Source organism: Lygodium microphyllum, chromosome 14 (assembly GCF_053477565.2).
Source record: "Lygodium microphyllum isolate KBCC chromosome 14, Lygodium_microphyllum_v1.1.10, whole genome shotgun sequence".
Taxonomy (NCBI): Eukaryota; Viridiplantae; Streptophyta; class Polypodiopsida; order Schizaeales; family Lygodiaceae; genus Lygodium; species Lygodium microphyllum.
In genome coordinates, this window is record NC_141148.1 from 92,710,625 (window position 1) to 92,782,713 (window position 72,089).

Genomic DNA, 72,089 nt, shown 5'->3' on the forward strand with positions numbered 1-72,089 from the left:
CACAAACACTGGTGACCTAATGTGTCTCAACAATACTATCTACAATAACATTTTGAATGAAAAATATGCTGCTAATTATGAATTTATCATGTAGAGGGCCATACTGAAAGTCACATGGAAGTCCACTTGCAAGACATCATCTCCCATGAAGCTACAATGGTGCAAGATGTTCCAACCACACATGCAGGTAAATAAACATGTAAGAAGAATATTATCTATCATTAACATTCAGTAAGAATAATATGTTACTAATCAAGGAGTCAATGTGCAAAGGTCCACAACATTGAAAGCCCCATGGAAGATCCCTTTCAAGTCATTGTCTCCCATGCCACTATGATGGCGAAGGTGGAGTGGCGTACTGTTCTCTGCGACCCATTCAAGATCGAACATGCATTGTGAAATGATCAGCCAAGTGAGGCATTCTCTCAATCAGTAGAGGCATTGGAGGAGGTCAACCAAAACAGGATGGTCGAGGTTGACGAAGAAACCACAAACACAACATGCAATATCATGGTGGTTCGTCTCCCTGAAGATAGTGCCATGCATGGATTGGGGAATGGAACTCCATCATGGAACTCCCATACTGAGGCAGAGTCAGTCGATGCCATGTATCTAGCTAATCGTGTTGTTAAGGATGCAGAGATGTTACTTTTCCTTGCCACAACACACCCCATGGTAGAGCTTGTCAAGCAAGTTGTGGAGGATGGACATCGACGGATGGAGTCAGGGCAGAAGTGTTGGGCCTTACGCATGGCATAGGTTGTTCATTATTGCGAGATGCATGTATGTGTCATTGGAGGTAGAGAGGTGAGAGTTTTAAAGTCATGATATGCTCATGTTGGATACTATTTATGTATCACACTTGTTGGCTCTGATTAGTGAGTAAAATTACTAAAATTAGTATTTCAAGCTTTAAATGCAAGTACATGTGCTATATATTCTAGCGTGCATGCATTCGGATATCACTTACAATGGAATCATCCCTCTGGAGTTCACAAAAGACGACATTATTGTGAATGAGTGGGTGCTATATATTCTAGCATGCATGCATTCGGATATCACTTACAATGGAATCATCCCTCCGGAGTTCACAAAAGACGACATTACTGTGAATGAGTGGGTGCGAGATACATCAGGATCCCCAATGAGAGGTCAACATGAGATCCAATGTTGTTAAACTACTGTAGATATTTTTGTAAACATTTAGTAGTTTCCTAATCCATTATATGACTACCAAATATTAGAGGTGGCATGCAGCGTGGTAGGCTTTTTGGAGCTTGTTCTTGCAAACGTACACAAAAGAAGGGGACACCATTTTAGATTGTAATGCGGGATGTGGTGGCTTTGCATTGGTAGTGCTAAATTCCAATAGACTGATTGCATGTCTGTATCACTTTGCCAAAGATGGAAGATATCTAAGAGCAAAGGTAACATGATTACAGAAACTTGTACAATATTTGATTGTAATGTAGTCTTCTTTTTCGTCATACCAATACATGGGTGCTCACCCTTCCATGTGTGCATGTACAGCTACCTCCCACAACCTGAAAATTAATCGTGTTCGATATGAATGGGATGCTTCTACATAGGCAATCAAAGCAAAAGGGATTGTTACCAGTGAAGCCCCTAGAAGTGGGCAAGTATTGGGTGATTTTGTGGCTAGGGCTCGCTAGGTTTTTGAAGGTAATATCTATATTGTTTAACATTACCATCTAGAGCTCCACGAAGGAAGACAACTTAAGTGAGCTACTCCAACTGGTTAGAAGTGGATGTGTGAAGTCGTCAAAGCAAGCACCAACCTTTGTATTCCAATATGGACAAGGAAAGTGCATAGCAACTCCCACAACAACTTCTGCCAAAAGGAGTTACACAAAGCCCCTTTTCATGAAATGTTTTGACGATATTGATTGGCCACACTTTAGCCCACGCACTTCAGCCCAATAGCAACACTATTTGTGGATGATAGCATGGAGAAGATGCAGATGAACCCACCCAACACCTTTATATGTCCACCCCCAATTGAGGGAAACCCCATGGACACTATCCTTCTGGAGCACATGCTTCCCTACTTGACCAAGCTAGCATGCTTCCATGCTTCAGTCCTAGACTTTGTTAAGGATCACCAATTCCACCCCTTAGCAATGGAACTTGATTGATATTTGATGTGCATGATGAATATGTACTTTTAGAATTATTGGATTCTTTTTATTTACAAGTGCAATAAAATGAGGATGAGAGGAAAGAGGAGAAAGAGAGAGGAATGTGCAAGTGAAGGAGATTGCGTATAGGCATTCACTCAATTGCAATACTACAAGATGTGTAAACAGAGCACGTATCTAGGGAATGGTGGAGTGTAGAAACATGCATGCATGTGAATGTATATGTGCACAGTGGATTGAGTAACAATGAGGTAATATTGTTGTCTCGATATTAACTATTCGAACAAAGTGAAAAACAATAGATATCGCACGCTACTGCAGTGAGTGTAACAAACTATTTGATACCCTATCCTCTTGTAGTAAGTCCACACAATAATGCTTGCTTGAAAGTAGCGAAAACATGTGCAATGTAGTTTTGCTTATGTGTGCACAATGGAAGTGATATATTAGGATATAATATCAAATCATGCACATAAAAGTGAGATGTACGAGAATGTATATATGCATATGGGATAACAATGCGATATTCTTTTCGTCCTGATATTAACAATTAAAAGTGCATCTAAGACAATTTATCTCATGGAAACCCTTGACCCTTGTAATAATAAGAGGGTTGTGAAAAACGCATGGATGATCCTTGCAAAATTAAGAGGGGGAGAGAGAGAGAAGTTGCTAATTTAGAGAGAGAGAGTGTGTGTGTGTATGTGTGTGCATGCATGTGTATTTGTGAGCGCATAAGAGAGAGAGAGAGAGATATATATATATATATATATATATATATATATATATATATATATATATATATATATATATATATTGTAAAATATTACACGGCGCAGCGAACAGAATCTGAGAAAGAGATAGAGAGTACACAACAGATAAGAGGAGAATCAGTAAATTCTTTAACTTCAAACAACTGATACAAAGATGGCTATGTCCACCAGTGTGCTTCCACTGTGTGAAGCTTAGATGGCGATCTAGACAGAAGATAGGTGAAGAGCTTAAGGCTAGCTGGAACAACAACTCTGACTGGGTGAAAGATGAGTGTGATGGCTACGAAGGGGTTTAGCTTTTATAGCCCGCGAAGGTCGTTAGGTCGGCCTGCTGATGACCGACCTACCATATGAGCCTCCACTAGTCGGCCAGGGAATATTCCCTTTACCATCGGGCCAGCTCGATGCAATGCGCCTCGAGTTGCTACTAGCTTAACCACTCCGTCTAACCCAAAGATTAGACCCACAACAGCCACCTTTTTGCCATCCGGTCACATAGACCTCATCTAATATACAAGTCAGGACTCAACCAATGTCTGGGCTCACATTTGGCTTCTCCTCATAATGGGGGCCTTACAACTTTGAGCACCATGGATCATTGGTAGCACCTAATGAGGGTGGGGCATTGATCATATCTAACACCCCCCCTCAATGTCCACCCATAGGTGAACTATCTCCTCGGCCCAATGCCCGAGTCTCTGAAGATGAACTTGAAGCAAATCCTTCATAAGTGCTTTGGTGAAGATATCTGCTCCATTCTCCTCTGTTGGACAGTAGACCAATTCCACTATCCCATCCTCCATCAAATCACGCACATAGTGATACTGGATCTCTATATGTTTGGTGCGTGCATGAAACACTAGATTTTTGGCAATGGCGATGCAACTCTGATTGTCACATCTCAGCACAGTTGGTTCTTCATCCTGCACTCCCATATGCCATAAAATCCTTCTCAACCATACGGCCTCACATGCAGCAAAACAAGCTGCCTTGTACTCTGCTTCGGTAGAAGACAATGCCACTGTTGGTTGCTTCTTACTAATCCAAGAGAAAATTCCTAAACCCAAAGAGAAATAATAACCAGAAACTGACTTCTTGGAATCAATGTCTCCTGCCCAATTTGAGTCAAAGTTCCCCACAAGAGAAGTTCCGAAACTGTATGTGATACCATAGTCAAGAGTTTTCTTCAAGTATCTAAGCACCCGCATCCCAGCTTCCAATGACTCTCATGAGGTTTGTTTGAGAACCTGCTCAAAACACCAACAGCAAACCAACCTCCTATACCTCCCAATGTCTGCTAGTGCTGATGTATCCTCGACGGATAACTTTGCATTCACCTCCATAGGTGTAGCTATCTCCTTGCACTCGGTCATGCCAAATGCCTTCAAGATCTCCCATGCATACTTCTTCTAAGAGATGAAGATCTTTCCTGCTCTTGCCAGACTTCAATCCCCAAATAATAGTGCAGCAAGCCCAAGTCTATCATTTCAAACTCAGAACTCAAAGCCTTTCGAGTTTGGTTGATCATATCTTCATAGTCACCTGTAATAAGAAGGTCATCCACATATAGGACAATCACTACAGACTTTTTACCATCCTTGTAAATATACAAGTTAGCATCTGAGGCACATCTTTTGAAGTTTAGGTTTAAAAAGAACCTATCTATCCGCTGGTACCATGCTCTGGGGGCTTGTTTCAGCCCATACAATGCCTTCTTCAGTTTACACAGTTTGTTCTCAGAATGGGGGGCCTCAAACCCTGGTGGCTGAGCCACGTACACCTCCTCCTTGAGGTCACCATTTAAGAACGTTGACTTAACATCCATTTGGTACACTGGCCACTTCTTGTGGGCAGCCACTGCAAGTACCGTGCGAATAGTGGTCATTCTGGCAGTTGGGGCAAATGACTCTTGAAAATCAAACCCTTCAACTTGTGAAAATCCTTGGGCAACCAGTCTAGCTTTGCACTTTTCTAAGGTACCATCAGCCTTGTACTTTACCTTCCAGATCCACTTGGTGCCAATAACCTTCTGCTTTGCGGGTCGATCCACTAGCTCCCAAGTGTCATTCTTCATTATGCTCTCATACTCCGCCTGCATAGCAGCCTTCCATGATGGATCTGCAAGTGCTTCTTCTAAATCAGTTGGCTCCTTTACTTCTCTCATAATCTCAACCATCAAGGCCAGATTGACTATGTGAGCAGAAGCCCTTCGTTGCTCCTCTATTCTCTGAGACCTCCTTGGTCCGTCTGCCTTCTCCTCAACAGATGCAGGCATAGGATTATTGTGGTCATAGAGCTCCTTCACCCAGCGCGGCAATGGCTTTTCTGGTGGGGTGATGTCAGGTTGGTGAACTTTTTCCTCATCATCTAAAGATGATGCTTCCTCCTCCTTAAGGATAGGGATAGCTCTCGGGACAGGTTCATAGTGGACTACTTCGCTTGATGATAAAGTGGAAGAACTTGCCTTCTCCTCCTCCACTGTATGCGGCTCCTCCTTGAACACCACATCACGGCTCGCGATGATCTTCTTTGCCTCTTGGTCATATAATTTGTAAGCCTTCTGCTCATCACTATAACCCAAGAAGATACATTTTCTGCTTTTTGGTTGTAACTTGTTTCTCTTCTCATCTGTAACATGTGCATAACATTCACATCCAAAAATTCCGAAATGTGAGACAAATGGTTCTTACCAGTGTAAGCCTCATGAGGTGTTTTTCCCTTGAGAGCCTTTGTATAGCTCCGATTTAGAATGTAGATTGCAGTATTAACAGCTTCAGCCCAAAAATGGTTAGGCAATCCCTTGCCCTTTAGCATGCATCTTGCCATCTCCACAATGGTGCGATTCCTACGTTCCACAACACCGTTCTGCTGAGGTGTGTGAGGCATCGTCAATTGACGCTTGATCTCTTTGCTCTTGCAAAAGCCTTCAAACTCCTTTGAGTTGAACTCATCACCACCATCTGTTCTAAATTTCTTCACACTTTTCCCTGTTTCATTCTCAACAAGTATTAGCCATTCTTTAAACTTACCAAAAGCTTGAGCCTTATCACGAAGGAAGTACACCCACATCTTCCTACTGTAGTCGTCGACAATCAACATAAAATAAGAAGATCCCCCCAAGGCCTGTGTAGGCATCTTACCACACAAGTCAGCATGCACCAACTCTAGAGGAGCCTATGCTCTATTCTTGCTTTCTTGTGGAAATGCCTTTCTCTGTTGCTTGCCCATCATGCAAGCTTCACATGGTTCCTTCAATTCAGTTATTGTAGGTAGGTGAGCAACCATACCTTGCTTTTGCATCTCCTTCAATACTACAAATCCGATGTGTCCAAACCTTTCATGCCAAAGCTTACTTGTGCCCACTCCAGCGGTGGCTGTAAGAGCACTTAGCTCATATAGGTTGTTTCTTCTTTCTCCTTTGCCAACAATTGTGCCAGCACTATCAATAATTTCTATACCTGTCTTCTTGAACCTCACTTCATGACCAAGATCAGTTATGGCAGCAAAACTGATAATAGATTTCTCCTGATTTCGGGAACATACAACACATTTGAAAGCTTTTTGACTTCACCATTTGCAGCAACAAAAGAAATAGTACCTGTGCCCGCAGCAGGGCATTTAGCATCATTTCCAACCGTCACACTGATGGATTCTTGTAGAGGCTGCATAGAACTGTATAGACCTTTCTTGTTGGTCATGTGACGGGAGGCCCCACTATCCAACACCCATGAGTCAGTGGTAGATTCTTCTTGCGTCGAGGAGCACACTTCCTCAATAGTCGCCATGAATAATTCCAACTCCGCTTCAGCCGTATTGGCTGTCTCTTTCCCTTTACTTTTAAGGGTACCATTCTTTTCATCTGCCTTCTTAACACGACAATCTGCAATTGCATGTCCTTTCTTCTTGCAGTAGAAGCACTCTCCTCGAAACTTCTTCTTGCCGCCCTTCTTCTTTTTGTCACCATCATTTTTGGTGGAGGAAACACCTTTGCCTTTTGCATTAGCAGAGAATGCAGCATCTCCATTGTTGCTTCCTTCTCGGGCTTTCAGTCTCAACTCCTCCTCCATTAATAATGCACAAAACTCGTCAAAAGTCAAAGCTTGAGGTCTCACCTGAGTATTAAGGGCAGTTACTAGTCCATCAAACTTTTGTGGACAAATCCGAAGACACCTCCGAGCTAGCTCTTTGCTAGTCTTTTGTATCCCAGCGCCAACCATCTGGTCGCGCAGATTCTTAATCCGAGTGATGAATGCTTCAACCGTCTCTCCTTCAACAAAAATCTCCGCTGCTAGTTGATTCTCCAAGTTTTGAATCCTTGTTTGGTTTCGTGTTTCATACTGACTCCTTAGTACATTCCAAGCCTCTGACGCTTTGGTTGTATGCTGAATCAGAGTCAAAACACTGCCAGAACAGCTTGTAACTAAGGCACACAATGCATCTGCATTCCTTCGTTTCCAAGCTCGTAGAAGATCTGCATTCGGAGGAATCATCACACTAGGATTTGATGGGTCGGGGGTAGGTTGTGGTTCTGCGTTAGTCCCCAGCACAGTCTCCAGAAGCTCATAAGAATCAAGGATAGTTGTAATTTTGCACTTCCACAAGGTGTAGTTTGTACCATCTAACTTGCCTTCGCTGAAGGTTGGTGGATGAATCCTTAGTGTTTGAATAGCCGGTACAGCAACACCACCTCCTGCACCGCTTCCGGAAGTCGACATAGTTTCTCTTTGCTATTGAAGCCTTTGCCTCTTGCATGCTCTCCGATCTCTAGAGCCCCCTGGGCTCTGATACCATGTAAAGTATTACACAGCGCAGTGAACAGAATCTGAGAAAGAGATAGAGAGTACACAACAGATAAAAGGAGAATCAGTAAATTCTTTAACTTCAAACAACTGATACAAAGATGGCTCTGTCCACCCGTGCGCTTCCACTGTGTGAAGCTAAGATGGCGATCTAGACAGAAGATAGGTGAAGAGCTTAAGACTAACTGGAACAACAACTCTGACTGGGTGAAAGATAAGTGTGATGGCTGTGAAGGGGTTTAGCTTTTATAGCCCGCGAAGGTCGTTAGGTTCGACCTACCATATGAGCCTCCACTAGTCGGCCAGGGAATATTCCAGAGAATATTACCTTTACCATTGGGCCGGGGGCGCTGCCCCCAAACCCCCGCCAGGGGGGCCGCTGGCCCCCCTGGGACCACCCAGCCACCCCAGGGGCCGCTTCCGCGGCCCCCGGACCCCACAATAGGGGCCCCTTTTAACTCCCTTACACCGCAACTCGATGCAATGCGCCTCGAGTTGCTACTAGCTTAACCACTCCGTCTAACCAAAAGATTAGACCCACAACAGCCACCTTTTTGCCATCCGATCACATAGACCTCATCTGATATACAAGTCAGGACTCAACCAATGTCCGGGCTCACATTTGGCTTCTCCTCATAATGGGGGCCTTACAACTTTGAGCACCATGGATCATTGGTAGCACCTAATGAGGGTGGGGCATTGATCATATCTAATATATATGTATATATATATATATATATATATATATATATATATATATATATGTATATATATATATATATATGTATATATATATATATATACATATATATATATATATAGAGAGAGAGAGAGAGAGGAGAAAAGGAAAGAGGGAGAGAGAGAGTGTGGGTGTGTATGTATTTGTGAGTGACACAAGGAGAGAGAGAACAAGCGAATGAGAAAGTGAGTGTAAAAGAGGGAGAAGCAAGAAGTTGCCAATATATATATAGAGAGAGTGTGTGTGTGAGTGAGTGAGTGAGAGAGGGAGATAGACAGGAGAGAAAATAGAGAGAGAATAATTGGTGGAAGATAGGGGATAGAGAGAGAGAGAGAGACCTTAATTAATCTGGGGGGAGAAACATGGGAGGGGATAATAGTGGTGGAAATAGTGGAGGTGGTAATGATAGCGGTAGTGGAGGCAATGGTAGAGGTGGTGGTGGTAGTGGCGGCGATAGAGGTGGTGGTGGTGGCAGTAGGGGCAATAGTGGGGCTTGATATGTGCACAAGAGAATAGGAGGAATAAGAGAAATATGTGGAACAAAAAATGGAGGTTGCCAAGAAAAGCTCGCTTAAATGCTTGCTCAAAAAGCTCACTTCTTGCCCTTCCCCCAAAGGAAAGATTCTACTCACATAATCAATATAGCCTTGATGGGACACTGAGATTATGAGAGAAGTAAAGGAGCTAGTAGACTTGAAAGAAGCACTTGCGAATCCAGTATGGAGAGTAGCTATGCAAGCTGAGTATGACAACATAATGAAGAATGATACTTGGGAGCTAGTAGATCAACTAGAAAAGAGGAAGATTATTCGCACCAAGTAGGTCTAGAAGGTAAAGTATAAGCCTGATGCTAGCCTAGAAAAGTACAAAGCTAAATTAATTGCACTGGGATTTTCATAGGTTCAAGGATTTGATTTTCAAGAATCATTTTCTTCAATTGCTAAAATGACCACTATTCACACAATACTTGTAATGGCCACTCATAAGAAGTGGCCAGTCTACCAAATGGATGTTAAATCAGTGTTCTTAAATGGAGACCTCAAGGAGGAGGTGTACATGGCTCAAACACTGGGGTTTGAGGCCCCCCATTCTGAGAACAAAGTTTCAAATTTGAAGAAGGCATTGTATGGGCTAAAACAAGCCCCTAGAGCATGGTACTAATGGATAGATAAATTCTTTTTAAGCTTGAATTTCAAAAGATATACCTCAGATGCTAACTTGTTTGTTTACAAGGATATGAAAAGTCTAAAGTGCTTATCCTATATGTGGATAACCTTCTCATTACATTGACTATGAAGATATGATCCATCAAACTTGAAACTTGAAAGGTTTTAAGCTCTGAGTTTAAAATGACAGACTTGGGCTTGTTGCACTATTGTTTAGGAATTGAATTCTAGCAAGAGCCTGGCAAAATCTTCATCTCTCAAAAGAAGTATGCATGGGAGATCTTACAAGCATTTGGCATAACCGAGTGTAAGGAGATAGCTACACCTATGGAGGTCAATGTGAAGTTACCCATTGAGGATGCACCAGCACTAGCTGACATTAGGAGGTACATGAGGTTGGTTGGTAACCTCATCTACTTGTGTAACACCATGCTAGATATCAGTTTTGTTGTTGGTATTTTGAGCAGGTTTTCAAACAAACCACAAGAAAATCATTGGAAAGCTAGGATGTGAGTGCTTAGATACTTGAAGGAAACTCTTGACAATAGTATGACATATAATTTCAAAAGTGTTCTTATGGAAAACTATGACTTAGATTGGGTAGGTGATAGTGATTCTAGGAAGTCAGTATTGTTTCTTTTTAGGTCCATGAATATTCTCTTGGATCAATAAGAAGCGACCAATTATGTGGCAGAAGTAGAGTACAAGGCAGCTTGTTTTAATGCATGTAAAGTAGTATGGTTAAGGAGGATCCTATGGCATATGGGAGTACAGGATGAAGATCCAATAGTGCCAAGATGTGACAATCAGAGTTGCATCGCCATTGCCAAAAATCCAACTTTTCATGCATGCACCAAACACATTGAGATCTAGTATCGCTATGTGCATGATTTGATTGAGGATGGGATAGTAGAGCTACTCTACTATCCAATAAAGGAGAATGGATAGTAGAGTAGCCATTCTCCTAGGAGCCATACCTTTTGGTGGATTATGTAAAACTATATGTATTTGTCGGGGCTCGTACACAAGGTAATTCCTTATGTGAGAAGTTGAAGAGGACGCCTATCCTTTTTGGGCGTCATATTAATTTAATGTGCACATGGGTGATTCCACAATAGGTGATTCTGTAAAATACATATCAAATTAATGGATTTTTATGAGTTTAGAGTGCACACTCGAATTAAATTAAGGTTAGGACAGAGTTCTAACCTATTTAATTATTTTGTAGATGAAGACTGCTAGGTATTCACTTTTGTGGGTTTTATCTTATTATTTTCTAACAATTGTGAATGCTTCAATTGATGTGTAGAGCAGGCAATGATGGCGTTGGGTAGCACCGGGTGATGGCGTGAATCCAAATGCCCAAAAGAATTACCATTTTTGATAGGCACGCGCCTTATCACTAAAAGCGTGGCGCCAAGATTTATTTAGGTATGCTTATTTATTAAAGCGCTTGACAAACATTTATTACTTTGTATGCACAAAAGCACTCGGTTAAATATTCCATTATTTGGTATTTGTATTTGGCACAGCCGACTTTTGGATGCCTAAATATCTTACTTTATATTTGGGAAAAAGCAAACAAAAAGCATGCTAATTGTAAAGTGGCCTATTTTTTAGCTTGGAGATAAATAAATCTATAAATACATGCCATGTGAAGCGCTCACACAGGGCATGGGGGGAGATTGCACCCAATTTGTCTTTTTGTCTCATGTCCTGCAAACTCTCTTTTTGCTTTTATGAAGGTTTTGTAGAGTTCTTTGTTCTTGGGGACCTTCTGGCATTCACTACGCGTGCATACAGCACCTGATCCACACACCACTTTACCAAAGCTCTTACGAAATCTAAGCTTCATAGTGGAAGCGCATGGGTGGACAGAGACATCTTTGTATCTTTTTTTTTTTGGATTAAAGCAATTTTTGTTATTCTCATATTTGTTGTGTGCTCTCTACTCCTTGCTCAGATTCTATCCACTATGCTGTGTAATTTCTACACCTTTACAATAGCTCGCAAGCTATTGAAAAATTGGCATATGTCCCTATGAGATGATGTACATATTCTCTTTTGATTAGTTACTAATATGCATGCCGCATTATAAGCACTCTATCTCTTTGCAATAAAAGAGAAATACTAGCACTAGGTTGAAGGAGCTAGTTCAGTGCCATCTAATGGTCCCTTGTTATGTATATAGGCCCCCCTCACATATTATCTATAATAGGTGGGCTTTGATCATCCCATATGTCATCCTATTGAGCCACCCATTTATCATAATTAGCCTTGGTACGATTCATATTGCAAATTCTATTATGGTGATATCCCTAACCCCAACAGGCAATCAAGGTGCCTAAACACCATATTGACGTTAAGGACTTCAAAGCCAAGTTGTCTTACCCATGTTGGTGGATCATCCAAGCCTATGCAAAGAATGTTCCTTTCTCACTGACAAGTGAGGGAGAATAAGAAGTGTTTCACATATATCCAATAGTCTCTTCACATTGCTTATATTTGTTGCCCCATCAAAGTATTGGAAGCACTCAATTGGGGTGTGTTTCAATACTCATGAAGCATGACAAAATCCCAAATAGTATCTTATTAAGAATCCCAAATATTATCTATAAGCACTTCATTTTGCTTTTAGTGTTGTGCTCTTGGCCCCTTATCAATATCCCTAAGGGCTAGGCTTGGTCGTATCCAAGGGTATTAGGGGCGAGTAAACATTACTCCTACGTGGGCCCTTGGGTCTCAACCATTTGGGATGGGGGGAGCATGGTTACTAAAACCCCCATCTACCCTTACTAACACCCTCTTCAAAAGGCATTGTTAACACAACACTAAGAGGGTTAACCCAAGGCCTCCAATTGGTCCTTGCAAGCTACTCATGCTTCATTTTTGAGATGAGGATAATTGATGATGATCTCATAAATGTCTACCCATGCTAGCACTTCGAGCGCAACCATGCTCTTTGTGAGGGAAGGCTTATTCCCTCTAAGGCTGGTTACACATAAGGGCGGATGGATAGGTTTGCAAAAAGGCAAGTGTTCACCGACCTATATGTCATGATTTTATAGGCTCCACATTTTGCACCAAATGGACACTTCTAGGTGGGGGATCTCCCTTGCCCAAATTTCTATCCGCGCTCGAAGCACAACATGACAATGCTTTTCCACCAAAAAATTGAATGTGCACCTGGATAGGTTTGTGAAAAAAGCAAGTGTTCACCAACCCACATGTCATGATTTTATAGGCTTCACATTTTGCGCCTCATGGATAATTTTGGGTGGGTGATCTCCCTCACCCAAATTTCTTTGCACCTAAATTCCACCAAACAGTTGAACGTGTGCATGGTAGGAGTTGAGCCTAATCATCTTTAACTTCTTCCTTAAAGCTAGTTGGCAAACTCCTTACACGTACGGCTAAAGAAGGTATTCTTTTTATATTTTTTCTTCTTAAAGGAGATTTTCTTTTTATATTTTCATTGTTTAATTGCAAAACACAACACTTAAACTCTAAAGGCTAAAACACTTAAACACTAAAGGCTTTAAAAAAACCATCCTTAAGGTGTGCAACTCACTTAAATGTTAAAAGCTAAACGTTGTAAGAAATTGTCTTCAAGTTGTGCAGACATAGGAGTGGTAAAAGATTAATGTGAGGGTCTTTAACAGTAGTATTCCCCCCTCCAATTCTCCTCCATATATGATGTCCTCTCCCCATCGCCACCAATAGTATTTCCTCCCCATGTGTAAGTTGTCACTAGCCTACCTTCCCCCCTTAGCATTCATCACTTGTAGTCTTCCCTCCTCCCTCCTAGCACTTGGAATATTAGTGAGTTTCCCCCATATTCTATTATGAATAATAAATAAAATAAAGAATTAAACCCCCCACCCCTTCACAGTATAAAAGCTCTCCCCCTTCTCAAAAACAATTCTCAACCTATGCAAACTTAGGGATGGAAAGTTTCACGGATTGCTTGTGTCTTAGGGGGGAAAGCTTGATGCTAGCATGCCTCCCTTTATAACTCATCTATCACCCATGCCCCTATATTTGTTCAAATTTATGGTGTAAGGGGAGGACCTAATCGAGAAGACTAGGTTTTTGTCTTGCTCCTACTACTTATTGATATCATTATTCAACAAAGGAGAACAGGAGGGAGATTGCTCTATGAGGGCGATGTGCAACTTGCTAGTCTTTTGTATCCCAGCGCTAGCCATCTAGTCACATAGATTCTTAATCTGAGTGATGAATGATTTAGCCATCTCTCCTTCTATGCAAACAACGTCAAGTAGAAATAGAAATTGGAGTCCAATTTGCTGGATTGATGCTCATCATTCAAGAACTAGACATTTGGACTCATGGTTCTTTTGATGTGCCTACATAATGACTCTAGCAACTAATGCAAGCTCTCCTATTCTCCATTCATTTCACAAGATTTGAATGCAATTTCACATATGTCTTCCCATTCATATTTGGAAACATGTTGAGGGCTTATCTATATTGCCATTATGTAGTATTCTCAACCATCTTCTCTATTATAGTACTATGGTATTGGACATTTGGAAGTCAGCCCTGAGAGGAAACATATTTATCAATTTGCTCCAAAAAATGGACTAGGGCCTATCCCAAACTGGTTATTGAGTAAACCATGATTCCTCAATGACATAGAGAGGTCTATACTCTCATGTGTCAAGTAACGAACCCTTAATAGTAGTTCATAGTAGTTATTAGTATTAGTAATTAATGTGGGATTAAGTGGGGTTAATTAGTTATTAGGTGAGTTGAGGCTATATGTAAACTGATTAATTAATTAGTGTTACTTTAGTTAGAAGGAGTTAGAAAAATATTTATTAGTATTGGTAATTAGTGTGGGTTTAAGCATTAGTACATTTTGTTAATTAAGTATATTTAGTTAATTAGTTAGTGTATTGTTTTGCAGTTACTTAGTGTATTAGTAAAACTAATTTTGCTAATGTATTTGTACTTAGAATTAATATACTTTGGTCATTGAGTTTTTACTCATCATTGCATGATTCACTTTAACAAAGGCAATGACAATCTTGATATGTACAATCTTTCATAAGGTTAGAATCTATCTTCTTTCCTTTTTGTCATAATCAATAGTAAATGAAAGTAAAGAAAAGCAAAGAAAAATGCATATCTTCTTGAGAGATAGGGGTATAGCACATTCCCTCATAATTATAAAATAATAAAGAGACCTATGCTAGCTCTTTGACATGTTGCTTGCATAGTATGTTTATGTATTTTTTGTGCTACTACTATGCTTTTATGAAGTAATGAGCTAATTCTTAACCAAAAGAATTACTGAAATGTGAAAGCCACCACATCTTAGACTTTGACCAATCAACTTTTTGATTTTTAGTTTTATGTTTTGCAAGGTACTCTTTATCAACACAATGTTACATGCCATACTATAAGTTTCCAAACCAAATCTAGTTAGCTTCAAAATTATGAGTGTTATCATTTGAAGAACTAGACATTTGGAGTCATGCTTTTATTGATGTCCTACACAATGACTCTTGTAGCTAATGCAAGCTCTCCTATTCTCCATTCATTTCACAAGCTTTGAATGCAATTTCACATACATCTTCCCATTCATATTTGGAAAGATGTTGAGGGTTTATCTATTTGCCATGATGTAGTATTCTCAACCATCTTCTCTATTGTAGTACTATGGTATTGAACATTTGGAAGTCAGCCCTTGAGGAAACATATTTATCAATTTGCTCCAAAAAATGGACTAGGGCCTATCCCAAACTAGTTCTTGAGCAAACCATGATTCCTCAATGACATAGAGAGGTCTATACTCTCTCGTGTCAAGTAACAAACCCTTAATAGTAGTTCATAGTAGTTATTAGTATTAGTGATTAGTGTGGGATTAAGTGGGTTAATTAGTTATTAGGTGAGTTGAGGCTATATGTAAACTGATTAATTAATTAGTGTTACTTTAGTTAATAGCAGTTATAATAGTATTTATTAGTATTGGTCATTAGTATGGGGTTAAGTGTTAGTGTATTTTGTTAATTAAGTATATTTAGTTAATTAGATGGTGTATTGTGTTGCAATCACTTAGTGTGTTAGAATAACTCATTTTTCTAATGTATTTGTACTTAGAATTAATATACTTTGGTCATAGTCTTCTTTCCTTTTTGTCATAATCAAAAGTAAAAGAAAGTAAAGAAAAGCAAAGAAAAGTGCATATCTTCTTGAGAGAGGACCTATGCCAGCTCTTTGACATGTTGCTTGCATAGTATGTTTATGTATTTTTTTGTGCTACTATAATGCTTTTATGAAGTAATGAGCAAATTCTTAACCAAAAGAATTACTGAAATGTGAAAGCCACCACTCTCAGAATTTGACTAAGTAGCTTTTTGATTTTTGGTTTTATGTTTTGCAAGGTACTCTTCATCAACACTACGTCGCTACCATATGATAAGTTTCCAACCAAATCTAGTTAGCTTCAAAAAATTATTAGTGTTTGAAAGGTGAGAAGGATCGAAGCTTGCACCCGAGAGCTATGGCAGGAGAGTAAGAGCAAGAAAGAGAGAGACAAGAAATGGGAACTCCAATAGTCACAATGTGTGACCGAGCCTTCCTTTATTCAAACTGTCACTAAAAGAATAAAGAATAAAGTGACGGTGATGGGCGCCCGCCACTTGCAGTGTGCAGTGGCGATGAGACTGTCAGTGTAGTAATACACGGGCGGCTAGGCGGAGGCGCCTTTACCCCCAACAACCTCCCACTTAAAGGCGAATTTGCCCTAGTGAGGAGTGAAAAGAAAAAAGAAAAAGACAATACAACATGTACATATGTACAACAGGATGAGGAAAGACGTCATCTCATCCCACGCCCATCAACCTCCTGAGGAAGGCAAAGCGCTCTGTAGAGAGGCTTTTCATGAGCAAATCTGTAGGATTCTGGTCAGTTGAGATCTTGACAAGGTCAACAGACTTGTCCTCAACAACCCCACGTATGAAGTGATACCTCACCTCAATGTGTTTCATCTTCGCATGGAAGACCGGATTCTTGGCTAACTGAATAGCACTCATAGAATCCGAATGCAGTGTAAGGATAGCATCAATACCAAGGTCATCAACCAAATGACCCAACCAAATGGCCTCCTTGCAAGCCTTAGTGGCTGCAACATACTCAGCCTCTGTAGTAGAAAGGGCCATGCATTTCTGCACCCTGGACATCCAAGAAACATCACCTCCAGCATAGGTGAATACATAGCCGAAAGTGGACTTCCTACTATCTGCATGTCCTGCATAATCAGAGTCAGTGTACCCCACGACTCTTGTATCCTGGCTACCATAGCATATGCACATATCTGCAGTGCCCTTCAAGTACCTCATGATACCCTTTACGGCATCCCAATGCTTCTTGCCAGGTGTAGCCATATAGCGTGCCACAACACCATTTGCAAAGGCAATATCTGGACGAGTGGCGATCATGGCATACATAAGACCGCCCACTGCGGATGCGTAGAGAATCTTGGCCATCTCGACCCTCTACTCATTTATTCGTGGACAATTAGCCTGTGATACCTTCACATAAGAAGGCAATGGATAGCCAATAGGCTTTACGTCCTGCATGCGAAAGCGCTCAAGGACTTTATGAATGTACTCCCTCTGTGACAAGTAGAGGAATCCCTGATGCCTGTCACGTCTAATGCGCATACCAAGTATGTGAAAGGCATGTCCCAGATATTTCATCTCAAAGCTCTTCTTGAGCTGAGCCTTAAGAGCATCTAGCTCATCATGAGCTTTCCCTACTATCAGCATATCATCCACATAGAGTACCAAAATCAATAAAGAACCATCATGGACTTTCTTCGTGTAAAGACACGGATCCATAGCACTCCTGCTGTAGCCCTGTGACTGCATAAAGGCATCAAACTTATGATACCACTCCCTAGGTGTCTGCTTCAAGCCATAAAGACTTTTCTTCAATTTGCACACTAGGTACTCCCTGCCAGGTTCTACAAAGCCCTTAAGCTGCTCCATATAAATCTCATCATGCAAGTCCCCATGTAAGAAAGCCGTCTTGACATCCATCTGGTATAAATCTAAGTCAAGCTGAGCAACCAAAGCCAAGACTAAGCGCAGGGTGGTCATCTTAACCACAGGAGAAAAGACCTCATCAAAGTCCACACCATGCTCTTGCTTAAAATCCTTTGCTACTAGTCTAGCCTTGTATGCTGGCTTGGGGTATCCTGGGGTACTTTTCAGCTTGTACACCCACTTGCATGGCAAAGCCTTCTTGCCCTCAGGCAAGAAAACCAAATTCCAAGTCTCATTCTTATGCAAGGAGTCTATCTCAGACTACATAGCCCTCTCCCAGGAGTGACTATCACCCCTGTGCATAGCCTCATCATAGGTGAAAGGCTCTCTTGCATTTGTAACCAAGACATAATGCATCGAGGGCTGAAATCTGTCAGGTGAACGTCTATCTCTAGTAGACCATCTCACGGCAAGCCCTCAGCTCCTCTTGAAATATGACCTTGCAAATCTCAACATCTCTCTTAGGCTGCCTATGCATCTTGTCTTCATGGAAGACTACATCATGACTGCAGATGACTTTCCGTGCCTGCAGGTCCCAGAGATGGTAACCCATCTCGCCTGCATCCCCATAACCAAGGAAAATGCGTTTGACACTCTTAAGATCCAGCTCCCTAGGCACATGGCAAAATGCCTCACATCCAAAGACACAAAGATGCGCATAAGAGGGAGGTTTTCTAGTCCATACCTCCTCTGCAACCTGTAAATCCAAACCACTAGAAGGTGATCTGTTTATGATATGCACAGCTGTACTAATTGCCTCAGCCCAAAAGCTCTGTGGTAGGCCTACATGGCTAAGCATACATACTGCTTACATGCTCTTGGATGGTTCAATTTATCCGCTCAGCCAAACCATTCGGGGGGGGATATAGGGGGCGGTCAACTAACGCTTAATACCCCTCTCATCACATAACTGCTCAAAAGCACGTGAGACATACTCACCCCCATTACCTATCCTTAGGAATTTTAGCTAATATCCAGACTGGTTCTCAACTAATGCAAGCCATCTCTGAAACATAGCTAAGACATCGGATTTTAGCTTAATGGGATAAGCCCAAACTTTCAGTGAAAAATCATCTATGAAAGTAACAAAATACTTTGCACCACCCATAGACTAACAAGGCATGGGCCCATAGACATCCGAATGTATCAATGCCAAGGGCTCACTCATGCGTGGCCTACTAGATTTCTTATGCGTAGACCTAGTCTGCCTGCCATAAAGACAATGCTCACATGAATCAAAACATGCATAATCAAGGGATGGTAAGTACTACAAAACCAAAAAGCATTTTCATTCCCTTTAAAGACATATGGCCCAAACGGGCATGCCAAAGAGATACATGTGGGATAGAACCCACAAACAAAACATGATCAAGGGAAGACGCGGATACAATCAAGGGATAGAGGTTGCCAGCCTTGGCATCTCTCGCAACCACAAGTCTACCACGAGTGATCTTCCATGCAGAGTCTCCAAAAGATACATGATAACCTGCATCATCAAGCTGTCCAGCTGACATGAGACTGCGTGTCAAAGCAGGTACATGACGTATATCCTACATAACAAAACTGCTGCCAGAAGAAAACTGCACCCTAACATCACCAATGCCCACAATATCGAGAGAGCTGTCATCACCCAAGCGCACAGAACCTGAAACAGTACGGTATGAATGAAATCACTCTCGGCAAGGTGTCATATGAAAGGACGCACCTGAGTCCAAGAGCCAACATTGTGCATACATAGAGTGTATCTCTGTCATCTATGAAGCACTAGAAGAAGTTGCAAGGATATAATCATCATCAACATCCTCAGGCTGCATAACATTGATCTCTTCAATTTTAACACTGGACTTTGCAAGCATTATGCTGCGATCAGAAGACTTATCCTACACTTTGTCTTTCCCCTTATCTTTGCACCTTTCATTGCGCAGTTCATGGCATTGTGGCCTAATATGGCCCTTTTTTCCACAATGGTGACAAGTAACATTTGCATTCCTACCATGGGATTTGCTATGTGACTTCCCACAAGACTTGGATCAAGATTTCTGAGAATCCCGTCCACGGCCATTGCCATTGCCATGCTTTCCATATCCATCATTCCTACCTCTAACTGTCATAGCATGCGACACATGAGAGGTATCCAAATTCTTACGGTTAACCTCTTCTTACAGAAGAGCACTCTCAACATCAGATAATTTCAAGGTAGTAGTAGAGGCACATAATGCAGTGCGAAATACATCCCATGACTCATTAAGAGTACCAAGCAAGAAAAGAGGAGTGACATCCTCTGCAAAAGTGATGTCCTGCGAAGTCAAGTTCTTGAGTATAGCATGGAACTGGTTCAAGTGAGCAGACATAGTCACATTCTCCTTCATGCACAATTCCATAAGCTGCTACAGCTAATACATTTGACTCGTTGGACTTTTCTTGTCATAGAGATTCTTGATTTTATCCCATAACTGCCATGCACTCTGTTCTTCCTCAAATACATTGTAATGAACGTGTTTTGTGAGAGATAATACAATAGTGGACTTGCATAACTCATCAAGCTCAAGCCATTCCTCATCTGGCATAGTTGTAGGCGGATGCCCGCTCAACCTCAAAGGTTTGATCTGCGATTTCTACACCAGCACCTGCCAAATCTGGCTCTTCCAATAAGAGTAATTTGTACCATCAAGCTTAGTGATGTTGAAAATAGCATGATCAGTGGACAAACTCGCCATAATGTAAACTGGAAGACTGCAGACAGTTTAAAATTGCTTGCGGTTTACTGCAGAAAATGACCAAAAAATCACCAAAATCGAGAGAAAAATGGCGAGAAAAGTGTAACCAAAGTTGCTGCCCACCAAGTACTAGTGAAAGTACATTATTTTAGAATATTTCAGCATGAAAAATCCATGTCAGTCTGGAGTTATATGCTTGCTGTAATAAATGACAACAGGGTACTGTGAGAGTCAATTGCTGGACCAAATCAATGCACCAAGTCAATAAATGACAGCCAATACATGACCAGCCAAATGGGCATAAATCAGCACCAAATAGTCATCAAGACCCTGAGCAAACACCCAAACATATCACAAAAGCATCAATCAGTGAGTAGGCATACTCCCTAGACAGTAAGGCAAAGTATACATAACACTGGCAAGACCTAACACCAGTAGGTGTATGCTCACTAGAGTGCAAAGCCCAAGCTCAGGTCAAAAGCAATTCCAAGATATCAGTGCATGAACCATGCAACATGTAAGTGTAAGAGATCCCAAAGTCTCAAGTATTTGCAAAATGCTCAAATAGTATAAACCTCCTGCTCAATGTCGGTCAAGCATACAAGATGCTCCCACTGGCACAAAAGGTTGATAAACGAGCTCAATAGCAGTCAAACCCAAATCGAGCTCTAATCTCAGCTCAAAAGCATTCCGAAGCATAAACAAGACATGTGGCATAGTCCAAATACATCATGACATCATACCGAGTAGCCGGGAGCACCTCGTGACCAATAGGCATAACCCAACTGTAACATAAATAGCTTCAACCCTGAAGTTTTTAGTAGCATATAACCTCTCTAAACTGAGCAAATCAGTGAATCCAATATCAAATCCATAGGCAAACCATAGGCATACATTCTCGTATGTATAGGCACCAACCGGGCATAATTGGGCATCAAATGCCAAGACTTGTAAGCATAAAATTGAAGTAACAGGTGGCTGCTCTGTTTTGGACAGATTTGGGATTGTTCAAAACAGTCAATGGCTGAGCTAAATCAGCTTCAAATGCGTCTCACATAAGAGGCACAACATCCACAAGTGATCCGGTATCAATAGATATCAGTAGAAGCATCACATAAGCCATATGCATACAAATACATGTTGTCTCAGACCTGAAATCTGTTGCAAAATATTATATCATCAGAATTTGGCAAATTCGATATCACCATCGCGTCTGGAGAATGCCAAAACCTTAGCTTAGACTCTTCCCTTGCCTGAATCGGGTTCCGAATGCCTGAGATATGATAAAAAGAGTGATTTTTGGGCCAGATTTTGAAATAGGCGTAAAGAAAATGTGAACTGGTTGGGGGCGTCTGCTGTCCCACGTGTCAACAATGGGGCCCAAAGGGGGCACAAATGGGGGGCCAAAGAAGGCCTATACCAAGCCTTAGCAAGCCTTGATAGACTGGACGCAAGATCTAGGTGAAGGAAGCTCTAAGAGGTGTGAGCTATGGCTGTCATAAATCTCTGAAATAATGAAGCAATACCTCAATATCAATGCCTTGACGGTGCCTCAATAGGCCGGGAAGAAGAAGCCGGGGAGTGACGAGAGCTCAAGAGAATGAGCTATGGCTGTTAGGAAGGAGACCCAATGCGAGTGGGGAGTCAATGGGAGGCTGAGAATGCTATGAGCCAAGCTCAAGAGTCAGGAAGCCATGCTCTGATACCAGTTGAAAGGTGAGAAGGATCGAAGCTTGCACCCGAGAGCTATGGCGGGAGAGCAAGAGCAAGAAAGAGAGAGACAAGAAATGGGAACTCCAACACGGGCCTTCCTTTATTCAAACTGTCACTAAAAGAATAAAGAATAAAGTGATGGTGACGGGCACCCGCCAACAACTGCAATGTGCAGTGGCGATGACTGTCAATGTAGTAATACATGGGCGGCTAGGCGGAGGCGCCTTTACTCCCAACAGTGTTGTAATTCATACTTTAAAACATGCATTTCATTTTTCTTAGATGCAACTAAAAAACAAAATTCAAATCAATAAGATTAATATCATACATAGAAAAAGACACATTCAATTTCTCAAGGAGGGGCACCCCCCCTCTTTTAAACGTAAGGTAGTCATATCCCAAAGAGAAAACTACAGAGCAAATATTGTAGAAGAGGGTTCCTTATGAACAACTAAAACATGATCAACCATTTCTCCCACTTGCTGGTTGAAGGAGATGTAGAGGGGGTCTCACGATGGTGAGAGGAGAACGCATTTTTTGCTTCCACCAAAGGACAACCCCTTGTATCTTATTATTACTTTGCCATGAAGTGCATATGCAGGCCCCCTATCCTCTTTGATAAGGGAATCCCTTATGAGAAGAACATCCAATGAGCTAGGACAATCTGCCCAGCATACAGAGTCCCAATAGTCCTATTAGTGAGATTATAGATGTATCCCAAGTCAACATTATCTGAGGAGGTACCCCCATGAATTAGTTGAAAAGAGCATATGATGTGAACAAGTTCTTAAGCATGTTTACATGGTATGGGTATCCCATGCTCTAAGTGCTATTCCCAAGATCTTTGAGAACTGGTGGGAAAATGTGAAAGCCCATTGATAAGGCTACCCAAAGGCATATGGCCTCTTAGGAGCCATGAGTTGCACTCCTATGTAGCTATTCTCCGCCCAAGTAACAGGGTATACCTGCCTTTTTCTCATGATGTGTATCATCATGTGCCTTTGGGTAGATAAAGGAAGAAGGGGGCCCATAAGTCATCATAGATGCCCATGATGAGGATTTGAAGAAGAACTAAATAGTGACTTATATACATCGAGGAGGTTTTGTCATTTTGGAGGCCCCCCATCTCCTGGGTGTGTAACCGGCCCAACAAAACAAAGATTGCAATAGTTTTGATGTTCGAAGAAGTCTAGGCAAAGGAATCTGGTATTCTAGAAGATACGGACAGGTGGACGGCCAATAATGAACCAACGAAGGAACGCGTGGGTGGCTGGTCAAGGGGGCGACGTGGTGTGAAAGGCCCTAAAACGCGTGAGGCATGCCACAACACGCTCTCTCTATTTAAAGGGCATCCCGGCGCGTTTCTTGAACCATCCTTCTGCGATCTTTCCTTCGTTAACAAGGTTTCCGTTTCGTGCTGATCGAGGTCTCTGTCTGTTCGTCTCGCTCCATCTCCTTCCTATTCACTCGTCGAACCATCAGTTAGTCATCAGTATGCAGATCTTCGTGAAGACCCTCACCGGCAAGACCATCACCCTCGAGGTCGAGAGCTCGGACACCATCGACAACGTCAAGGCCAAAATCCAGGACAAGGAAGGCATCCCCCCCGATCAGCAGCGACTCATCTTTGCCGGCAAACAGCTCGAGGATGGCCGCACCCTTGCTGACTACAACATCCAGAAGGAAAGTACCCTGCATCTTGTGCTGAGGCTTCGTGGCGGCATGCAGATATTCGTCAAGACCCTCACTGGTAAGACGATTACACTTGAAGTGGAAAGTTCTGACACCATCGATAACGTCAAGGCCAAGATCCAGGACAAGGAGGGCATCCCTCCCGACCAGCAGAGGTTGATCTTTGCTGGCAAGCAACTCGAGGATGGCCGCACCCTAGCTGACTACAATATTCAGAAGGAGAGCACTCTCCATCTTGTGCTGCGCTTGCGTGGTGGTATGCAGATCTTTGTCAAGACCCTAACCGGAAAGACTATCACCCTTGAGGTTGAAAGCTCTGACACTATCGATAATGTGAAGGCTAAGATTCAGGATAAGGAAGGTATTCCTCCCGACCAGCAGCGGCTTATCTTTGCTGGCAAGCAGCTTGAGGATGGACGCACCCTTGCGGATTACAACATTCAGAAGGAGTCTACCCTTCACCTTGTGCTGCGCCTCAGGGGAGGCATGCAGATCTTTGTGAAGACTTTGACTGGGAAAACGATCACGTTGGAAGTTGAGAGTTCTGATACCATCGACAATGTCAAGACAAAGATCCAGGATAAGGAAGGGATCCCCCCTGACCAGCAGAGGCTTATTTTTGCAGGGAAGCAACTTGAGGATGGTCGCACTCTGGCTGATTACAACATCCAGAAGGAGAGTACTCTCCATCTGGTTCTGCGTCTTCGTGGGGGGGAGTGATGTTCTGGTGCTGCAACAATCAGCCTGGCCCATGTGCCTATGTCAAGTCTCGACATATACTTCTCTGGAGGGCAATAAAATAAACGGTCTTGCTGATGATGTGTCTATGTAGCAGTAAATGCATGTCCAGTCCGATGTAGCTGTGTGTTTGTGTCCAGTCCGCTCGTGTTTACTTTGTTCCGCCTCCGTCATCAGTTGCTCTGGTGCGGTAAGGTTCAAATAAGTAAATGGTTGCTAATGTACCAGTTGTCCCTGGCGCAATGCAATGTCTTGCCGGTCGCTCCAATTACAATGTAAATGTAAATACGTGCTTATTGGATATATATTTAATGTGCTTATTTGATATATATTTTCCTTGTGTTTCCGTCTAAACGCAGGATTCCTTTGAATCAGAGTATGCAAAAGGTCAGTCACTGTCTACATCGATAGGTCTTTGTCTGGAATTCATTAACAATGATGCTGCATCTGGAATCCATTAACATTGATGTTGCGTTTACAATGATGCTGCATCTGGAATTCATTAACTTTGATTTTGCATCTACAGTGAATTTACGTAATGTACACTCCTGTCTTTATATTGAGTTTTTGTCTGAGTTGTAATTTGTTAATGATTGGTTGTGTGTGTTGTGAATGTAAGCTCTAGAACTCTACCTGTAGTTCGTATGGAATGAAATCTTGTTGTGTTGCATCTTTGATGGTCTTCTGCTTCTTAACTTGTTGTTCGTGTTGGGTGTGAAACTTACTGTTGTTAGTCTGGCCTAGTCCTTTGGACATTGGAAATTTACTTGTAGTTTGTAATGAATAAAATTCTGATTCATTCCTGTTGTGTCTGCGATGGCCCCCTGCTTCTTGCATCTTTGATGGTCTTCTGCTTCTCAACTTGTTGTTGAATGTTGGTAATAATAGTTCAAGTGTATTTGCGAGGTACGAATCATGGGCAATGGCAGCCCCTTCACAGGTCATGCTTATAATAAGCAAGTACCTGCTGCATGAGGTTTGGCCATTCTCATGATGCTTGAGAGTTGGTCATGTTTCATTGATGAAGGATATGCTCGTCAATGTTACAAGTGAAGTTGGATAGAGGTTGCTTCTGATCAGAAGCAGAGGAGAATGAACGCTCTGGTGAGGGGCTTCCCCCAAATTGTTTAACTTCAAAGTTGATCTTGGCATTGTCTTATCGGACCATCTCCTGGTTTGGGAGCGAATTATCAATACTGTCCAGTAGTGCATACATTTGCAAGGCATGCGGCTATCTGAGGAGGAGAGTTGGAATTAAGATGGGTAGAATTTATTGTTTTCACTCATGCCAGGGTTGCTTGACTTAGGTGGTTCAATGATTTTGAGGCCGAGGAAATCAAGCAAGCTCGGATGATCCGACATGCTGTTCTAGTACGGGGGATGGAGAAGATTGACCTCTTGTACAGTTAAAAGCTGGTAGGAGATGTGTATTGCAGCTCAGTAGAATTCGTCAAGTCTCTTAAGAAATGCACAGCTAATGAGGAAAGCACACAGTAGCCCTGCAATATGATAATGGCAATTGGGAACTGAATCAAGAGAGCATTGCAGCTGCCTACAGGAAGCATTTTCAAATTCTCTACCAACCCAATCTTTGCCATAGATCAGGAGGCACTTCAAAGAATCCTTATTCTTGTCAATAGGGTCATCTCAAATAAAAACAATGTCTCACTGACCTAGAAGTTTTCCCCTGGGGAGTGGGAGGCTCAAATATGTTGTGACTGATCAAATCAATCTTGATTGGGAAAAAGGGTGTCTTGCAAGTTGCCCACCACCTTAGTGCCAAAGCAAACAGTGTGCACTCAACCGAATCATTGGTGTTGTCCCATTTCGCTAATGAGAGTCATCTACAAAGTCTTCACAAAGGCCTTGGCTCATAGGATGGGGTCCAACGTGCAAAAATGCACAAATGTGCACCACTATGGGTTTATCAAAGGCAGGAACCTTCAAAATAATGTGCTTAATGTTTTAATGGCTTCTGAATTAGTTTCCATCTCAGGTCAAAAAATTGTCCTTTTGCAGTTAGATGTTGAAATTATACTGCGGATGGGGTCTCACCAGAGAATTGCGAACTTCATGTATGTACTCTTTGAAGGGGGCCAAACTTCTGTTTCGATCAATGGGTCCCTTACAGCACCAATTCAGATTGGAAGTAGTGAGGTAGGGCTGCCATTTGAGCTCCTTGCTTTTTGTTATGGCCACACACACTCTGTTATGCTTGATGGACAACATGGCACAAGAGGAGGCCTTGATGGACAACATGGCACAAGAGGGGAGCCTCATGGGGGTAAAATATCAGGGCAAGCAATTGGCAGGACAGGGTTTTGCAGATGATCTGATGATAATGCTACAACAAGCTAGCAAACGGAATCTTGGAGAGTGCAATGAACGTTCTAAAATGGTATGAGAAGGCAGCATAGTTCATGATCAACATACAAAAATCATGTCGGATTAGCTTGGAGGACAATTTGCTGAACCTAGGCTGGAGAGGAAAGTGGTCTACATAGGAGTTTTCAGATATCTAGGGTTCCCAATGGGGCAGCAAGTAACCAATCAAGGAAAGTGCAGTGGATTCTTGATAAAATCAAGAGGAAGCTTAAGCATTGTAAATTTACGGCTTGGCCACTCCATGTGAAGCTTAAGATACTCGAGACCTTTATTTACTCGCCATCAAATTCTACTTGCCTTTGATAAATTGTAACAAGAATCCGCAAGAGGCTTGGAATACATTGACAAGAAACCTCCTTTAGGGTAATATGGCAAGAGTAAGTACATCTCTCCTATTAACTTAAATTACTTGAAATTTGGTACGGAAGACAGAGGACTGCTTATGGATCTGGGAGGGGAGGCTGATCTCTTAAGAGCCAAGTTATTTAGTAAATTTAAGTAGCAAAAGACACCGTGTTCTTGAATGATGCTTGGTGTATTGCATCAACATAACATAAAATGATGTCTTAGTTGAGGGTTCATTGTAGAGGACTTGGCTTTAACACAAGCCCTCTTTCATGTTTGAGCTCAAGGTATATTGCTTTGTTTGTTGAGCTCTTGGAAGAAAATACTATCAAGGAACATTAAGATATACAAGAAGGCAGAGTTGGTTAAGGGGGACAATGTATATTGAAGCTCGAATATACAACCATCTCTAGCCTTGCAACTCAAGAGAAGAGGTCTCTCCCTTCTGAAGAGAGAGGTGTGCAAAGTGGAATATTACCTTAGTCATGATGGGGAGGTTGTTAAGGGTGGAGGAAGGATTGAGGAAGTGGAACCTCAACAAGGCATTCGAGTCATCGCGGAGATTTGTTGTAGAGAAAATTAGGTCAATGGAGGCAGCTTCCTTGACAATCCCAATTCCAATGTAACAAACCTTTTGTAGAGAAAATTAGGTCAATGGAAGCAGCTTCCTTGACAACCCCAATTCCAATGTAACAAACCTTTTGTATATCAATTGTTACGAAGACATATTGGCTCAATGATTCCAAATTAATTGATGCTCATGTACTTTGAAGGGCAATTTGTATTAGTAAGTGTTTCAAAATATGATCAAATGTTCATCTTTTTATTTAAGGGTGGTCAATGGCGAGAACGCCCTATTATTATACTTGGGTTGTCATTGATGAGATGCCTAAGAGAAATTAAAAGCTTAGGTGAGAACGCCCTATAATTATACTTGGGTTGTCATTGACGAGATGCCTAAGAGAAATTAAAAGCTTAGTCGAGCTGTTAGATTGACCAGAAAACTCAGATTGCCCTCTACCCTTCTATTTATTTTTCATATCAAGCAAGGGATATTTGAACACCATTAGGCTTTTGTTGTGAGTCTAGACCAATTTACTATTTCTAGGGTGCCCTTAAACTTGGCCTTGTTTTTGGAGCACCGCACCTCCTTAAGGGTTATAATTCTTATCGAGTTGAGCAGGATTTTTCCTTCCTTTTCTAGTTGGTTACTTTTTTCAAAGATGCATGCGTAGACTTATTCCCCTTGCATAGTGCGGCTCTTACATGTAGTATTAGAGCCACAACACACCTTAGTCTATGGACTTGCACTTGTTGACCTATCAAATATAGGTATTGTAGACATACGCAAGTCTACAACTTAAGCCTAGCTAAGAGAGAGAAGCTAAATTAAGAGTTGAGAAGCTAAATCGAGAAGTCAGAAGAGATAGTCGGCAATGAAAAATGGGGAGAGAAGCTTGAGTATTACCAACCAGTAGACACATCTGTCGACTACTAATAGTCCATGGAGTACCTTTATTTTTGGAGGAGTCCCATCAATTGCACTGGCAGTGAATGCTGTAAGTCCTCCAAGCCGAAATTATCACGGACACGCATATAAAACTACTTTCTCAGCGGACTTTCTTGAGTTGACAGACTTAGATGTGTCAACTCTTACTTCTACCCATACTTGATCTGAGTCTATCACTGCTCTTACTTATGGCCATACTTGCTATCAGAAGCATTCAGTCTAGAACAAGTTGTTTATATCTTCCTTCGGAATATACATGTTCCATCCCGTAGGTCTCTTTGATGTACTGTATTACCAGTAACAATTGTCTCTACTATGACTCTCCAAGCAGATACCTTGTCCTGAAGGGGATATTTAGGCTCCACAAATCCTTCATGATATCTATCATTGTCCATGCGAATGTTTTAGTAATTGTGTATACTTTTAGCTTCTTCACTTTGTTGGGGGTAAAGGTGTCTCCGCCTAGTCGCATGTGTATTACTACACTGACATTATCCGCCACTGTACACTGTAGGTGGTGGGCGCATGTCACTGTCACTTTATTCTTTATTCTTTTAGTAACAATTTGAATAAAGGAAGGCTCGATCACACATTGTGACTGTTGGAGTTCCAATTTTCTCTCTCTTTCTTGCTCTTGCTCTCCCGCTATAGCTCTTCCAAGCAAGCTTCGATCTTTCTCACCTTTCAACTAGTATCAGAGTATGGTTGCTTGAGCATTCGACCTTGGTCTGTGACTCCTTCAGCTTCCTATTGATTACCTACACTCGTTAGGTCTCCTTCCTGACAATCATAGTCGACTCTCTTGAGCTCTCGTCACTTTTCGGCTTCTCAAGCACCTACTCGGTCCATTTGGGCACCCTCAGGGCATTCCTTCAGAGGTATTGAAGCATTCTTTCGAGTGTTTATTTCAATTTGCAGGGTACAACATGAAGGGATTGCAAAAAAAAAATTCGTTTTTTACTTCAGTTCTCCCTTGGCACTCATTGGCAGCCTCATTTGGGCACTATACACTTGGTTTATGCTTGGCATTCGATCCCAAGCCTTGGCATTGAGCATTGATGTGATTTACTTTAGGTTTTGACTGTTATACACAATTTACAGGCAGCCCACAGTAGTTTTACATTAGCATTTTATATCTGAATCACTTTGGCATTGACATTTGATGTTCGGTTGGTCTCGAATGCTCCTTGAATGTTAGAGAAATGTATGCCTATGATGTGAGATGCATTTGGGACTGAATTTGCTTAGCCATTGATTGTTTTACACAGTCCACAGGCAGCCCAAAATAAGGTAGTCCCCTTGTCATTACACATTATGCTTATGTTACATGGTCATTTTATGCTCGATTGGTCTCGAGTGGTCTCCGAATGATTGGGGAATGTATGCCTATTGATTGGTCATTATTTGGAGCTGATTTAGTGGTCTGAAATACTCGATTTTACACAGTAAATCACTAGAGAACTGAAGCTTATTTAGTCACTTTATGCTTTGCCTACTGGCACAGGTGCTTCTCGAGTGTTTCATATGACTATTGGGATGCAAATAAAGATTGGCCAATGCTTTGGATGGTTTCAGAATGTATTTTGAGCCTTGTTTGAGCTTTGTATTGGTTGGCATTTACTTGACATTCATCTACACTGGTATGCTTTGTGATACAGGTTATACCTATGGTCTATGTATGACCCGTTGGTACATGCTTGATGCTTATGCTACTTACACATGCTAGTTACATTGTTTGGACTTGAATGCTACTGAAATTTTATTTGGGCTTGACTTTAGATATTATGGAGCTTATTTTGGTTTTGCTTTGGCTCGTCACCAGAGATTGATTGGGATTGTCTTCATGACATTGGATGCTATCACTCGGTACTTGATCGCTCATATGCTCTGGATGCCTTACTGATGTATGATCCTGGATACTCCATCATTGGTGCTCTTACATGCTTTGTTTGAGCTTATTTGCATGACACTTACAACTTTTGTGCCAGTGGAAGCATCTTTGTACGCTTATCAGACATTGAGCAACAGTGCGGATTATGCATATTGAGCTTTTGGATACTTGATACTGGGATCTCCTCGTGGATGATGTATGTTTGATATATCTTGGTCTATGTAGATGTACTTGGGTTGATTCGGCTTTGTATTCACTGAGCAGACACCGACTTGTGTCAGGTCTTGGCAGTGGTATGTACATTTTGCCCTGTTGATTAGGGAGTATACTGACTTTACTGATGGACTTTGCTTGACATGCTTGGGTGTTGGCTCATGTTAGTTTGACTATTACATGCTTATTGATACCCGCTTGATGCTCGTTTTGCATTGACAATTGGTGATTGACTTTGAATATTAGGTTTTGCCTACTCTCAGCTCTCATTGTAAAGTGTTGTCATAAATTACAAGTATATATCTTCGGACTGTGATGTATTCTTCAAATTAAATCATCCTGGTTTTATGTACTTTTGATGGTACTTAACGAGAAGCATCATTAAATACTCGTTTCTTGCCATTTTGCCTTGGTTTTGGTGGTTTTTTTGGTCATTTTTTACAGTTTATAGCAAGCAGTTTTGAATTGTCTGTACTGTTTCAGCTTGCAGTATGGCATCTTCTTCCACAAACAGTGTTATCTTTAACATCATTAAGCTTGATGGTACGAATTATGCCTATTGGAAGAGCCAAGTTTGGCAGGTATTGGTGCAGAATTTGCAGATAAAGCCATTAAGGATGCATGGCGAGCAACTTGAAACTATGACTGATGATGAATGGATGAGCTTGATGAGTTATGCAACTCCACCCTCATCTTGTCCCTCTCTGAACATGTGCATTACAATGTGATTGAAGAAGCACATAGTGCTTGGCAGCTTTGGGATAAAATCAAGAATCTCTATGACAAGAAAAGTCCAACAAGTCAGATGTATTGGTTGAAGCAACTTATGGACTTGCGCATGAAGGAGAATATGACGATGTCTGCTCATTTGAGCCAGCTTCATACTATTCTCAAGAGGACTATGCAGTCTGAGATGGATTCCCTACACCAGAATATGAGTTGGGATTTGGTTGCATTATCTAAGGGCAAGAAGACTTTGTCGTGCAAATGGGTGTACAAGCTGAAAAGTACCCCTGGAAACCCCAAGCCAACTTATAAGGCAAGACTTGTTAAGGGCTTTAAACATGAGCATAGAGTTAACTTTGATGAAGTCTTTTCTCCTGTGGTCAAGATGACCACCCTACGCTTGGTTTTGGCCTTAGTCTTGCAGATTGACTTGGACATGTATCAAATGGATATGAAGACTCCATTCTTGCATGGGGATTTGCATGATGAGATATACATGGAGCAGCTTAAGGTCTTTGCAAAACCTAGTAAGGGAGCACCTAGTGTGCAAGTTGAAGAAAAGTCTTTATGGCTTGAAGCAGGTACCTAGGGAGTGGTATCATAAGTTTGATGCCTTTATGCAGTGATGGGGCTATAATAAGAGTGCTCTGGATCCGTGTCTTTACACGAAGAAAGCCTGTGATGGCTCATTGCTTATTTTAGTACTTTATGTGGATGATATGTTGATAGCAGAGAAAGCTCATGATGAGCTTAATGCTCCTAAATCTCAGCTGAAGAAGAGCTTTGAGATGAAGGATTTGGGACATGTCTCTCACATTCTTGGTATGCGCATTAAGCGCGACAGGCATCATGGACTACTCTACCTCTCACAGAGGGAGTATATTCATAAAGTCCTTGAGCGTTTTCGCATGCAGGACGTGAAGCCTATTGGCTGTCCATTACCTTCTTATGTGAATGTTTCACAGGCAGATTGCCCACAAACAGATGAGCAGAGGGCTGAGATGGCCAAGATCCCTTATGCATCAACCGTGGGCAGTTTGATGTATGCTGTAAAAGCCACTCGTCTAGATATTGCCTTTGCAGTTGGTGGCACACTATATGGCTATACTTGGCAAGAAGCATTGGAATGTCGTGAAGGATATCATGAGATACCTGAAGGGCACAATAGATATGTGTATTTGCTATGGTAGCTATGATACATGAGTTGTGGGGTACACATACTCGGATTATGTAGAACATGCAGATAGTAGGAAGTCCAATTCTGGCTATGTATTCACTTATGTTGGAGGTGCTGTCTCTTGGACATCTAGGGTTTAGAAGTGTACAACTCTATTTACCATTGAGGCCAAGTATATTGTAGCCACCGAGATTTGCAAGGAGGCCATATGGTTAGGCCGTTTGGTTCATGACCTTGGGATTGATGCTATACCTGCGCTGCATTCGACTTCTATGAGTGCTATTTAGCTAGCCAAGAATCCGATCTTCCATGTCAAGACTAAACACATTGAGGTGAGGTATCACTTCATACATGGGGTCGTGGTGGACAAGTCTATTGACCTTGTCAAGATCTCCACTGATAAAAATCCTGCAGGTCTGCTTATGAAAAGCCTCACTACTAAGCACTTTGTCTTCCTTAGGAGATTGATGGGTGTTGGATGAGATGATGTTTTTTCTCATCCTGTTGTACATGTGTACATTGTATTGCCTTTTCTTTTTTCTTTTCACTCCTCACTAAGGCAGATTCGCCTTTAAGTGGGAGGTTGTTGGGGGTAAAGGTGCCTCCAACTAGCCGCCCATGTATTACTACACTGATAGTAGTCGCCATTGTACATTGCAGGTGGTGGGCACCCATCACCATCACTTTATCCTTTATTCTTTTAGTGACAGTTTGAATAAAGGAAGGCATCGGCACACATTGTGACTGTTGGGGTTCCCATTTTGTGTCTCTCTCTTTCTTGCTCTTGCACTCTCGCCATAGCTCTTCCAAGCAAACTTCGATCCTTCTCACCTTTCACACTTCATCTTTGCCATAGGACCCTTATGCCCCTAGCGTTCAGCATGTTTTGAATAGGTTTACCCTTGATCTTAAGTGCAAAGACATTGTTGTTGCCTTCTCTGAAACTTGGTACACCATGCTGGGCAAGTTGCCTCGCAACGAATTCCCATATTAGCTTTAAATTCCTAAATAGGTACCGTAATGCCTCTTCTTACTTGTTCGCTACTTATAACCCTATGACTATCATCCACCCATCGTTTTATTCTACCGATCCCTTTTGCTACTAACACACCAACCCTCCTCTCATTTCTAAAGCGGGTTTGAAATCCCATGTCTAATATATGTTCTCCTTCCTAAACTCTTTTCCATCCGAATCCAATTCCACCTACAACAGTATCCTTCGCCAACATGCAATAAAGTCGGCTATGAGACCCTTTTACTTTTATTGCAAATTGTGTATGTGTAGAGACCAAATTTGACCCTGGCAATTTCCATCTTTTGCATAAATTTCCGTTGTCACCATCAAGAATGTATGCATACAAGTATTTTCGATCAAGGAGTACCTTGCTCCCAACATTTCCTAAGTAGTTTTCCTCTCAGAACATCTAGTTTCCCTTTAATTCAAGGGAATCCTAGACCACCTTCTTCCTTACTACCTTTGATAAATTCATGGGTTGATGGGGGCCATGTATTTGCTCCTCTCTTACTTGCCCCAAAGGAAAATTTCCACCTCCCATTCTTTTCTTTTGGCTTGAATCCATTTCAAAATAGGCAGATAATACCTCATCATTGGAAATATGAAGAACTTAAGAATTTTCAGATGTACATGGAGAGGACAAGGGTATGCTCTTAAAAGGAGAAGTGCCCAACTATGTCAACTTTGAGAGTAAAATGTTTATAGCATCCTTCAAGGATTAAAGTCTCTTGAGGTTTGAATTAATTATAGCAAGGCATAGAGCCTTTCAAATCCCTAAAACACTCATAAGCATAGTAAAAGAATCATCTCTACTGAGCCATAGAGCCACCATGAATTCTACAAGTTCTAATCCACACCATTGTCCAATAATGTAGCCCTTACAAGCTCTAAGAAGTGCTTGTTTGCTCTTGATTGTACAATAGAAATTTGCTAGCATGATCTTCTTAAACTCCCTCTAAATGCTTTCTTTGCTTCCTCACTTGAGGGCTCTTAGAAGGGGGTGGAACACATCTCTTCCTCTTTTCTGCCATGGAAAGCATAGAAAGGATTGCATTTACTGAACTTCGCTATCCTTTTCTTGGTGGGAAATTTCTGAAATAGGACTTTCTAAAACAACGTATCCATCCATTTAGGGGGTGTTGCTTTCTAGAGCCTGACAAGCCTTAGCTGTATCAATGTAGTTCAGATTACGAGGTTAATCTTAGCAAATCTGTGATTCCCTTGCGAAGCCAATTAGTTCAATATATTCCCATTGTTTGCTACATAAGATGAAGACCAAGTATCCTCCTTTTTAACAAAATTTGCTTGTAACCACTTTCCTTAGAATTTAGATGAAGGTCTTCTCTGATAGCCTTCTATGATTTCTACTTTCCTTGTACCCTATAGGTCCAACCAACAACAACCCACACCTTTGGTTTCTATTTTAGAGGCCAACCTTGGCTTCTCTACTTCTTTCTCCCTTGCACACTTCTCCCTCTTCTTTGCGGTGGCACTGAAAAGCTCTTGTTCTCTCTCTTTCCCTCTTCCTCTCCCTCTCCCTCTCCCTCTCAAGGCGAAGATCTCTCTTGCTCTCTCTTTTGCTCTCTCACAAAAATGTTTGTGGCAAATGCCGCGCTTAGGTTTTCAACTCTTTTTTTTTCTTAGACCGACGTCGCTATTTACGTATTTGCATCGCAAATAGCGATGCCACTATTTTGTGTCACAAACCGTCATCATCGCTATTTTTCCATTCCCTTGTAGTGCTTATTGAACCAAGCAAAGCCGTTTAATGTCTAGGTTGTCTAACTACTATGGAAATCACACTCACAAGTTTCCATTGGTTGTTTGATAAAATTAAAACCAAGATCCAGTCATAGCAAGGACAAACTAAGGGGTTGGATGGAGAATTGTGGTGCTAAAGACCATTTTCTCTTCCTATACCTTATCTATGGGTGATATTTCCCCTTCTTTGAGGTTTGGTGGAAGAAGATTGAAAATTATGTTGTTTAGGGCATGCTTGTAGAGCTTCAAGGATTCTAAGAAGTGGATTGCTATATTAGTTGCAATCAAGTGACTACAAGAAAGGAAGATGGCGGCCTGCACTTGAAAGCTTTGTGCGATTGATGAGTCCAAGATACTTATTTTTATGCTACTGAAAAGGATGAATCTGATGAGCTCTTCAATATCTTATCAACAATGGGCACTTTATCGCCACCTTGGATCTTTATGCAATGATAAGTCCAAGAGACTTGTTTTTATGCTAGTGAAGAGGATAAACTTGATAAGCTCTTCAGTACCATTTATCAACAATGGGCACTTTCAAGCCACCATGTATGTTGGTTTAGATTGGTCTGATAAGATGTTTAATACTATGATCAAGTACCAAGATCAAATTGGTCATGAAGAACTCTAAAACACCACGAAGAGGAGGTGAAGAATCCATCCTTCAGCCTTTGTGGTAGATATATTGCCTCTTCTTACTTTGTTATTGTGTTCCCCTCCCCTCCTTTTGTAATGAGATGTAAGAAGGAAGGAAGAGGAAGAGAGAACATGAGAGAGAAAAAGAGGAAGGTAACAAAGAAAGAGATGAAGATAGAAACAATGTAGAGAGAGAGAGAGAGAGAGAGAGAGAGAGAGAGAGAGAGAGAGAGAGAGAGAGAGAGAGAGAGAGAATGGGGGGAAGGGTAACAAAGAGAGAGGAAGAGAGAAATGAGACATGAAAGGAGGGAGAGAAACAAAGAGAGAGGCAACAAAGAAAGAGAGGGGGGAGAGAAAGAGAAACCGAGAGTGAAGGAAGAGGTGGAAAAAAGGATGAGGTAAAGAGAGGAAGGAGAGTGAAAACAAAAGAGAAAGCTAGAAAGAGAGGGGGAGAAAAAGGGACGGAAAGAGGGAGAAAAGAGAGATAGAAAAAACAACAAATAGAGAGCGAGAGAGGGGGAGAGAGAAAAATAGAAACAATGAGAGAATTAGAGAGAACATAATGATAGAAAAATAAGAGGAGAGGGGAAAGAGAGGCACAAAGAGGGGTGGGGAGAAACCGTCTTTCAATGTCATTGTTTTATGAGTTTTTTAATTTTCTATATTTGATTTTGATTGTAACGAGATAAGTCGAGTGTGAATGGAGAGGAAAAGAGAGGAAAAAATAGAGAGAAGAAGGGAGGGAAAAGAAAAGAGAGAAGAAGTGAAAGTAAGGAGGGAAGATGGGGGAGAGAAATAAACATTAAGAGAGAGAGAGGGGGGGAAGAGAGAAACAAAGAAGGATGAAGGGAGGAAAATAAAAAAGAGAAAGAGAGAGAGAAAGAGGGGTGGGAAGAGAAACAAAGCGGAGATGTAGGGAAGCAAATAAAAAAAGGGAAAGAGAGAAAAAGAGGGGTGGGGAGAGAAATAAAGAGGGGGATAGATAAAGACAAAGAGACATGGAGATAAAGTAATGAACAAAGAAAGATGGAGGGAGGCACACAAATGAAGGGAAAGGGAGAGAAAGATGAGTAGAGATTAAAATGAAGGAAATCATCAATGAGGGAAACAAAAATCTATTGTCTGTCGTAATATAGACCAAATGGAGAATGATGATGGTCATGATGTCCAAGATCATGAGATGTATCTTAATCAGTGTGTTCGGTGTCCTTGCACTTAATGCAAGCTAGAAATTAGATGAAAGTGTCGCTTGTCCATAGAATACGTACGACACTTCAGCGAATTTCAATAGGAGATAATTGATCAGACGATCTCACCCTTTTAGAAAATGGTAAGAAAAGTGTGTATCCATCATACTTTACGTTCCCAAAGTAATTAAATATCATATATAAAAATATTAGACATGCCCGTGAAATTTGTATAGAGAGGTGACGCTTTATCCCAAGGAATGCATCTATTGCATCTCGTTAATTAGAAGAGTTCGTGGGCATACAATGAATGGAATGCTTGAGCCGATACACCAATTGGAGGGTGCAGTCTACACCCTTGATACCAGAGGAGACAATCGGCCTTTTGGACCTTCCTCCAATCTTGGAGCCTAAGATAGAGGCAATGATTGATGCATTAATGCCTATGGATGTTGAGTTATCTAATCCACTGAGAGAGGAAACGTCTATACCATTATATGATGGGTGCCACGTATCTCACATGAAGATACTGCTTGCGCTCCTAAATGTGCATGCAAAGTACGGGTAGAGTGATGCGAGTATGACAGAGTTGTTCATGTACATTTTACGCATCGTTGATTTTTTTGACTCTATTATAAAAAACACTTATTGGGTTTTTCAAGTCATATTCTATTTTTTTTTCAAGTTGCTAAAGCATCATATATTACCACTTAGAAGCACAATACTGAGTTTCGTAATGATGCACGACTGGTGTTATGAAAGCTTGGCATGGACTACAACAACAGCCATGCATGTGTTAATGATTGTGTTCTAATTTGAGGAGATTACGAGACTATGGAGACATATCCAAAGTGTGACGCTCACAAGTATCGATAAGACTTGCAAGGACAAACCATCCCTCAGAAGATTCTTTGATACTTTCCACTTATACTGCATATACATCACATGTTTCGTATGTAAGGTATGGTGAGCTTAAGAATGTGGCATACACATAATAGATCTACAGATGGAGTCCAACAAATATCAGTAGATTCATGTGCATGAAGCCACATTGACTCTACCTTTTTAGTCTATGCACGAGAGCCAAGGAATCTCGGCTCGGTCTTGCTATGGATGGCATGAATCCATTTGGTCACCGCTCAACTTATAGTGTGTGGCTTGTAGTCCTTGTTAACTACAACATCCCGCCAAGGCTTTCTACGAAGAAAGGATACCTGATCCTTAGCTTACTTGTTCTTGGACACTACAAAGTCAAGAACATGGACGTCCACCACCTCCATCCATTAGTTGATGAGCTCAAGATTTTGTGGGAGGAGGGGATTGCTATGGAAGACATGAGCAAGCCCGATGGTCGATAGTCCACTAATATACAATATATTCTCATGTGGACCATGCATGACTTTTCGGGATTCGGGGAGTGCTTAGGTAAGTGGGCTTTTGTTCTCGTTGGTGATATCTAATATAGCACATCCAAGTTTGTGTTGACTAAATAGGGGTATTGTGACAGGTCTGGTTATCTCAGGTTATTATGTATGTCGATTTAAGTTTGTGTTGACTAAATAGGGGTGTTGTGACAGGTCTGGTTATCTCAGGTTATCATGTATGTCGATTGTGTGGGTCATAGTTAGGCTCTCGAAGGTCATGGACCATGAAGAAGATGGTATATTAAGAACACACTATTTTCTTGTCGGAGGGTCATGAACTATGGAAAGATTTTCTTAGGCGACCTCCAACACGAATGAATGCCCAAAGCTAGTACAAGTTGAAAATGGTCCACAAGGAATCATATCTAAGTGGAATGTCATAGTTCTCGATTTTCTAGGAGTTGCCGTATTGGACCCACTTACAAATCAACCATTTGTTGGATCTTATGCATATTTTCAAGAATGTGGGTAGCTTATTATGTGACCACATCATAGGAAAGTGAGACACTATAAGGGCACAAATAGATTTGAAAGAGGTAGGCAAGATGGAGACGCTTTGGAGCACTGACAGTCACTTGCAACTACCTTGCGCTTATTGGGTCCTGTCCACTAAAGAAGAGCGTATTGTAAAGAAAATTATTAGGTCTATCCGCACCCCGATGGATATGATGCATTCCCTTAGGTTCGCTTTCTCTAAAGATGACCAACTATCAGGGCTGAAATTTCATGATTAGCATAAGACATGTCAGCTTTGTCTTTGGTTGCAAGTAGCCTCAATATTTTGCTATTTAGTGTCTACTTGATGTTTGTAATGCTTCTTTATTTGTGACAGTTCGTACTACCGATCGTGATTGCAGAATGCCTCACTCCAAAAATACGCCAAGCGATTTACATGTCGAATTTAGTGCAATGGATCTCACAAAAAGAGATCAAGACATCCTCTATTGAATCCACAAGGCGGGGAGTGGTGGAGATAGTCTGTCTCTTTGAGAAGTACCTGCCCACAAGCATGCTCACGATCCAAACTCACATCCTGTTACATCTCTCGTAGATGAAGTAGAGATTGCAGGACCCATCCATACGCAATGGATGTTCTTCTTTGAGCACTTTATGAAAATCCGGAAGGGATTTGCGCGACAATAAGCTTAGCCAGAAGGTAGTATGGTTGAAGGTTTGGCTGGTGGTCGGAGGCATTAGTACATATTTCAGAGTGACTACCAATGGTGAATTCAGACAACAGTATGTTATGGTTACTGAAGGATGATAATAGACCGATCAGAGATGTGGTGGTTAGAAATATAGTAGAAAAAATGATGGATGCTGCCATGGAGGAGAAAGTGAATCGTTTTTGTATGTTGTATCATGCATCCATGGAGACGTGGCTCGCTAGGTATGAGCAAGCTAGAAAAGATCGAAAAAAAGTGCAATTGAAATTTCGACGTAGTACATGCCATCGATCGATTCATTATCTTGAGGGCATGGAAGAGATGCCATGGTTTATGTCTATGCAGTGGTTACATGGAGCTTTGATCGCAGCTTCTTGCAAAGTGATAGAGCTCTTTATCGAGGAGTGGAAATTCTCAAAAGGGATGTTTGAAGGTGATCGCATGTTTTATAAGTTATCGTATCTAGATTTTATATGCAATAACTAATTTAACCATTTCACTATACAATACAAAATCTATAGTGTGGCATGGTCACACTAGACCATTGGAAGAATATACTGGAGGGGAGTAAGAACTATATAGTGGTATCTTTACATGAGGAGTTTTTGGTATCTACAGTGGCAAAGAGGTTTTCCATTGGATGGATGATGGAGTGTATGCATGTATACATGCCACAAACGATTAGACGCACGCAAGGCACTCAAGAGTAGTGTCTCAAAGCTCGAGTAGCTAGATGTAGAGGATTGGCCGAGACTCAAGGAGGAGGCTACATATTCTCTAAGATGATGGTGCCAGTAGTAGGAGGTAGCAAGGGCACAATTGAAGGCAGGGGTAATGCATCATCTAGGAAGTGGTGGCCACAGGACTTATTTGAAGGACTTTGTAAGTTTCCTTTTGGTTCTTCTCACTTTTTTATTTGGAATATCACTTGTACTAACAATCATGTTTCTAACAATTGTATTTTGTTTTCTTTGCAGCACTTTATTACAAATCACGATCCCATGGATTTGGAGACTCGATATGCAAAGAGACACGGTCTCACTACACTTATTGATAGATTGTACGCGTGGCAGTCTAGTAAGTCAATAATCTTTCTTGTCTATAGTCACTAAATTTTTTTAATGCATTATATATGGTGGACTAATGTTTAGTTGTTCATTTTATAGAGTCCGTTTGATGCTTTTTTTTGCATTGAGACGAGCTTTCAAATGGCGAGGATGTGTAGCATGCACTTGAGTTTATAGAGCGCACATTTTCTTTTTTGATCATGTGATCTATGTAGGCCTCTTCCATATAGTATTCCTTAGATGTACTTATTATCCTTTGTATAAAATCACACTTTGCGATATTTACGGATATATTTTCATGTTTGTTTTGGCTCTCTTATCCATAGTTTCGTGTAATGCCATGAGTTGTCATCACTAGTCTTTTACTTATTCTATGAGTTATCAGTCTTGTGAATTTAAGTAGTTTTTACACTCATCTTGATGACCATTGCGTACCCAACATGTAATTACTTTACAAAATATTATACACCACATGTTAATATATGTGACAGGGCAGTAAGCTGCCTTGCTATATTTTTTTCTTTGTAATCGTCGCTATTTGCATTGCTAATTTCTCTATACGCATCATTCTTATCGTCGTTATCTAAGTCACAAAGCCTCGCTATTTGCGATGCAGATAGCGACGCAAATAACAATGTTTTCTACAATGATTTTGTAGAGATACTTATATTGACGCTTTTAGTGACGACGAGAGTAATTTTTTTGAAAAACATTTGCGTCACTTTAAACATCAGTATAAGGCCTGTATCTTATAGTAAAACCTAAACCTCAAATTAGCTAGCCAACTAGGACAATTTCCCCAAGACTTGCCTCAAGTCAAGAATAAGATTTTCCTCTTGCTTTGGCTTACCTCATATCTAGAAGCTAGAGGAAAATCCTCATAAACTTCAAGCACATTTCTCATTGATTCCAAATTAACTTTTGATTATTTTCAAGCTCTTGTCAATAAACATTTGTGTGACAAAGGAATCACCATTAAGGAGAGGTTTACTTTTGATGAACCCTTGTTCCATTCGGCCATAAACAACCTTGAGAAGAGGCTTCATGGCCAAAGCAAAGAGTAATGGAGCTAGTAGGCATCCTTGCCTGATTGATCTCTACAATGAAAAACCTTTAGAAAGAAATTGTTGATAGAGATTCTTATTCAAGACGGGATCCTAAATTGTCCTACCATAAAGAAACCCACATTGTAGAAGGTAGATAAGATCTAGAAGTAGAAACATAATCATCCATGCCAATGCCTTTGCCATGATTTCACATATTGTGTTCAACATAGCTAATGGACGTCTTAACATAAGACTAGATTGTAGTAGAACTCAATGATCTAATCTAACGTCAAGACATCCATTAGCTCTTTATAGAGCCTGTTAAGCCCAAGCCATCCTCCTATTAACAAATATCCAATCCATCATGTTAGGCCTCCAAGAGGAGCCCTATATGTAAGAGGGATCCATTAGAGTCACACCCTTTAGTTGATGCCATAGTACAAAAAGAATCCCATCCATGCAATCTATTTAATGCTCACATTGTCATATTCAAATTGTAATCAATATCATATAATAGGAACCTAACTTCTGCCCATTAATGACAACAATGCCACGCTTTCCAATTGAGGAATTAGGGGCTTAAACAAAGATTTAAAAACATCTAGTCCATCACATGCATTTGATATTAATGGCTAACCCATTGCCATTAGCACAACTACTTGTGGATGAAGATCAAACGAGCTTCCAAGAAAGGATCATAACCTCTCAAGAAAATACTTTTAATACAATAACCTCGTCACTATGTTACACGGAGTTCTGGAAGTCCAAGCTTGACATGCATATCTTGAGACAAATCTAGTCACTCTGGCGATCAAAGTAACCTGAAGAGTTTTGCACCAGAGTTTTGAGAGATTAATTGTGGCTTCGATCCATGTGACGAGTCATTATGGCGATGGGCGCCGCCATTGAATGAAGGGCGGGTGACGTCTGTACAATGATGTCGTCTCTCACGTGGAATGGAGCGGGGATGAACCGCAGGCCCACGATCGGGGTTGAGTTACTCGTGATCTCTCCCGCCTGCACATGCCTTGCTGCTCCACCGCTTGCTACCATGACTTTCCACTTCCTTTCTATTCTCCTGCCACCCACTTGCATGATTGCTCCACCGTCGATGCCTGCACCTCCACTGCCTATTGCGTGCTCTCTGGCGAGCATCTTCCTGCTCCTCCATTGCTCGATTGCCCCACCATCTACCCACTCCTCCATCGCCCGGCTGCACGATTGCTCCAACACCGTTTGTCTCTCCTCCATCGTCTGCTCTGACACAGTTTATCAGTCCTCCACGAAGTTCAGGCGCCTTCATCGTCTCCCTTCCAGCACCTGTGCGGATTACTAGGGGAGCAGATGCCTCGTCATGCAGTGGTAGAGCAAAGACCGTGCGAGATGCCCAGCGAGGGTGCACCGCAGATCATGCAGATGCCTAGACGATTGTGGTGGATGATCGATTCAAGACTCATGAGGAAGGCTTGGTGGCACCCTCAGCCCAGTACTGATAGGTGAAGTCTTAGTTCTGAATTATTTTGTGCGAGCTCTCCATTGCGAACAAGTTATCTGACGTATACTAGTGATGTCCCTCCCTCTTGTTGCTGATTTGCAACTCTTGTAGATGTGCGCCCTTATATATGGAATACAAGGATGAGGCCCCAAGGTTTACGCATAATCGTCCGAAAAGGCACGTCCCAATTCATACACAGGTTGTCTTGGTTAAACACTCGAAGAAGGAGCATTAGAAAGATATACACATTCCCCATAAGCAGCTTGGGGTGAAGGGGGGGGACTTGCTTGTAAAGGGGAGGCCATGAAGTCCAATGCATACGAGAGAGCGTATTGTTGCTTGCTTCCATGAGGCGAATCGTAAACCCCAAATCAATCACTATAAGTAGGAGCATGGGGAGTGCAAGAAGGTTGCTTACATGTGGAATCTCATGCAAGAAGAGGACCACACTATGGACTAGAAGACAAGTACATCGTCATGTACACATAGAGGGCCATGGACAAATATATGGCCACTTAGGATGCACGCTTGGTGCACATCCAAAAGGAGACACCTATGTTTGCTATGTGGATGCTTCCTCTATTTTATGTTGAGACTAGTGTAATAGTGAGTGTAAGTTCTTGGATGGCTTTAGTAACCACTAGAGGACTAGACAATGAATGCTATCATCGAACAATAGAGGGATAGCCGAGGGATGGCCTAAGTGCCCAAGAGTGAGAGAGTTTGGATATACATGAGTAGGTATAGGACTCGAATGATGAGGATGTTGTGATTCCACTAATGCAAAAGTTCGAGAGAAAAGGTTTTGTGCATTAAGTCCCATTACCATCACATCATTGTTCAAATTCAGTGTGGCAATCCAAGTGCAATTGTTGAGGTCTCGTCTCAACATGTTGAACGTGACCAAGCCATATATTGTTCGTACTCTTACACAGAGGACTAGTAGCATTGCACACCTCTTTGAGCAAAGATATCACTTAAGTAGGTTTTCTCTTTCTAAGGCTTTAGGGTTAACCCTCATGTCAAAAGCAAATTTTTGATGGAGGGTGACGGTGTTGTATGCTAGGTGTAGGATGGGAGTCTATGCTTGTGAGGTTGACACTACACTCTTGAAAAAGAAGTGTGAAGTAAGGAGGCAAGGAATTGAGGGTAATAGTGACTAAACTCTTTTCATCCATAACATCATCAATATTGAGAAGTTACTTAATATCCTTGACCTTTTGGGAGTTATCCAAGAAATTTTTTAAACTATATTTCTTTGCAAGTTTAGTAAGGTCACAAAGTGTCACATGCCATTTAGGAGCTGCAATGTTAACCAATATTATTCACCACTCTATAACGAACATAATCATTGATATTGTTTCGATGTGAAGATGTTGCTCATGAATTGATGGATGTGGTTGGAATGTGTAAACACTAGATTACCTCTTACAATTTGGTGATAATACTATGGCTCCTTATAAAGAAAAAAGCATACAAAATAAGTAGATATGGTAGTTACCTCTTGATAAGGCTCTTGTTTTATAACTGTATGCTAGACATCTCTTTTGATTAGCATGTTTTAAAGATAAAGCTCTACAATGAATAATTTATGGACTCATTGTTGTTATCGATCGAGGTGTCCATACGTTTCATGAACTTGTTTACATTGTGGCTATAATACAAGATTCTAGAGGATGTGTTGTATCAAATTTGCATTATGGATGTTGAGATGTCAAGCTCAATACATGGGGACATTGATGATGAATCATCAAGTTAGATAGGTCCACACATTTACATTAGCACATTGGTAGTCATTATGATTTTCACATGGCCATTGATTTATCACTTATTATATTTAGTTAGTTACACCTATTTATAATTGACACTTTTATTCATGTTATATCTCATCTATACTTGGTGTATGTTATATTGTGTGTAGAAGAAGGGAAAATAGTGAGTAAGAAAACATTTTGGTCACTATAAGGATTTGAGCTAGTAGCGACGCCGATTAGCGATGGCGGGTAGCGGTATCTCTATTGGCATCGCTATTGGCGTCGCTATTTGGGACGCAAATAGCGATGCTCCACAGGGAAAAAAAGCGGGTCGAAATCGAGCGCGGTTTCATTTCGCGCTTGTGGGTTGTGTATTTTGAGAGCGAGAGCGAGGGAGAGAGCGACCGTCGTGAGAGAAGGAGAGGAAGAAGACTTGCCGCCGCCGTCGTCGCCGCTACCATTGTTCGCGAAGGAGAGGAGCCTTCATCGCAAAGAGGAGCCGTTCCACACTCGCCATATCTCATCGGTGAGTCTCCCTCTCTCTTTCTTTTGCTTGTTTAAGGTTTAAATCACTTTCTCTTTTGCTTGTTTAGGAGAGGAAATGAGTGAGAAAGAGAGGGAGAGGGAGAGAGAGGGAGAGAAAGAGAAAGAGAAAGAGAGGGAGAGGGAGAGGGAGGGAGAGTGCATTCTCTCTTTCTCTCCCTTTTGCTTGTTTAAGGTTTAAATCACTTTTTTTTTGCTTGTTTAGAAGAGGAAATGTGAGAGAAAGAGAAAGAGGGAGAGGAAGAGAAAGGGGGAGGAAATAAGAGAGTGAGAGAAAGAGAAAGGGAGAGGGAGGAAGAGTGCATTCTCTCTCTCCCTCTCCCTTTTGCTTGTTTAATGTTTAAATCACTTTTTTTTTGCTTGTTTAGGAGAGGAAATAAGAGAGAAAGATAGAAAGAGAGGGAGAGGGAGAGGGAGAGGGAGAGGGAGGGGAAGGAAATGAGAGAGGGAGAGAAAGAGAAAGGGAGAGGGAGGGAGAGTGCATTCTCTCTTCCTCTTCCTCTCCCTTTTGCTTGTTTAATGTTTAAATCACTTTCTTTTTTACTTGTTTAAGAGAGGAAATGAGAGAGAAAGAGAGAAAGAGAGGGAGAGAAAGAGAGGGAGAGGGAGAGGGAGGAGAAGGAAATGAGAGGGAGAAAAAGAGAAAGAGAGCGAGGGAGAGGGAGAGGGAGGGAGAGTGCATTTTCTCTCTCCCTCTCTCTTTTGCTTATTAAAGGTTTAAATCACTTTCTTTTTTGCTTGTTTAGGAGAGGAAATAAGAGAGAAGGAGAGAAAGAGAGGGAGAAGGAGAGGGAGAGGGAGAGGGAGAAAATGAGAGAGGGAGAGGGAGAGGGAGAGGGAGGGAGAGTGCATTCTCTTTCTCCCTCTCCCTTTTGCTTTTGGAAAGTGTTAAGATATATTGTGAGAGAGAGAGGAAATGCGAGAGAAAGAGAAAGAGAGAGGGAGAGAAATAGAAATATAACATATATTGGAATGATAGCATATCCATGATTATGGTAATGGTATCCACTTTGCTTTTTTTATGGGTACCATTACATCGACTTCTTAAGAGGGCTAAAAATTAGTCATACACTTTATAAAGTCTAATTAGGAGATTTAAGATGCACGATAATAGACTTATCGATAATGGTATGCAATGTGCTTTGCCATGGGCCACGTACATTGGTGACTCTTTAAGATGGCTTAAAATTGGTCATGTCATTCATAATGTCCAAGTAGGGGATCTAATTGTAATATGCACAATTCATTGTTTTTGTATTAACTTTATAGGCATAACAAATTAGAAATCATGTCAACTAGTCAATGGAAGGACTAAAAGAAAATGATATCTTAGCTAATGGTCATTATGATACTTCATCAAAATGAACCCAAAAGTATTGTTATAGAAGAATAATCCCTTAAATTGAGTATATGATATTTTCTCTCAGGTCTTATGACTATGAGTAGAATTGATTGAAACAAATTTTATTACTATAGTTGATAAGTTTCATAGATGGAATTAATTTTAATACGCGAACTTAGGATAAAAAAACCACATTTCTAAGATGCTTTTTATTGAGACTGATTTATTATTAGACTAAGAGATCGTCAATGATGCTTATAAATGGATTACTTATATTCAAAGCCCTCTAGTGCAGTTTTTTATAATAACGAATAATTATCTACCGGGACAAACAAATCCTTGAGCATGATATAGGGCCGAGATATAACATCAATAAATCTCTCAACTACTATGTACAATACAAGATTTATGGTCAACTTGCAACTTGACATACATCTCCATAAAGCTATCCATTTGAGCCTCGTTTGCTGTAATGTAGATAAGATGGAAAACGAAGGTCTTATTGTTCAAGATCGCGAGGCGTATCTTAATCACCGTATCCCATGTCCTTGCTCTCAATGCAAGTTGGCAATTAGACGAAAACGCCGATTGTCTATAGAACACATACGACGATTTGGCGAGTTTCAATCTGAGATCATTGATCAGGCGATTGCAGATTTTCATCAAACGGTAATTTGAAGTTAATATTAATCATGCATTGTACTTGCAAGCTAATTGAAAACAATACACAATAAGATTGGGTCTTGTTGGCAAATTTTTTATCCGGGGGGTGATGTCTCGACCCAAGGGGGAGTGCACTCTTTGCGGCCAATTAAAAGAGTTCGTGGACATGCGATTGATGGATTGCAGGAGCTAATTCACCACTCGCAAGGCCCATCTATACCGTCAATGCCAGAGGAGACAGATAACTTTCTCGACCTACCTACAATCTTGGAGCTTGAGATGGAGGCAATGATCGATGCATTGATTCCCATGGATGTCGAGACATCTAATCCGCTTAGAGAGGAAGCATCTATACCATTATATGATGGGTGCCGAGTATCTCGGTTGTAGACATTGCTTGCACTCTTAAGTGTGCAAACAAAATACGGGTGGAGCGATATGAGTGTGATCGAGTTATTCAGGTACCTTGCACATAGGCTTCATTGATTTTTTTTGACACTATTATTACAAATATTTGTGTTTTTTCAAGGTGTTTTATGATTTTTTTCAGGTTATTAAAATATAATATATTGTCACTTGCAAATACCATGCTTGAGTCTCGTGATGATGCACGACATGTTTTATGGAAGCTTGGTATGGGCTACAATAACATTCATGCACGTATCGACTGTATACTGTTTCGAGATGAATACGAGACTATAGAGACATGTCCAAAGTGTGGTGCTTACAAGTATTGACAGGACTTACAAGGACAAACTATCCCTCAAAAAGTTCTCAAACACTTTTCGCTCATCCCCCGCATAAACCACATGTTTCGCATGTCCAGCATGGTAAGCTTGACAACGTGGCATGTGCAGAATAGGTACACGGATGGAGTTCAACGAATATCAGCGGATTTACGCGCATGGAGCCACATTGACTCTACCTTCCTAGGCTTTGTGCGAGAGCCAAGGAATCTTCGGCTCGGTCTCACGATGGATGGTGTGAATCCATTCGGTCTGTGCTCAACTTCTTACAGTGTGTGGCCTATAGTGCTTGTCAACTACAACATTCCTCCATGGCTTTCTACGAAGAAAGGACATCTCATCCTTAGCTTGCTTGTCCCAGACCGCTATAAAGTAAAAAATATGGACGTGTATCTTCGTCCATTAGTCGATGAGCTTAAGATTTTATGGGAGGAGGGGGTCACTGTGCAAGATATGAGTAGGTGCGATGGTCGGCGGGGTCAGCCAACATTCGAGCCATTCTCATGTGGACAATGTATGACTTTTCAAGATTGGAAGAGTGCTCAGGTGAATAGACCTCCGTTCTCGCTGGTAATATCTATATTTTATCTCATTAAATCAAGTATTCACTAGGTCCTGGCTCGCCTTACAGGTCTGGTTACCTCAAGTTATCATGCATATCCATTGTGTGGGCCACAGTTAGACTCCCGAAGGTCACGAACCATGAAGAAGATGTATATCAAGGACACGTCGCTTTCTTGCCGGAGGATCATGAACTCAGGGAAGGTTTTTTTGGACGACCTCCAATACGTATGAATGCCGCAAGCTGGTACGAGCTGAAAATGGTAAACCCAGAATCACATCCAAATGGAATGTGACGGTTCTATGTTTTTTACGAGTTGCCATATTGGACCCACTTACAGGTCAACCACTTGGATCCCATGTATATTTTCAAGAATGTGGGCAGCTTGCTATGGGACTACATCACAGGAAAGAGAGACACTATAGGGTCACGAATGGATTTGAAGGAGGTAGGTAAGATGGAGGCGCTTTGGCCGCAGTCGAGTGCTGATGGTGGAGTGCAGCTTCCTCGCGCTCCTTGGGTTTTGTCCACCAAAGAAGAGCGCATTGTGAAGCAAGTAATCAAGTCTTCGCACTTCGACGGGTATGATGCATTCTCTTAGATCCGCATTTTTAAAAGATGACTAATTGTCGGGGCTAAAATCCCATGATTGGCATAAGATATGTCAAGTTTGTGAACAGAATGGATTGTAATTAGCGTGGGCATTTTACAATTTGAAAAGTGATCATTATTCATAATGCTTTCTCATTTGTGGCAGTTTGTCCTACCAATCGCGATCGCAGGATGCCTTACTCCAGAAATTCACAGGGCCATTTACAAGTTGTCGACTTTGATGCAATGGATCTCACAGAAAGAGATTAAGACATCCTCTATTGAATCCGCGAGGCGAGGAGCAGTGGAGACGGTTTGTCTCTTTGAGAAATACCTGTCCACTAGCATGCTCACGATACAAGTCCACTTCTTGTGCATCTTGTGGACGAAGTGGAGATTGCTGGACCTGTCCATACGCGATGGATGTTCTTCTTGGAGCGCTTCATGAAAACCCTGAAAGGCTTTGTGCGACAACGAGCTCGGCCAGAAGGTAGTATGGCCGAAGGTTGGTTGGTGTCAGAGGTGTTAGTGCATATCTCACAATGGCTACCAACGGTGGAACCAGACAATGAAATACTATGGACGCTGAAGGACGATGATAGACTGACTGGAGATGTGGTGGTTGAAAATGGGGTAGAAAAAATAATGGATGCCTCAATGGAAGAGAAGGTGAATCGCTTTTGTATGTTGCACCATGCCTCCATGGAGACGTGGCTTGTTAAGTACCAGATTGCAAGGCAAGATCGAGAGGAAGCTCGAGCTGAATTCCGATGCAGTACGTGTCATCGACCGATTCGATATCTCGAAGGCATGGAGGAGATGCCGCGGTTTATGTCAACACGATGGTTGCATGGAGCCTTGACCGCAACATCCAGCGAAGGGATAGAGGTCTCAATGGAGGAGTGGGAATTCTCGAGGGGATGTAGTCCAAAGGTGATGAGGGATTTAGAATATGTCGTATCTAAATTTTATATGCGATATCTAATTTGAGTGTTTCAATGTACAGTACAAAATATATAGTGCAGTGTGGTCGCGCGACGATATTTTCGCGTGGAGCGTATTGACAAAATGTGCTCCACAATGGACTGTGGTGTCATGGCAAGGTTTGAGCAAGAGAGTCGGCGATGAGCAACGGATCCGAACACGGTTGTGGATGAGATGGAGTATTTTGGGAACTTGCAAAGTATTATTACGATGGATTACCGTAGCTTCTCTATGATACTATTCGATGTGCAGTGGTTCAAAGTGGTACTTGGAGGAGCTGGAGCAATAGTTCGACAAGGTCCATCTGGATTTCTCGAAATAGATTCGAAAAAAAATGGACGGATTTGCGCGACACCTTTGTGTTGCCGGTCCATTGTGAACAAGTGCATAGAGTCATTTGCTTGCTAATTGTAATACATGGTTTATGTCACAATGGTTTGAACTCGCTTTGTACGTGTTTGTGAACATGTAATATTCTATCCAAACCCTCGACAACCTCGATGGTGGTATGTTATACTTTCAACTCCTCGAAGTGCGAGAGTATATGATCAAAGCGATGTTCCGGGCATAGATGAAGATAATATGCAAATAGAGGGGTCGATATTACAAGGAGTGGAGGCTGCCGCAAGCTTGGAGCCCGCATCGACTAACAATGATGGAAATACAAGAGTCCAAGAATTTTTTGAGAACGAGGCAGACTCATTCTTTTGTGGTGACATGTCTATCGACCTTCCAGTGTATACAGAGTTGTGTTAGGAGATTAACATGGGACCATATGATACTTCATTCTTGGAGTATCCACTTACTCAATTCGTTGTTTAGATATCTTATAAAGATACATAAGATATACATTTTAAGAGGGATTTTTAAAAAATGATTTATATTACTGTGCTTTATATAGTTTAAATTGATTATTATAACATCATTTTTTATCTGTGCAGGTGACATTTTCAGGATGAGTCGAGGGATGAGCGATGAGGAGTTTCAGGACATGATGGCATGCATGTCTCCAGATCAGCTCGCGAGATTCAGAGAGATGGCAGACCAGGAGCTGTCTCGTTCTTCGTCAAGGCGCTTTGCTAGATCTACTTCAGCGCGATCAGATGTTTCAGCTTCGAGCAGACGATCTCGATGCTCACGACTTGGGCCAGAGGGAGGGACTGCATTGGGATCAGGGGGGATGCTGCTGTGGAGACACGGATGTGGTGTCTCCGTCTCGTCGTTCAGCTGGAGTTGCGTCACCTCCAAGATTTGTCACATTTGTGGGGACGTCTACTCTAGTTACTCCGGTTTCTGCGCAGTCGTCAGCAGGTGGCACCCCTTTGAATGCCACTCCGAGAGAGGTTACCCCCGTTGGTACACCGGATGTAGAGGAGTCTCTTAGATATGCCCAGGAGCATGGACTGAGATGGGAGAGGACCCATCTTAGGCAGACTCCTAGGGGTTATGGATATCTGGTTGATAGTAGGTCAGGAGCCATCATCATGAATGATGAGGGAAGGAGGGTGATGGCTCGCATGAGAGAGTTGTGTCAACAAGTTTTTCGGCACAACGTCCTGGATCATTGGAAGAATATACCAAAGGGGAGCAAGGATTACATAGTAGTATCCTTGCACGAGGAGTTTCCGGTGCCAGCCACAGTAGATAGATTCTTTACGGGCTGGATGATGGATTGCATGCGTGCATACATGTCACATAGACGATTCGACGTACGCAAGGCAATCAAGAGTGGGGCTGCAAAGCCCGAGTGGTTAGATGCAGACGGCTAGCGCCGAACTGAGGGAGGAGGCTACAGATTCGCCAAGATGTTGGAGTCAGCAGTGCGAGGCGGCGAGGGCACGACTCGAGGCCGGAGTGGTTCATCATCTTGGGAGTGGCGGTCACAAGACATATTTGGAGGACTTTGTAAGTTTTTCTTTTGTTTTGCTTGTTTGTTTTTTTGAAATATTCTTTGTACTGACAATCATGTTTCTAACAGTTAGCATTTTGTTTTCTTTGCAGCACTCCATTACAAATCGCGATCCGCAAGGCCTTGAGACTCCATATGCAGAGAGACACGGTCTCAATGCATTAATCGACCGATTGTATAGACACGGCGGCCCTGTAAGTCACTTATCTTTCTTGTCCGTAGTTACCATGAGATATTTGAATGCATTATTGTATGGTGGATTGATGTGGTTTCTTTTTCTGCAAAATCTGTTCGATGTTCCTTTGCGGCGGGACGAGCTTTCGGGGGACGAGGATTTGTAGCTTGCCCTTGGATCCTTGGAGCTCACACACCTTTATTTTTTAGTCGCCTGATCTATGTAGACATTTTCTATATATTAGTGATATCCTGTCATGATTGTACCAATCGCTTTTTATGCGATCATGTATTTATTTCATGTATCAGTTTTATGATTTTAGTATACATTCTTTTTGTTTGCAAGCGCTTTGTATATAGTAGTGCAGAAACTATTTTGTATGGCTCTCATACAGCACACAGTGCTAGCTGCCCTGCCATAATTTTTTTTTTCTCCTGTTACCGTCGCTATTTGTGTCGCAAATTTACTGCTCGCGTCACTATTAGCATCGCTATGTCCGTCGCAAATTTACTGGTTGCGTCACCAATAGCGACACCAATAGCGACGTTTCTATGGCGTTGTCAATAACGACGCTTTTTGCGATGACGGGGGTAAATTTTGTTATTTGTATTTTCGTCGCTTTAAACGTCGGTATAAGGTCTATATCTTGTAGTGGGTCTCCATCTTGTTTCTTGAGTGAGCGTCTTCTTATCTATATTGTGTGCGTTTGGTGTAATAGCTTAAGTAAGTTTTTCTACCATGCGATTTGTGATATGGTATTAAAGTGGTATCATTGAGAGATTAGTTTTGAAGGTTGAAGTGAAGAGGAGCAAGAATTCAAGCAAGTAATTGGTAAGCTATTGAATTCTCTCTCTTTCTCTTAGATAGTACTTGTGGAGGCACTCAAAGCAAGACAAAGCAAAAATCTCAAATTATTATGAGATTTGGTATGTAAGTAAAATAGTATATATTTTGTAGTAGATAAGGTTGTGTTTTTGGACATCTGAGGTCATTTTGGGCCTTGTTTTAGCTTTTCAAGGTTGCGAAAAGTAGCTTTAGGGTATATTATAACTTTGAAAGTTTCAAATGTTCTATGGTGCATAAGTTATAGATTCCAAATCTATAAGTTCTCAAGTATTTGTAAAGAAGCAAACACAAGGTTTATTTGCAAACAAGTTATAGATTGTATATATTTTTGAGCAATCAGTGAAAAAGACTACAGATTATTACTATGTACATCTTCTGAAGGGTTGTAGAAGTTTTCTTAATTGTTTGGTACTCAATTGTATCATAGTGGTTGAGAACATTAGAAATCCAATTATTGAGAAGTTACATAACAATAATTATCCATCATGTAAGTTTTATGAAATAAAAATTTTTATTGGAAAAGGCCTCCACCACCCATAGTCATTGTGATGAAGAAGAATGGAAAAATCCGAGTGTGCATCAACTACAAGAAGGTGAACGCTGCTACGAAGAGAGACAACTATCCATTGCCGTACATCGAGCACATGCTTGAGAGGGTGGCAGACAAGGAAGTCTACAGTTTTCTGGACGGCTTCTCAGGGTACAACCAGGTGCAAGTGCATCTTGCGGACAGAGGCACAAGACCGCCTTTGCCACTGAGTGGGGCGTCTTTGCATACAGAGTCATGCCCTTCGAGTTGACCAATGCCCCTGCCACTTTTCAACGTCTCATGTATACCATCTTTAAGGACATGCTTCGCAAGGAGTTAGAGGTCTTTGTTGACGACTTGTGTATACATTCGACCTGGATCAAACACTTAGACAAACTCTGCGCAGTCTTTGAACGGTGTCGCTTATATCATCTCTCCTTGAACCCCTTGAAGTGCTAGTTTTGGATAAAGCACGGATGCATTTTAGGACACGTGGTGTCGAAGAACGGCATTTCCATTGACTTCTCGAAGGTCAGGGTTATTGTTGATCTTCCACCCCAATTAATTGCAAGGGAGTTCAATGCTTCTTAGGCCATACAGGATACTATCGGTGGTTTGTACTGAACTACGCACTGATTGCCAGACCATTGTACAAGCTGCTGATTGTCTTCGAGTGGACTGAGGCATGCCAACAAGCATACGAAGAATTGAAAAAGGCTCTAACAACAGCATCAATTCTATGAGCCCTAGATTGGACCATTACCTTCCACGTGCACATCGATGCTTCTAAGTTTGCCGTGGAGGAAGTGTTGTGCCAACCTGGCGAGCACAACTTAGATTATCTAGTGAGCTTTGCTAGCAAACAACTCACTGAGACGGAGATGAACTACTCGACAACAGAAAGAGAGGGATTAGCCATGGTGTTCGCTGTGAAGAAATTCTGGCATTATCTATTAGCCACACCCTTCATCTTTTTTGTAGACCATCAAGCCTTGCTCTATTTAGTAAACAAACCTTGTGCTACAGGGCGCATAGCTCGATGGCTCCTCCTGCTTCTAGAGTTCGATTTCTCCGTGGTAGTACGAAAGGGAAAACAACATTACATGGTTGATCACATGTCACGCATCCCCACAGGAGAAGCCGCTGAACAAGGCATCATTGACGAGTTACCCGACGTCTATCTATTTCACTTGTCCAGTGAGAGAGACTTATTTAAGGTTGATTTGACGCCATATTGGGCGGACGACATAGTCCAAGTGCTCGAGCATGGACTACCCGAGTGACCAATAGAAAAAGCCCGACTTAGGTGCTTGATCCTGAAGATCCAGCCCTACCAGCTGATTGCAGGCCAACTCTATAGGGCTGGGGCAAGACGGATTGCTGCGTAGGTGTGTGTGTGAGCATGAGATGCACGATGTGCTCTCGGAGGCGCACAACGGCATTGCGGGAGGACACTTTAGTGGAGACATGATAGCACGGAAGGTGCTGCAGTCTCAACTATGGTGGCCCACACTTTTCTGCGACGCCAAGCGATTCGTCAAGCATTGTGACGAGTGCCAATGAACAAAAGTCCCGATTCGTAAAGATCAAATGGAGTTGACCCTAATTATTGCTCGCCAACCCTTTGAAAAATGGGAAATCAACTTCATAGGGCCCATCAGTCCTACAGCGTAATGCTCACAAGTCAAGTACATCATTGTGGCCACGGATTACCTCACAAAATAGGTAGAGGCAAGAGCCACACGAAAAAACGACGCTAGGACGACTGAGTTCTTATGGGAGTAAGTAATCTCGCGTTTTGGCTGCCCCATCGAAGTGGTTAGTGAACAAGGCACGCACTTCATCAACAAGGTAATAGCACATCTCCTATCTACCTTTCTCATCATCCATCGCAAATCCTCACCATACTACCCTCAAGTGAATGTCTAGACAGAATCAACCAATAAGATTCTTATCAATGTCCTGACTAAGGTAGTCTCAGCCTCATGCAACAACTGGGACAACAAGCTCATGGCAGCCCTGTGGGCCTACCGCACAGCTTATAAAACGCAAACCCCCTTTAGGCTGACCTATGGAATTGAGGCAATTCTACCATTAGAATTCTTTGTTCCTAGCCTGAGAATAGCACTTCAAGAATGATAGGAAGGGCAGGAGGCATGGACGCAATGCCTGATCGAGCTCGAACGCCTATCAGAAACTCGTCTTCTAGCCACCCACGCACTTATCTGTGAGAAAGCCCGACGTAAAAGCTGGTTCGACAAGCATGTCAGCAGCGCGAATTCGAACAGGGGGACTTAGTGCTCCTTTACTCAGTTAAGGGGCACAAGCAAAAAATGAAATTCAGAGGTCTCGGACCCTTCAAGGTTTGTGCAATCAGCTGAACCGGCAATGTCGAGCTTGAGATACTAGACGGTGAGGGAATAGGCTTCTTCAATGGCAGTCGTGTCAAGAAGTACTTCCCTCCCACGCATCCTTTGCATGAGCCACCATTGTTAGAACCGCGAGTCAAAGTACGAGTAGCTACAACTATTGAAATCAACGAAGATGATGAGGAAGCCATAGAATCCGCTTACCTCTGTATCACGGTCACTGCCAAGCAAACATGCGCTTTCAACGCCTTGATCAATGAGGGAGCAGACTTCAACATCTTAACCCACAGTCATTGGATCCAACTTGGCAAACCGCTACTTTAACCCACAACTACCAAATTAAACCCATACGGAGCCCACTCATACGCCCTTCTCGACAAGTACAGAGTCATCGTTTCTATCGAGTCTGAGACTATTCCAATGCTTTTTTACATATTACCAAGTGCTACAGATGCATGCACGGAGTCACTGCTAGGGCGAACCTTCAAAAAGCAGACTCACTGCAATATTGATTATGAGTCGCAGCGTATCCACCTAGCAATAGGCAACGTGCACATTGTCACAGCTTTCAGCAAGGGCTGTGCGACACCATCACCGTCCGCAAAGCCACCGGTAGAAACATCCGTAGGCAAGACTAAGGAGGGGGGTAGTGCGCAGCCGCCACTCCCCAACTTTCATAAATCGCAACCCACAACAGCCAAAGCTAAGGCCCAACAGCCTCGCCTTCAAGGGGTGCCTAAACAGCCGCAACCACCACCTAGGAGTCGACGTTCCTATTCTCATAAGACCCAGAACTCTAAACCTAGAAGACCAAGACGCAATCACAGGAAGCGCCGCGTGATCAAGCAAAGATGGGTCCCTAAAGCCCTCTTGCATGCGTAAGGCTACTATGAGGGAAATACCTGGCTGTGGATCCCTAAGGCCCCCATGACCAAACACACTATTCATACGCCACCCTCAAGCTTGATCAGCCCACGTCCCATCACACCTCAAAACCATAAGCCGCAGTGCTCTCCAGAGCCCCAGCCATCCGACTCATCTACGCTTCAGGCCAAGAGAGTCGCACAGGCCTATTGGCCCAAGCAACAACCACCATCACAGGAGGCATTATCCGACCAAGTCAATGTGACTCCCCAACGCAAACCCGAATGCAGCAGTCCATTTGTTGTAGTGGACCCTAATCCACCCATATTCCAAACAGCCCAACTATAGGCTCAAGGAAACTCCCAACCGCCCATCTTCCTTGTCAAAAGTGCTTGTTCTGTCAAACCTGAACCACCTGTCAGCCTTACGCCCTCCTACGAACGAAGATCCTTCCTAGCGCTAGCCGCTGACCTTGCGGAGGATACCAGGGACGAGGTGGTGGAATACATTAAACGACTCAATTCCATCTTCGTGTCGCTAGCCCTTAGCTACGACCGCTTGGACTTAGGTCTATTAGAAGAACCCTTTGCAATGGAAGTGCGCAATATGCCTTGCTCTTGGGAGACCTTTGAATTCGCATTTGCAAAAGCTTCTCGCTCCGCTGCTGAGTTGATTAACAGCGAGATCTCCAAGGAGCAAGCCATCAAATGCCTTATCATGTCATACGATCCACGAACTACTTTTGCTATCACTGACCAAGAAATCGCGGAGTTATCACACCTTGCTGAGACTGGATCACCTTTCTTGAGGCAGTGGTACGCTCTTAGGTTGCAATGGGAAGTTGAAGGATGTCGCATAATGACCAACGCCGATCAACACCGCGCCATCAAAACAACAGAATATGATCCCACTTACATTGTGCCCACCTCGTATAGAGTGTTAACCACTCTTCAGGGCTGACCCATAGAAGAGCACCTCAAAGGACACCCCTACCTCGATCACTTATTGACCGAGGAAGAGCTACACATTGCTAGCCGTGTCGGCTCTGGTGACCTCCTCATAGATGTTCTCACATACATCACGCACGTGGAAATTTGACCCTTCGATTTGGACCGCGTAGCTCAACTGGAATACAATCCAAATTTCTATACTTGGCTCCTTCACAAGTAACTCCTACCCCAACATGCCGAAAGCCCTTAACCTTTTGACCCTCAATCCTAGGAAGGATTCTTTTCAAGATGGAAGGGGAGGGGGTAAGGTGAAATGAATCAGATGAGAAATGAATCAAACGGGATAAATCAAAGTAAAATTAGTGAAAAGCATAAATAGGTAGCATGAAAAAACGGACGGGGTAGGAAAATGGGCAAGAAAACTTTGAAGTAAAGGGCAAAAAGTCCAAGTCTAAAAAGGAAAATCTACATGGCTTTCTAATGAATTCATTCAAAAAGCATAGAGTTTTTCTTTTCTAGCAATTAGCGAATTGATAGGTGGAAAATACTAATGAAAGTTACGATTTATGGCAGGAGTATAAAATGTTGCAGCAAGACCGCACCCATCGACTCCCATTCATAGACGAGGAAAGGGAGCAATACCGCATCCATCTAGAGAACCGCGCATTCAGTCAGCTCAAATTTCGAACCATCCACAACATAGAACTCGTGGTGGCCAAGGAGGAAGCAGCTAGGAGGGTGGTTGAACAATGCAGCCTCACGAAGTATCTCGAAAAGTTCTCGCAAGAGCCGGATCACCTGAAGTGCGTGGAGTTCCTCAGAACATACAACCCAGATCAAGAATGTGGTATTGCAACAGTGGGCAGAGGAGAAGATGCAAAGCAGGTACAGGTCCGATTAGATCCAGCCTTGGTGGAGAAGGCTTTGGGATTGGTGCCAAAGACGGAGAGGAAAAAAAAAAGGGATGTTTATGCCATGCTGAAAATAAAGAAGAAAGATGTGCTCACAAATGACGGCATAAGCATCCAGGATATCCCTGACGCAAAAGCCAGGATGCAGGCCAAGCTGATATATGTGCTTTTCTCCAGCTAGCATTACAATTCATTGATGCATCGAATTAGGGTACCGGTGTTGGAGAATGTAGCAGCCCATACCCTAGACGAAGTAGATTGGAACATGTACGTGCGAAAAATGATTGATCAGGCAGCCAAAGCATTGGCCCTAGGAAGTGTACCGGCAGGAGGAGAATCTCCGGCTTCTAAAGTCACAGAAAGAAAGAAAGCCTCCTCCAAAGCATCCTTCATCGGGTATGGAGGTGTCTTGACTGCACTCATCCAGGAGGCAGTGAAGGAAGCATAGGAGGCCGAAGAAGGAGAAGGAGAAATGCTAGAGAGGTCGGCTCCTCACCAGGACAAGGATAGGTCCACTGATAGAACTGAGATAGAAGAAGAAGGGGAGGGACAGACAAGCAAAAAGACAACCAGGAAACCCAAGAAGAAGACGATGCAGAGAAAGAAGAAGGATGACAAAGGCAGAAAGAAGGAGAGAGAAGACTTGGAAAGGGCAAAGAAAGAGTCCCTAAAAGAAGCTAAGGAGAGAGAGAGGACGAAGATACAGGAAGAGGAGAAGGAAAAAGAATAATTACAAAAGGCAAAGAATGCGTCGAAACAAGAAGCAGAGGAGAAGAAAAGGAAGGAAAAAGAAGAAAAAGGGAAAAAGAAGGAAGAGCAGAGAAAAGCGGAGAAGGAAAGGAAGAGAAAGGCGGATGAGGAAGAGGAAGAGCTGCGAAGGAAGGAGGAAGAGGACCTAGCGGAAGCCACACACCAGTCCATCGAGCAACAGAGTGGAGCAGATGAACTGGGAAACCTGAGCCTGCATAGAGAAGAAGGGCCAGGGTCTAGCACACAGGTGCCAGAGTTTGTGCCACCTCCAGTCCCTGAGGGCAAGGGCAAGGCCCCGATTCATCCAATTCCTACCCTCCTGGTGCCTTCCGCTGAACCCACCACCATCACCCCTAGCATCCCGACCAGTGCCGACGTGTCAAGCTTCGTGGTATGGATGTAATACTTCATCAACAAAGAGATGGGCTAGGGACAAAGCACAGAAACCACGGCCACCATAGGACAAAAGAGACCAGCTACGGATGCAAAATCTAGGCAAGAGTCCAAAAGGCAGAAGGTAGAAGCCTCAACCTCACCCATCCACAGAATGATGATGCCATCGGCTAATTACGACGAGTACGTCGCCGATCTACTCTCCCAATTAGAGAAAGCTAAGGAGGAACGCAGGATAGCCATGGCTGAGTTGGCAGCCAAGAAGGAATCAGTGGCCGCCTTCCAGCTGGATAAAATGAGGATGATAGCCATGCAGCAGAGGGAGATCGCAGATCTCAAACAAGAAATGAAGGCTAAGGTTGAGAGGGAGGAGCATTGGAGACAATAGCTCGAAAATGAGACACAGGAACTAGTGAAAATGTAAAGAGAGCACAAGCTCCTGATAGTGCAATACCAGGAGCTCGTTACGAAATCTGCTCAGGTTGATGCGCTTGTGGGAGCTGAGCTGAATGCCAGGGACGAGGAGAGAAAACAAGGCATAAAGGAGCAGCAAGAGGAGGTTGAGCGCCTAACAGATCAACTAAACTCTGGAAAAGAAGAGCAAGAGAGGCTGGTCAGGGAGTTGGAAGACTATGAGCAGAAACTCATGATGCTAACCCTAAAGCAAGGAGAGAGCTTGGAAGTGATGAACAAAAGAGCAGAGGAGTGGGCTGCACACAATGAAAAGAGGGTGAAGACATTGGCGCGGCGCCTTGCTCTGGTAGAGAAGGAGAAAATCGTCACAGAGAGCAAGACAGAAGTTGCCCAAGTGGCCTTTAGTACTCAACAGAAGGCCTTCCTCAACACCATCCTGGACACCACCCGCGCAGCGTAAGGAGAGTCATTGGAGGTGACGTAGAGAAAGCTCGGCATGGCCCGGAGAGTCTTACATGCTGGATTGCAGATGCCACCATTACCTACGGAGGTTAGGCTGAGCTTGGATGAGCAACGAAAATACCTATTGCTGGCCGGCCTAACCCCCTAGGAAATCGACGCCCTCGGATTCGAGGAAGAAGCAGCATAGGGAGAACGGCAGCGGGAGGAAGCAGAACTGGAAATCGACATGAACCGATTCAGGGAGGATGTAGTTCCACAACCCCCCTTGCCGCAGTCTCAAGAGCCACCACAAGAGGACCCATCTGCGGAAAGAAAAGCCGCCTCTAGGGAAAGACACAGAAAGCTAGTGGAGGAAGCCAGGAAACAGCTGAGAGCCAAACCAGCCGTGCTGCCGACCGCGCCTCTCCCACCGTGCCCTGATGATCTCCCCGCAGGATTCCACGCAAAACTGGTGTTGTGTGAGATACAAGAACAAGGAAAGGATCCATTCACCTTTAGTTTCCTCTTACCCAACAGTCTACGGAGGGTCCTGTCGCTCAAGGTGATGGACGAGGTAATCGCGGTCGGTGGTCAGTTGGGGCAAAGATGGCTAGAAGAGCGAGAAAAGACCACGACCTCTTGGGACACAGAAGCGGCTAAATACTGACAGAATAAAGTTTTTGAAGTCCCACACATTGTACAGGGCTACAAAAGCCAACCCCTGTGGAGGAGGCGAGTATGCGACATCAGCATGCTCTCCTGGATGGCATTTTGTAACACCCTACCATTCGAGCGGAACAACCCTATCTACATAGCATACCCTCGAAGGGTAGGGGTGGATTTTGATGCCACCCTTCATGGGCGGTACGACTTCCCTATTATTTATAGCTCCACTGTAGTATCCTTCAAGCATGCCATTCTCTTTACCGTCGAAAGCCTAGATGAGTCTATGACGCGCTTTCTTGCAGATTTCTCCTCATGTCCTGACCCCGCTTTTGTAACAACCTGTAATTATCTTAGGTTACTTAGGCTACTCCTTAAGTAGGACCCGACTCCACAAGAGCGCGACCTATCTCCCCTATTCTTTGACCCTAACGCTATAGAAAACTGCGCCATGGCTCGTCTTATGATGAGGGCTAGTCTCCTTCCCTCTTTTTGCCTAGCCCTCCTAGAAGATATGAATGACAGTCAATTCACTAGGTGCAATCACCCTTTCGTCTCCACCACTTCTCTTAATGTCCGCATGAATTTGAAAGATTACATGCAAAGTCGCCAGTTTTTGAGCAAATCTATCTGACCCCCTTCCCCTCCTTATTCCGATGAAGACAATTAGGCCTGGGTATCATTTCCAAAGAAGAAGAAGAAGAAGAAGAAGAAGAAGAAGAAAAGCACACAAGCACTTGCTCGCAGCAGCACTTGAACACCACATAGAGCACTACCATTGCACCTAGGGGTTCTCAAGTTAGGCGTGCCCGGTGGCTGTAGTTGGCCAGCTCCGCTCCTAACCCCCTAGCCCTTTTTGCTCCCCCACTTCACACTTAGGGCACATCAAGGGCAGGACTTTCAGACTTGTCACCCTAAGACTTGCACCGCACCTCCAATGACACACGAACTGGGTCCTCAAGTGTGGACATTACCAAGGGCTTGCCCAAGGTTAGACCCATCTCCCAGTTCCACTGCCACGGGTACCACGCACCACACGGAGAGGCAGATACACCCCTTAGGGAGTGCACAACTTTTCTTGCAGGTTATGTTTGAGTTTCACGAACTGGCTACTCAGCTAAAGAAGATCACCCACGGCATCCTTGAATGACCAAAATCTGTTCCATATGTCGGACATGACACCATTGCTGTTGTTTCGGGAGCTTTTCTGCATTGGAGGGGACGGACCAATGTGCTTCATGCCGCCAACCATTTGTCTGCTGATGGCTACCATGATTGAACCAAATCAAGCAAAAGGAGTACTCAGTAATAGGTCTGCCATTGGCATAGATCTTGGAACCTCATCTTCCAAAGATGCATGTCCAATGCCTCAAGATCTACGGATCTCTTATTGATTCCACAAGCCTGAAGAATTTCAATGCAAGGTTGAGGATCTTCAACGCAGCACTGAAGACCTTCAACTCAAAGACAAAGATCTTTAAATCAAAGACACAGATTTTCAAGGTGACAACAAACCATATCATTGTCAAGGCAGAGTTCGGGGGGGACTTCTCCAGATAAATCCCTCCAATACCATCCTCCTAAGGGATCGCTTATTACTTCAAGCGTTTCTGATGCTCAAGGGACGACCGGCTACATAATGGACGCCACAACTGTGTGAAAGATGCCGAGCATCTTCATGAAGCCTAAAGCACGCCGGAATCTCTCCTGGTCATCGTCATTAAACTCCATCACCTCTCATTCACACAATCACCTTGGAAGCAGTGTCATCCACATACTAGTTTCGCCTAGCAGTAGACCTAACCAGCCACTACTTCCCACCGCAGTGCCATGGGATTGGCACTTGGCTAGGAGAGGGGTAATGTTACCGTGTTTCCCGCAGCACAAAGGAGTGAAAAATGGAAAAAAGAAAATAGCAAAAAAAGGCATAGGATAAAAGCAGAAAAAGGCGCCTTAACCGGTAATCAGACCCTGAAAAATTTAAATGTTTAGGCACGACCCTCAGAAAGTCTGTGTTGCCCCCAGACAACAAAAGAGTAAAAGGCGCACCATTAAATATGAAAGCGCTCCCGAATCCTTGTAAAAGAGCACAAGCTCGCTCCTGTGCAAATTGTACGCATTAGTTGGGAATATGATAAAATTAGAGTGGTGGGAAATGGGAAAAAGGGCCTAGGCTACGGCCGGCCATGTAAAAAAGGGAAAAAGGGGATGACTGCCCAAAAGGGATTTAGGGTTTTGTATATAAAGTTGAAAAGTGAATGAGAAGCTCATTCTTTTGGTGTGTGGCAAAAAGAGTCTTCTTTTTCCTCTCTTCTTCTCTCCTTCTTGCTTGTGTGAGCTCTTGAGAAAGGGAGTGTGAGAGTATGAGGGAGTGAGTGTGTAGGAGTGAGGGATCGAGAGGGTGAAGCTCTTTACCATCTCCTCTTCTCTTCTTCTCTTCTCTTGCATGCACGGCTATGGAGGATGGAGCTTGGAGATGGAGGAGGATTGAGGCTGCTTGAGCTAGCATCAAGAATCGTGGAGCTACCGGAGTGCAAGAGAGAGGAGGGTACTCGATCAAGCATCAAGGTAAGCTCACTACACTTGTAGGATCGACGGCGCATCGGCTAGGTGAGAGATAGCCATTAGAGCTTGCTTGGAATGCTTGAAACAATAAGTGGTCCGTAGGTCTTGGCGGTTGAGCGAAAGCTCCCACATCATGCTATTTAGCATCAAAATTTTCCTCTATGCTTGAGTGTATTAAGCCTAACATAGATGAGTAGATTGTGTCATAAGAACATGAACCTATACGTAAGTTGAGAAAACACCAAGATTGCCAAAGTATTATGTTTTATATTATCAAGTATGTTTCTTGAAAAGCCTACAAGAGTAATAAAGCACCTATAGCAATAGATTCTTGACCCATGCCTTCTTTGCATGAAACCAACATAATAGAATGTGACATGCAACTTGACATCTCCCTAGTTGGTGGTCTAGAACCCAATGACAAGAATCGCTATCGATGACCATTGAGAACTCCTTGAGCTTCAAGAGACACTCGTCAATGATGTGATTGTTGATGGCTGCATGTTCTCCATGTAGAAAAAAACATTCTAAAGAGTAATTTGTAGAGCCACCCTCTCCTCTTGATTAGAGCTAGCATCACAATACACATAATTAACTTTAGGGAGATGCCAATCCCCAATTGGTTAGGTGATTCTATTGCATAGAGAGGAAGCCCATAAACATTGGTTTCAAAAGTGCTATCAATGGCCCGTGCATTGTTATTACAAGACAAACACATTGCTATCTCATGCATCCACTCATCTTGAATGATCAAAATGAATGGTCTTTTAATCTCATTTGTTGTTGTGAAATTGTATGGTTGGAAGTAGAGCACTTTACCTTGGGTGAGAGGTTTTTTTGCCTCCATGCACATTGAGCTCTAGTCCATTGTCACATGGTCTCCTTGTGCTCAACAACATATATCGAAATTACTAAAAAACCCGCAACACGCAAGACAAGCGATATGCTTTAATTTTACAAAGAAATTTGATTGTTTTTGTTGTTTCATGGTCCAAGTGTTGTTCATATGCAGTGAAATTATGTTTGAACCTTGTTTACATCATGATTGAGGGCTGAAATTACAAAAACATAGAACCAATAATGATTTAGAGTCGTTATTATTGCTTTAAAACCCATAAAATGGCATTTTTAGTGAAAATTAGTGGTTTTTTAAGATTTTGAGTTGGAGAAAATGGATGAAAGTGGGATAAATCCAAAGAAAATGTTAAATCTCAGTCAAAACAATGAGCCAATATAAATGAATAAAAAAATATCTATTTTCTATGATAATAAATAGAGAAAAATAGCAAAAATGGGAAAATTTAAATTTTTTAACACTAAAAAATTATAGAAAAATAAGATTCATGTGTGTGAATGTGTGGCAAGGTTAAAGCATGAGGTCAAGCCTCAGTTTGGCCTATGTGTGATAGTCCGTGTTTATCACTTTTTATATACAAAAATGATACAAAACAACCATTTACACCTATGCACCGTAGCAACACCTAAATGTAAGGGGAGGATGAAGGTTGTGTGGCGAGTTAATTGCTGAAAAGATACAAATTTTGATTTCTCTCTTTGTGCATAGCATTTAGGGATTGTTCCATAATTAAACATAGGTGACTAGTAGCACGGAAGTCCCAGTGCTAGTCCCCAAAGCAGTGCAACACGTAACGCTTGGTTAAGATTCATGAAAGGGGTGTTTTTCACACCTCACATGGTTGGATTTTTTATCATAAAATGGATGTGCACAATTGTTATACACCTTGCATTAAGCATGTCATGTTGTCTCTCCTGGAATGCATTGCACTTGTTTGATAAACTTTGACCAACGCTGAGAGGACAAGAAACCTAAGTTGTAGGTTTAGACGAGTGCTTCCATTGGGAAAAGTTTTGTGAGGTAAATAAAAATCTCTTGGAACGTTGAGTTATGAAAGAGTGGAGTGTGTACGAATGTTTTGTGTTTGTGACATATCTTGGGGCTAATCCTTGAGGTGTAGAAGAGTCGCAATGGAGCCGTGGCAATCAGCCGAGAGGTGCTGCCCTATGTGTGTATTACGAGGCATTATGCCTATATGTGATGGGATCTCCCTATGAGGAGAAGGGAAGTTGAACGTTGGACTATATATTGGATACAAACGTAAAATTTTCATAAGTATTTAGTGCAAAGTGAGTCTTAGATGCTCCTAGCCTGTGAGGCCGTGTGGTGGGGTTGTCTGTCGTATGTATGAGGTCCGACTAGTACTATAGGCAGTGCCGGCCCATTTTAGGTCCCATCAATGGTGTGTCTGCCAGGAGCTACCAATGAGTGGTGGTTCTTGAATCTAGGGTTTTAGGGACCAAATAGTTGGTTTATGTCCTCTGACAAGGACCGTCAAGCCGAAATACAAAAAGCAAAACGTGTTGAGAGGGCTAGATGGCACTTGGAGATTGTAAGTTGTTATTCTCCTTAAAGGAGCAGCCCATTATACATAAGTGGCAGTGGTTCTAGTAACCTAGGTGTTACGAGTAGCTCTTTGAGTGCAAATGGAAGTCTTGGTACTTTCCTATTTCCAGTTAATCAACCCGCAACAAGTGTAGTTGTAGTGTTGCCTACACAAACTCCTGTTATCAATCCGGTTGTAGCCATGGCACAACCTATCGCAATTTCAACAGGTACACCAAATTTACCAGCATTAGGAGCATCGCTGTCCATTTTTCATGGGTTAGCAGAAGAAGATGGAGAACTCCACATTAAGGAGTTTCAAACGCTCATGTTCAACTATCAAATCCAAGATGAAGGACACCTTATGATGTTCTTCAACATGACATTAAAAGGAAGAGTGGCAGTATGGTATCACGGTCTAGAAGCCGGAACCATAACTAGCAGTGCCCAATTCTTTACGGCTTTCCGTAGAGATTTTGCCCCTGAGAAGGGTGGACAATATTGGTTGCGTGTCCTGAACGTAACACGCCAAGAGCCAAATGAGAATGTCTAGGCATATGCCAAGAAACTAAAGCAAGTTCTTCGCAAACTTAATGCTTACATTCCCATTCCAGCGGCTGCACAGTTGTAATATTTCCTACATGGGTTGGATTTTAATATCCAGGTGCAGCTGAATCGTGTTGCTTTGGCTGATATTGACACTAGCAGTGGAGTCAACCTTATTGAGGCTGTATGTGTCAATGATGCTGAAACTTCTAATCTACGAGACGTAACAAGAGGCCAAAAGGCTAAAGAGGGTGAAAAAGATAATGCAAAACCTGTCAAGGGAAGCCCTAAGAAAGACGATAGGAAAAAGCAAGTCCTGAATCCTGATAAGGAAGGTGGACCGTTAAGACCTGTTAGCAGTAAAGTCGATCCCGAGGAGGATAAAGGATTGCCAAGAAAGAAGGTAAAGGCTAAAAAAGAAGCACCAAAACCGATTGAAAGACCAAAGGAGAGAATGGTTTGGGTGCGAGAAGAGAACTTTGGCTAATTACCACGATTTTGATCTAGCAAGTTCCCTTTGCGAAGTCAAGCCAGATGTGAATCTCCTACAATTGATTAAACTTTCTCCAGGAGTACACAAGGAATTTAAGAAAATCTTGCATATAGGGTATATAGTAGAACCTTTGGGCATAGCTAGAGTGGGGGAAGATTAGTTCGATCATGCTGAAAAGCATTGCCCTAGGGTTCCAGCATATGTGGATGGAATATTAGTGGAGCACGCTATCGTGGACACTGAATCCTCTGCCAATATCATAAGTTCAGACTTGATGGAGAGGTTAGGTCTAGAGATCCAAAAAGACGGCTCCACACTTCTTAGGATGGCTGATGATAGTCTAAGACAACCAGAAGGTTGTATTACTAAGGTCCACGTTATAGTTGCAAGCGTGGAATGCTATCTAGACTTTAGGGTGATAAGGTTTGCATGACGTCCTAGCTATCAAGTTTTGCTAGGCGGGCCATGGATTCTACAGACAAACCGTCAAGTCGATATCCACAATGGTTGAGTGATTCTAGGTCAAGATGCCCATCATGTAATAGTGGATGCTTACCCTGAGACAACTCAGAGTGAGAGAGCTCCACTATCCTCCACTAAACTAGAAACAGTAGATGATCCATCTGGTAGTGAGATGTCATCGGGCGAGTGATGGATCCAAGGAAGGGTCCACTACAGAGGATATTTATCAGATAACCTTGAATGAGCCAATAGAATCTCATGATCTAATAAGAGACACGGATGTTATTGAGCTGGATCTTGGTACGCTAAATGATTCGCAGCCAATTAAATTAGAGTCCATGCTCAGGTCAGAAGAAAGAGAGGATAATGTGTCCTTGATTCAAGAGTTTCGCAATATCTTTACTTGGAGCTATGACGAGCTTCGGGGTATTCCTCCCAGTCTAGCTGTGCATACTATTCCTGTAAAGGAAGGTACCCACCTTGTACGTCAGAAAGTAAGGCGTATGCATTTTGAATTAAGAGATGGGTTGTACGAGGAACTACAGAAGTTGCGGAAAGCAGGTTTGATCTTCCCTGTTCAATATACTGAATGGTGCTTACCAGTTGTGATCAGGAAGAAGAATAATAATCAAATCCGTCTTTGTGTAGACTTTAGAGAGCTGAATAAGCAAACTGTTAAAGATTACTACCCATTGCCATTTATTGAAAAATTTTTGGATCAGCTAGCGAGTAGGAAAATCTATTCATTTATGGACTGCTTTGCAAGATATAACCAAATGGCAATCGTTGAGCAAGACAAGCTAAAAACAACGTTTATTACAGTCTTCAGTACCTTTGCGTACCATGTAATGGCATTTGGGTTGTGTAATGCACCTGGTTCGTGGCAAAGAACAGCCGACAAGACCTTTGGTGACATCTCCCCAGAGGAGCTGAAAGTATTCATTGACGATTTAGGGATAGCCACTGTAAGGGATAGACAATTGATCATTTTACGGAAGTGCTTTGAGCGTTGCAGACAATTTTGCATAGCTCTAACCCACGGAAGTGCATCTTCGGAGTCCCTTATATGGGCTCTTGTTAGGCCATGTGGTCAGTTCCGTAGGGATTGGGGCTAATCTTGAAAAGATCAAGGTCATAGTCGCCATGAGTCCGCCACGTACTCCAAAGGAAGTGCATAGCTTTCTGTCATCAATAGGGTATTATCGGAGGTTTATCAATGCCTTGGCAGAAAGAACGTTGCCACTGACCAACCTATTGTCCTTTAACTGTCAATTTACCTGGAGTGATGCTTGCAAAATGTCTTTTGATGATATGAAGCAGGAGCTTGCTAGAGCACCTGTTTTAAAAGCACCAAAAAGGGGTGAAATGTTTTATATATTTTTCGCAGCAACCATGTATAGCATCTGCTGTTTGGCCCAAATTTGGGAGAAAAGTGATACCATCTGATAGCTTTTGCTAGTCGGAAGTTGGGCATATCGAAAATTAACTACACCTATATGGAAAAGTTATGCCTTGCAATGGTATTTGTGACCAAAAAGTTCAGGCACTACATTCTTTATGAGAGGGTGGTTTTTTATACAAATGCGGAAGGGCTTCGATTGTTGTTGAATAAGTTACAGCCGCTTGACCATTTAGTAAAGTGGTTAATCACTTTGCAGGAATTTGATTATGAGATCAAGAGCAAGCCACCAAATCTTCACGGCATTGTAGAGTGTCTTGTGGATTTTAGAGAGCCAAAAAAAGTCTTGGCTGAAGGAAGTGACATGGAGACTTTGTTCAAGATTGATACGGCATCTATTCCCTCCTAGTATGTTGCTATAACACACTATCTTTCTACGGGAGAGATTGGAGCTGGGTTATCAAAATTGGAGAAGAGGAAAATTAAACATTAGGCATTGAAATTTTCCTTGATCGCAGGCACATTATATTAGCAGGGTGTTGATGATATCTATCACCAATGTGTGATGCCTGACGAGGTTCTCTTTATTTTGGAAGAGTGCCATGACTCTGCTTGTGAAGGGCACTTTGTTGGGCGGTTAACGGCATAGAAAGCTTTAAGAGCTGGATATTGGTGGTTGTCCATCTTCCAAGATTCATTTGACTATGTTAAGAGATGTGATACATGTCAAAGATATGATAGTCAAGAGAATAGAAAGCGTCCACTTATGCCGATCCTGGCTATCCTTCCATTTGAGAAGTGGGGCATTGACTCTATGGGTCCTATCACCCTGTCGTCTACTACTCAGAAGAGATACATTATAGTAGTAACTGATTATTTAACAAAATGGTCAGAAGCACGGATGACGAGGCAGGACAATAGAAAAGAGTCTGTCAATTTCCTACTTGAGCAAATCATCTGCCGTTTTGGTCCACCAAAAGAAATAGTATCGGACCGTGGAACTCACTTTTTAAATAAAGTGATTAAAAGTCTAACTGAAGCTTGGAAAATCAAGTATAACAAGATAATCCCCTATAATCCGCAAGCAAATGGACAAGTTGAAAGTACTAATAAGCAGTTGGTGGGTATCCTATCCAAGATAGTCTTCGAAAAGAAGTGGGACTGGGATACAAAACTATATGTGGTGGTTTGGGCATATAATACGACGTTTAAACGAGCCATTGGCCACACCCCATTCAAATTAGTTTACGGGGAGGAGTGTGTCTTACCCTTAGAAATTGAGTTGCCGACCATTAGATTCATAATCAATCATTCTCTGGGTGATGAAGATGCCCTATTTGAGCATTTTATGACTATAGCCCACTTAGACGAGCTCAAATTGCGGAGTTTGTTGCACCAGGAGGTAGCTAAATGTCGGATGAAATAGTTGCATGATCTGAAAGCAAAGAAGTATACTTTTAAATAGGGGTAGTTAGTTCTATATTATGATGCGCATAGGGAGCTATTTCCAGAAAGTTGGAACCTCGATGGGATGGCCCTTATAAGATAGTTCAGATAGGTAAAAATAAGTCCACAGTTCTATTAGCTGATCTACAAGGAGTGGAATTTAAGAATAAGGTTAATTTTAATAAGATTAAACCTTATTATTTTTAAGTATGCTAACGCATAAAAATGCATTGCAGGTCCATGCTGGGGCTGATTGGAGACCTGCAGGAGAGCTTAAATTGGTTGATGGGGCAATTAATTCCTTATTTGGAGCACCCATATCTCGAGCAAAGATATTATCAGAGGAGGCTTATTTGGTGGAGCAAGGGATATAAAGTGATTGAGCAAGAAGACGGTACCTTTGTGTGGAAAATTAAAGTCTTTTGCCATTACTGCTTACAAATCTTGACAAGCATCCCTGTTGAGTTTAATGAAGAAGGTGGGATGGAGCCGTCAGTTTATCCTCTAAATATGTTGAACTTTGACTATCATAATTACGAATAGGAGCATTCTTGATGGGCTGGTGGTGTAAATCCATTATGGATGTATACATTATACTTTGATGAAGCGTCCATGGATCCTAATAGAAAAGGAAGTGTTAGAGTAGTTATTCGAGATCCTCGACGTAGAGTTCCAATGAAATTAGTTGCTTACCTCGGGGTAGGATTTACTAACAATATGGCGGAGTATAAAGCCCTGATTATTTATGAGATTGAATATTGCC

At 42.3% G+C, this 72,089-nt stretch overlaps 1 protein-coding gene across 1 annotated transcript; it reads left to right on the forward strand.

Annotated features, from left to right (window-relative positions):
- The first annotated feature begins 23,504 nt into the window (after positions 1 to 23,504).
- LOC148025858 (polyubiquitin-like) lies at positions 23,505 to 24,900 on the forward strand. The gene has a single exon (XM_087693119.1). The coding sequence runs from the start codon at positions 23,636 to 23,638 to the stop codon at positions 24,551 to 24,553; it is 918 nt and encodes a 305-aa protein (XP_087549245.1). The 5' UTR covers positions 23,505 to 23,635; the 3' UTR covers positions 24,554 to 24,900.
- The last annotated feature ends 47,189 nt before the right edge of the window (positions 24,901 to 72,089 follow it).

What these genes read in the sequence shown, in the direction of transcription:
- LOC148025858 (XM_087693119.1), top strand. Translation starts at nt 23,636, where the DNA reads ATGCAGATCTTCGTGAAGACCCTCACCGGCAAGACCATCACCCTCGAG.